Source organism: Anopheles nili, chromosome 2 (genome assembly GCF_943737925.1).
Source record: "Anopheles nili chromosome 2, idAnoNiliSN_F5_01, whole genome shotgun sequence".
Classification (NCBI taxonomy): domain Eukaryota; kingdom Metazoa; phylum Arthropoda; class Insecta; order Diptera; family Culicidae; genus Anopheles; species Anopheles nili.
This window is the reverse complement of record NC_071291.1, coordinates 1,141,363-1,207,637: the sequence shown is the minus strand read 5'-3', so window position 1 is coordinate 1,207,637 and position 66,275 is coordinate 1,141,363. Positions and strand designations below refer to the sequence as shown.

At 48.6% G+C, this 66,275-nt stretch overlaps 2 protein-coding genes across 2 annotated transcripts; both read right to left on the bottom strand.

The window, feature by feature from the left end:
- Positions 1–10,281: 10,281 nt before the first annotated feature.
- LOC128721556 (chitin synthase chs-2-like) lies at positions 10,282–21,310 on the bottom strand. The gene is made up of 9 exons (XM_053815318.1): positions 21,234–21,310; positions 18,376–18,611; positions 17,650–18,144; positions 17,381–17,571; positions 14,969–15,508; positions 14,639–14,903; positions 12,968–14,573; positions 11,618–11,783; positions 10,282–11,484 (listed from the first exon to the last, which is right to left on the bottom strand). Exons 1-9 carry the CDS (start codon positions 21,308–21,310, stop codon positions 10,282–10,284), a joined length of 4,779 nt encoding a protein of 1,592 aa, XP_053671293.1.
- Positions 21,311–23,959: 2,649 nt separating this feature from the next.
- On the bottom strand, positions 23,960–26,890 carry LOC128732133 (uncharacterized). Its single transcript, XM_053825301.1, has 2 exons — positions 26,768–26,890; positions 23,960–24,526 (listed from the first exon to the last, which is right to left on the bottom strand). Exon 2 carries the CDS (start codon positions 24,499–24,501, stop codon positions 24,004–24,006), a length of 498 nt encoding a protein of 165 aa, XP_053681276.1. The 5' UTR covers positions 24,502–24,526; positions 26,768–26,890; the 3' UTR covers positions 23,960–24,003.
- Positions 26,891–66,275: the final 39,385 nt, after the last annotated feature.

The following is a 66,275-nucleotide window of genomic DNA, read 5'->3' as shown; positions in this document are numbered from 1 at the left end:
ATGAGACGGCGTTATCGTTATTTTTTTCCCGCTTTATGCACACTTTATGCTTACTCAAACAATCATCGGGACGATTCTAGGAATTTTGTCAGTGAATTAAATATTTACCAAGGAGGTTTTCATTGATTGAAAACCTTTTCATTTACCCTTGTTTCGCTGTTGGATGCAAGACAAGCAAAAACAAAATTTCCCAAAGAATCGAGATGATGGAATCATAAGTTGCTCGGTTTGAAAACTCGTTGTATTGTATTCAATGGATGTGGTACTCCTAATTTGGCATTTTTTATCCAAATTTGTCTGTTGTTTTTCAATACAGGCACTGCGATACTACTGCCGCCATATTTTGTGCAGATACACTGATTAAAATTGAATCGATTTCCATGTCTTCGCTACCGTCTTTTCGCTACCTTAGCTCGTGGGCCGTTCGAATAAAATACAAAATCTAGCATGTGGCATGGGCAATATTGCAGGGCATTTTATTACCAGTTCTACAAGTTACTCTTTATTTTCATACCTATCTCGCTCTTATAGGTGCGTCCGTATGTCTCGCCTGTTGGTGGATTTGATTCTTTTTTCCCTGATGCGCGATTCTATCTCACTGTCGGTGGCGAAAGCCTGTAAAGTTTTTGAGTTTACTGAAACTCATACCTTAATCTCAGTGGAGCACGTACAAAGGTTGTTGAATTGAAAATGTGTTTACATTCAATAGAGCTAAGAGCTGAAACAAAAAGCGCTACAAATAGTTCGTCGTAGCGTTGGAAAACGTTGGGATATAAATTGGATAAAATAAAGCCATGCGCTCGATTTTTGGCATTCGAGAATTCGTTAAAATATAATGACTGATTAAAATTTAAATGAGTTCAAGTAACTCCTGGGTCGCTTCGTAACCAGAAGGCGTCTTATTGCTTGCGGAGGGTAATTGAAAACATTGCTCCAGGCAAAAAAAAACCCCGGAAGTGCGCCGAGAGGGCAAATTTGATAAATGATAGCATCACCCACGAGAGCTAATGTGCCCGTAACGTTATGGCAGAAAAATTTGGGCCCTACAAACTCGGCCCAAGAGGGGCGATTATGGTTCACCACCATGGCACAGTTTTTCATCGCGTTTGCATAAACGTTGAGGAATGGATCGGAAGCCAGCCACGTTGCGCCACATGTTACCCGTTACGCTTGTCTGTAATTTGACAGATTATCATCGACACTTTGTCGAGGATGTGGCGAACGAGGACGAAAACAGCAACATTAGGTCCATTCGTCCAACCATTTTTCGCTTATTTTCTGCAGCTCGTCGAAAAGGAGGGATGTCTTTTCTCCCGGGTCGTGTAGGGAAAATGGTCCTTCGCCACTGTGGCATCGTTAGGAAATTCAATCACCTTACATGTTGGAATGCGGAACTTGAAAGGGCGAAAGGCGAAAGCGTGGGCGCAGACGCTGGAGACGACAATATCTCCGCATGTCGTCAGGGCGCTACGCGTGAAGCATCTGTCTGCAGATTTTCCTAGCTTCCTTTATTCCGGAACACGCGTTCGATGATCTCAAAATATTGTCCTTCACTCGTGCCTCGCGGCGTCGACACCGGAAAACCAAGCGAAAAGCTTTCGAAACACAAAACGTGTACAACCATTTCGGGTCCGTCCGTTCCGGCACACCTTTCAAGGAGCGAGGTGGCGGCTCCAGTACTGACACTTCGTTCGCTAACGATGCCCTCTGGTGTCATTCGCGGGGACTGCGTTGTTTATGAGTCACACGATAAAAAACGGTAATAAAATTACACGCAGACACCAGGCGGTGGCCGTAACAGTACGCGTGCTGTGGCCTTAAATAGACGCGGTTCAGGCGACGGAGACTGAGCGTTGGTCCGCCCCGTCACCGTCCTGCTCGAGGGCTTCGTCCCATAAACGGAATCTGAGAGGCCCGTTTTCGGTTCGTTCATATTTTAGTGGCTTCGAGCAGCTGTTCAGCAGCACCGATGCGACCGGGAAGGATCCTAGGATCAGCAGTTCGGCTATCGACGACTGGTTTATTCCGTGAAGCCTTTCGCTGTAGCTCACCTTGCCGTTGGTGCTGGTTTTTATCTGGCAAATCGAACACTTTTCCCTAACTGTTCGACAGAATTGTGTAGCTTTCGCCGTACATATTTGATGTTGTCGGCGTCCACCCCATATGGCGCCTCGAATTTGATTTGATTACGACCGTCAGGTCGGGTGAAATTAAATAAACCAATTTTATCCCGATATAGCGCGCAATGGGAGCAAGATGAACAAACCGAGCTTTCGATGATTTATCCGCAGGTTGGACACGGTCATCATTATAATGATTTAGCGCGCCAAAAGTGGTGTTGGCGGTGGCAATGAACTGACCCATTTTACGTGGTCCCTTCGGTGTTGGCGTTCAAGCGGTTCCAGCTCGAACGTTTTGGCCGGGAATTTTACACCATCAAGCAGCATCAATTCATTCGTGGCTCATCAAACATCGGCGGAAAATTGGAGTCTAAATGACCGGCAAACGATTCGCATGGGAGCAACCATAGCGCAACCATGGCAACCGTGAATGAGGTCTCTTCTGGAGAGCACCGTCACGTCATTGTAACAGCATTTTGGGCGTCGTTTTTTTGCCTGGGTGTGCCGGTTGAAGTTCACCTTTTTTATAGCACGCCGTTGCATCGAGGGGACCGAGATTGCTGGCGCTGGCCGAGAGAGTAATAACTTTTATTTATGCTTCGCTCTGTAATCTCCCGCGAGTAGGTAGCAATTAATTCCGATTCTTGCAATTTTCCTCCGTCATCGCTCGTAGTTTCAACCGCAAGAAAATAGCCGCCTGGGAATGAGGGCAAGAAAAAAGGAACAAAATGAAGCAAACCACTCGATGACCGGGAACGGGAGAAGCGCCGGCAAGTTTTGTGGGTTGGGTGGCTTTTTTTTCCTTCTCGCGAACCAAAAATTCACCACCCTCACACGCCGCCTGGCCCGCTGAAGGCTCCCCGGGGCACGTTGGCTTGCTGGAGAAGTTTGCAAACTCGCAACTTGGTGAGCTACTGGCGAAGACAGCCCCCGGGCACTAAAAACCACTTCCCTGAGGCCACATCGCTGGGGAGATACCCGCCTGGCACTTGCCCAGTGGCGCCCCCGATTTCATCAACCGGCAAGTTTCATCTTCTCCAGCGCACTTGAACTCGTCCGCTCGCTTTGTGAGGGTGCCGTTGTTGTAAGTTTTGTTGATTATCTTGAGAATCTCGAGCGGAGGCCTGCTGCTGGGTGAAAGGAGATTTTATCCTCCCCAAGCCCGCCACCATCGTCGGCTCATATCACTACCACGTGCAAAGGCTCAGCCAGGCTCATCCCGATGCCAAGGGCCAGCGATCCGCAGCCGCAACGAGGTGCCGGCGTTGAAGGAGTTTGGTGAAATAGTTGCAACTTTAAATTGCACCACTCCATTCCGTTTCGGGCGCGGCGTGCCACGGCATTAAGTTTTCCGCCCGCCGAAACGGGCCTTAAACATTCCCACAGGGAGACCCGTCCACTTCAATTTCGTTTCTGACTGGGCTCGGGAAGGCTGGAAGAGCACACGGCCCCCGGCGCACACGGGAGGCCTGCCAAGGGCTTGTTTTATTGCCCTTGCCATTTTCGCGCACGATCGGCGAAGTGGAAAACCTCGATGGGAAATTGCGCCACAGGCACTTGCCCACGCAGCCACCTACGGGTTTGCGCGCGCGCGCGCGCGCCCGGGACAATTGACTAAAAGTTTTCTGTCCGTCGGTGCAGGGCTCGCGGCTGGGAAATGGTGCCTGCACTTACTTTAAACGATTTTTCACGGTAACCGTATCGCGTATCGGGGGTGCATTCGTGTGCGGGTTGGTCGCTCATTGGCGCTTGATGTCGTCGGGGAGGTAGTTTTATGATTTTCGTCAGCAGTTCTTGCACTCGCGCCATGTTTCATCGATGGAAAACTTTCCGCGGCACACATATGCATTGCTCGGCGTTCGACCGACCGCCCAGACGTTCGTTGGGGATGTCGCCGGTGCAGTTCCGGCGCGCAGACACCGAACACTGATAATTCACTCGTAAAAATATTTATTGTTTGCATTCCAAATGAGAAAAGTTATTATAAATGCATGCTTTCCGTTGATGGTCTCACCGAGCTGAGGTACTTTTCATTTTTGACGCTACACCACGCGTACGCACCGGTTTGCACGTGTTCCGTGGCAGGTGGCAGGACTATGGGAGGATTTATGCTCGTTCCAACCACCCACTGCCATTGTGCTTCACGCAACGCTAATACTGCCTGAACGGTGCTTACGGTTGGTGTGAGTGATGAAAGCGCTCTCCGAGGATTTATGGATTCGAATTGAAAACCTTTCCGAAGCGGGTGTGTGTCTGTGATTTTTTCCTAACCTAGCAAAAGTACTACACTTTCAGGAAAAGATGCAGGAGCCCATTTAAACCTAAATTGGGGCTCAATTTGTGCCCATTTGCTGCGTTATTGGTGTTGGCTTTGGATAGGACACATCGCTTCGTGGTGATTTTATTTCAATCGTACTCTGTGGTTTTCGTTGAGCATCGGTTAATTTGGGCGAGAACACATAGGAGAGCTAGGCATCCTTGCGTTGCTTTGCGTATCTACGCAACGTACATGACAATTCACTTGCGGTAGTCGCGCGCGCGAAACCCGTGTTTGGCTAAGGGTGTTTAAATAGTAAATGGGCTGAAGCATTAGCCCATCGTAGAGTCATGGGTCTCTACAACTGCAGGACCCGAGTGGGGCAAAAGGACCTCCTACCACCCACATTATTACTGGATTTTTCCTGCGCCTTTCAGCTCGGTCGGTGGGAATTTGCAACGCGCACTCAATTTAGCCCGCAGGGTTGCGACAGCAACAGAGGAAACGAAAATCGTTCTTGTTTATCCGGCACGCTTAATTCCACGGCTCGCCTAACGACCACCAACACCATCGCAACTGGGCGCTACCCCGAAGGACCCCACCGTGCTAGAAGTTCGGTTTCGCAACGGTGCATTATATAGCGTCCCTCGGTGGCGTCGGTGGTGTTTGACCACCAAATTTGGTGAGCCAGATTGCCGAACAGGCACCGAGGGAGGAACAGAACAAATCGCGCTCGGTACCACGGAAGGACGAGAGCAAATTATATTACCCCGCCGCATGCACCGCCCGAGCATGCAGCACTTTGGGCTATCAGGAGTTTTATCATTTTCGCGCTAAACAAAAGAACTTTGCATTTGCGAGCACTACGTGGAAGCTTACACCGTCGTAGTGATGCAGTCCCATGCAGCAGCCGTCAGTAGCGGCATTCAGCAGGCCATGACCAACGGTGAGAGAGAGAGACGAGCGAGATCACTTCTTTGGAAAGTGAGATGAAAGAGAGAGAGAGAGAGAGAGAGAGAGAGAGAGTGAGAGAGAGACTAGACAATAGGACGCACGCTAGGATAGAACCTAAAAACTGCAAATGGTGTCTTCATCGTCCGGCACGTCATTGCGATTCGCTGCTTTACCAAGACGCGGTCTGCATGATGCGAACTAATTTAAAAGTACGTCACCCAGCGTCGGTGTCCTTTTCGTTGTGCAACGGTCCGACATCGAGCGCAAGTTGGATCTGGTGGTTGGTGTGCTGTGCTGTTTTATCTCCGTCTATCGCACAGTGGCAGTTTCAATCTCGCTTAGCAGAAAAACGACAAAATGATGCGCTTCAACCTGAATTTGCCGCAGGGGTATGATGAAATGCTAACTGACAGATCTCGGCTCGAGAGCTCGAGAGCTCGGGATTCAATTTGGATTCAACTGCATCATTTAGACAGGAGGAGAAAATAATTCACCAGAGGTCTCAACCAGAGCCATCATTTCCTTTTGGTAGTCTTATGAATGTGTGGAGATAAGCGCCCGTAACGAGTGGGATGTCCGCATGAAACAATTATCCTTAGGCTTAGAGCGACGCACTATTGGGACGCTAACAGTATTGTTTTGCTGGGAAATAATGTAACAAAAACCTTCCACACCACAAATGACTGATTATGGTTGATGAGAATCGCTTTCTGCCCGGAAGGAGCGTTTTTTTTTTCACCCATCGATTATACTTATGACGTTCTGTTTTGAAGGCTGTTTTTTGTCGTTATCCCATCCCAACGGAACGGCAGTATGAAGATTGTAAAAGTTTTCACAGCTCGATATTTGAAGCACTTCGTTTCCCGTCCCCACCGTTAGGCAGCGTGTTGAACTTGGAAAGGTTGCAGACGAGCTGGAAAAACTTGCCGATCGATCTCGATTTGGCGAGTGCTTAAGCGTTTGATTGGTGCAAACAAAAAAAATGAAAAGAAAAGTACTGCAACCTTGCGGAGCGGGGCGTATTTGTATTTTTACGATATTCAAACCGGAAGTAACTGGATTGTGGGCGGAGGTTCTGTTCATCCTGTGAGCGCCGCAAACATTTTGCTTCACAGAAGGCGGTGGTTTTATTCTCTTTCCCTAGCCTGAAGCTGTTTTGATGGCAGCACGGGTTGCTGCGCTAGTCCACGCAACTTCCCTCTGGCGTTATAACAATCTGCGAGGTTCAATTCGAACGAGAACCTATAAAAATAAACAAAAAGGGAGAGCACAAAAAAGAAAAGAAAAAAACCGAGTGCGAAAGAGTTGTAAAACTTTGTATTCGTCGGTGGGTTGGTCGATCGGTCGGTTATGAGAGAAACAGTTCTTGGGGTTTTGCCATCGATGGCGGTGGATGCGGAAGGAATGAAAATTTTAACGATTCCGTTGACAATGGATTGAACCGAACTGCCGGACGGTCGGGCCGAGTTTGAGGGCGAGGAAGATACGCGATGGTGTGGAAAATCATAGGAAAACTTTTTTCATTACTATCGATTTTCATTACTGCTCGTTCGAGGGCTCGGAAATTCGTGAAACATTCAGCGTGAAGCGCTCGAGTTAGCTCTAATTCTGTGGTCCCCGTAACTGATCCTGCAGTAATGGGTTCATCCGCTTTGGTTTATCTGCTTTTTTTTGGTCTTGTGCGCAAAGAAACTCCCCGAGCCACTCCAGTCCGAAACATTGCGGAGCATTGGCGCGTCGAAAAGTTGTCGATAAAGGATGCCGTGCCGGGCGTATTGTTCTTTTTGTTGCGTGTCCCTTTCGATATGCGTACGGAAGGTCCTTTGCCGGTTTGCGCTACAACCAAACTTCCAAAGCAAACGGAGGGAGCTGGCACTGCATGAAATCGTTTTGGATGGTTCATTGATTTTACACTTCCTCACCAGCCGAAGGTGTTCCTCACATTCGAAGGGAACCGCGAAAGGACGGAAGGCGTTGGATAAACTTTCCGATAAAGGATATATAAATCCGCACAATCGTATTCCGCGGCAACCATCCCACCTATATGACACATTGTCCTCGGCTTTGGGGATTTCGAGTGCTTTCGTGACGGCTGCCAGGATAAGTCGTTACACAAAACTGCTTCCATAGCTCTAGCACATGCTGCAAAGTTGCGCTCGTACCACGGATGTTTGCTAGTGGCTGTTTGCTTTTCTTCCTCTTTCGATAGGCAACAAAGTTAAGCAGAGGAAAAAATGTCACTTAGCTGACGGACAATTGTGCCGTTACTGTTACGGGTGCAATTTCAGTTTATTAAAGTTAACCGTGTTTTCTTTTTTACTTACTCTTGTCACATTTCCTTTATCTGCCTGCTTTTCCCAGGCCAAATTTCGTTGTAAATACGAAAATCAACCACGGTGACTCTCACTATGGACGGAGGTGGTCGGCTTTCAGCTGTTGCGCCTCGTTTAATGGCAATTATGTTACACGAAACGGGCATCAGGACCGTGCCGAAGCGGAAATGCTGCGCGTATTTAACAGTTTCATTAAACGGCCGGTTATTACGTTTGATATTTTATTGTTTAAGGGTAGTACGAAACAGTAAAGTTAAGCGAAAAGGGACCTAGCTCGCCAAACCGATGGTTTTACACGTTGGCGGGTTGAGTGGAAAACGTTCGGCGGAGAGTTAAATAATTTTATATCAGACACAGCGTGGAACCGTTTTCCGCCGCGTTGTTCCACCACAACAAACCAAAGGGAGCCGTCGAGCGGATGTTACGATTCAATAAATGAAACAGCATACATTATTATGAGCGGCCCAGTTGAAAAAAAAACATTCAGAACAAATCAAATGTTTATGATTTCTGCTTCCGCTTTTATCCCTACCACCGAGAACCGCTTCGGCGTTTGCAGAAAGGTTCCCGAAGGGCTTAGAACAAGCAAAACAAACGTGCGTACCGCGCGGAACGCAACACAGCTGCGTGTGGAAATTCCACTGCCGATGAGGGAGTATTATCATAACTTTTCCTCGAACTGCGAACGTTATCATGTGGCTCCGGTTCGGACACAGGGGTATTTTTTTGCATAGTAAGAGATTTTAATTACCGCATTCTGGGTGCTTTATTGGGTGTAAACGGGCAGGAAAAATTCGATCGATTGTTATTTAAACGTGACTCGTCGTAGCCGGCGTGTGTTATGGTGTCTATTTGACCCGCAAAACCCCAGGTGATGGCTTTCAGTGGCACACGAACAAAGCGGCATTGTAGCAACAAAAAAAAATGACTTGTGCAGACCGATGACTGCATATTGAATTAAACTGATAAAAAGGGCACCAAGCGTCACAGCTCGATCATCGAATAGCTGAGCCAATAGCGGAATTCCCATCCTTTCGGCTCCTGCAGACACTCACGAAAAAAGGCATCGTTACACACGTCAGTGGTTTTTCCGATGTGGAAAGCGGAACCATTCCGCCCTGCCTGTGAGTTGCGAAAGGCCCATTTCTATCCCATATATATATGTGTACATGCGAGCGAACCATTTCTCCGATCTGGAATCGAAATGGAGGCACGAGAGTGGAAAAATGGGTATTGTCACATAAAGTGGCACTAAATGGACTGATTCCGCAGTCTTGGGCGCTAGATGGAGGGAAAATTTAGCGCAAAACGCTTTTCCCCGTGATGGGAGACCACGCAGGGGCACACATATGTGCAATAAAATCATAATCGGTGTCATAAAATATCGCGTGCGTTCATGCCAAATCGAATTGAAGCGATGCGTTGTGAGCGAGTTGATTGATGGCCATCGATGGCCAGTTGCCGGTTTGGTTGGTTGTTTGCGCAATTCTCGACTGCGATGATGTTCACGGTAGCCCGATGATGTTGATGTAAACATACCAACCAAATCCGAGTCAACGAGTCGGATAAGAAACTTGGGAGCTCGAGTCCCGGGTTGTTCTAATAAATCAACTTGCGCTATTTTGAATGTGCACCACGAGCACGGCTAGCGTGCTTGCAAACGGTGAGTAAGGCATGAGTTGTGATAAAACTGTTCTGCGGTATGAAGTTTGATTTATTTTTTATTCCAAAATACACACACACACACACACTTGCCGGCTCAGTGCACTGGCTTGGGAAGAAAGGGGGGTTGCAGCTATTAGTACTGGGATGGGGACCACAGCACTATGGACGAATGAATCCACCGGGGTTCGCCGGAGTCACGCTGAAGTTCCTTCCGAACCGGGGTCCGTAACATTTTGCTAAAAGTCAGCTGGGCAACTTTCAAGCGAACAAAAAAGCAACAAAGTACGTCCCACCACGTCCTGCTGCGTGTCATCGGGTTCGGTTTCCTTCCGCTCGTTGCGGAGTAAAATTTCAGCCAGTTGCACCAGAAGAAAAGTTTATTATGATAATCATTTGTAGAAGTGATTAAATTTCCCTCCCTGGATCGTACAGTGAAAAATCGTTCCCAAGCGGTGAACGACGTTTCGAGCTGGAAGAGGGTGACGGTACTGGCGTGTTGTCGGTCTCGTGCCTGCAGTCAAATAGTTTGCGAAAATGAGAAACTGCTCGACGCTACTGCCTGCTGTTACTTCTGCTGCTGCTGTTGTGGGTGCTCTTAGCCGAAAGCTCGTTCCACTCGTTGGGTTATAATCTTCCGGTCCCTTCATCATTTCGCGCTGTGCGCAAAATACATCCACCGGGCTTTGTTTTTTTTTGTTCACCCATGCGGCTCATCTTGCCAGGCAAGTTCGGTTTTTTCCTTCCTTCGACCCGCTTCGTTAACTTTCCCACCCCACTCGGTGGAGTGGGTCCTTGTTTCGGGAATTTCGCAAGCACCACCAGGTTCACCTCAACCGCAAGCAGTGTGTAAGCAGTGTCGGAAGTTTGCGTCAACTGAGCAGGAACCTCATAAGCCGTAATTTGTTACTTTCAGTGTTCTCTCCCCCCCAACGCAGGCGTCACAGGCTGGACTTTAGGCGAAGGCGACCCGGCTTTTTCGATTCTTCGGAGGTCGACTCGCTCTCTCGGCCATCTCCAGTTCCACCGTTGGTCGGCGATACTGCATGCCCTCGCGGATGTCATCGTCCGAGAAGTTGTCGTCGAAGTCGTCGTCCACTTGGTAGGCGAAGTTGGTGCGACCTCCAGCTCCTAGTCCATTGTTAGATGACTGACGACCACCACCACCACCATTGGCACTGCTGCGCTTCCGATTACTTCTATCTCCCGGTGAACCTTCTGGACCGGTGTTGCGGTTGTTGTACGATCGCGACCCTGGAGATCTCTGCTGACTGGGTGACTCGTCCGGGTACCAGGGATCGCCACCGGAGTCATAGGGATGCTGACCTCGTATGATCGACTTGCGGATCTTGCGCTGTTCGGCCATCGATTTGCGGCGTGTATCAAGCACGTTCAGCGTCTTGCGACTGAGCGTTAGTCGCCGACCGAGATCCAGCTCACCTTCCTTGTAGTAGTTGCGCTTGAAGTTCGCCTCTAGATTGCTCCAGTCCTGCTTGTTCTTGTGCTGGTAGAGGATGCGATGGATCGTGTCACGTCGACCAATGGCCTTCTGCTCATCGCCCAAGTCCTCCTCGTCCCATTGGGGTTTCGGGCGCTGGAGACGCCTTGCGATCTCCACGGCGTTCTCACGTAACTCCGCGTCCAACGACATATCCTTCGCCTTCTTCGAGCAGTACCAGTTCAGCTCGGTCGATGCTAATATCTGCGAGATCGTACCAAACCGATGCATCAGCATGGCCACGAACTGGATGATCAGGATCAACCCAAAGAACAGCACAAACACCAACCCGATCGGTTCTAGCTCGAGATATTCGCGACGGATCATGATCTCGACGGTACTCTCATCGAAGCTGATCTTGTTCTTGACGTTGAACCACCACTCGATGTGCAGCTCCTGCTTCTTGAGCTGCAGCAGGAAGATGACCAGCACAAAGAGAGCGTTGGCCATCACGAACGCAAACACGGCCAAGTCTCGCAGTCCCTTCAGCTGTGACTTCATCTCTTCCTTCTGCTTTTCGGACAGATCGAGCGGTTTGAGGTACTTCTCGATCAGCTCGATCCAGAACAGTTCCTCCGAGGCGGAGATAGTTTCAGTGTCGCCATTTTTGAGGTCCACATCGTACAGCCAATCGGGAAGGTAGTTAATCTGCTTCTCCGGCTGAGTACGGGAATCCATCAGCGCAGGGATGCAATTGATAGCAAAAGCAAAGCAAAACAAAAAAGAAGAGAGAGAGAGAGAACGAGAGATTCGCTGAGTATTTTGCCCGGGGCGCCTCACACTTGCAGCGTACCTCTTCGAGCGAGTCGTTTTTCACCGTCTGGATAGGGGACGCGACCCCAGAGGGTGAAGACGGTGACGACGGACCGCGACTCCCTTCCGGACGATGCATATCGAGACTGCCGATGTCATCATCTTCGTCGTCTGATCTCATTACGCTGACGTTGCCGGTTAATTTCCTGAAAAAATAAATACCATTCCCACCGCAGTGAGTGTATGTGGTTGGGTGTGTGTGTGTGGCTGCTCAAGCCCCCAGAGTGGAGTGGAGTGTTTTTATTCGCCAACGAGATAAGAGCGCGAGACGCGCAAAACACCGCGAGGGGTTAAAAGAAGCGGAAAATAGCACGCTGTGAATCCTGGTGCTGATGCGCTCCGGGAAGCGTAAGGTAAGATTCCCTTTTCTGCCTGACGGCAAATGGGTTTCCTCGATGGGAAGGACGGCGGTTGTGTAGGATCATGCACGAGCTTCGAGCTCGGTTCCGTGTCTGCTTGCGAAGGCCACGCGGTTGCAGCATCAAGGAAGCGAGTTTTAAAGACCTCTCACAAAGCGACGGGAGTAAGGATGCGCCGGAAAAGCGCCACTGGCAGGGGGATGAGAGGTTTCTAGCGGTTGGGCTGTAAAAATATTGGAAACACCAAAGACCACCCGTAAGACGAGCCGTGGAAGGATATCCGGCGTGCGATAAACGCAACGCCGACGCGCGACCGTACGCCGTGTTTAGTGATGCGCGACAACACGGGAATTGCATTTAGGGAGTTTGTTGTCCCTCTCGTGCTCTTGGCCCTTCGGCCGAGGTCCTTCGTGCATGTCGTTGATGTTATTATCGGGTGGTCGGTGAATCGGAGACGCGAGTGGTTCCGCGGGTGAAAAACTACTTAAAATTATGTGCAAAATTGTAAACGCTGGCTCGAAAACCATCAGTGAGCAGCTTGTTGTCAGCCGCCGGTGTTCCCTTGGGCTGTTGGGCGCAGGGATGCAGATCTGGATGTCGTTAGGGGAGGAAAATGAGCGTGCAGAGCTGCAGCGACAGACATCACACCAGTCGCAGAATGTCGCATCGCTGAGGAGGAAGTGTTTTTTTCCTTCTACTTCGTTATGCCATGATAATTCTCCTCGATTTCTCGTGGCTGTAGGGCTGTAGGGCGACCGTAAATAGACGCAAATACGCAAGGGCTGCCCGTTCGGGGTGTTACGCAAGATTACAACGCCGAACCGAACGTAGGGGCAGGAAGCGGAATTAATATTGAGTTTTAATTTAATTGAAACTCATTTTCCAAGCAAACGGGCTGTGAGGGCGCGTGTTGAGGCAATAGGGACGAGCACGAAATGGAAATGGAAATCGATTTTGGCTGGCGTACTCACAATTCGAGGGCTTTCATTTTCGCGCTAATCTCGCCGAGGGATGCCGCAATTTGTGCGATCTGTTCTTTCTCTGCGCTTTGCTTGGGGTGCGTGCAGAGCAAACACCGGAACAGGCCGTTGATCGAGATGTCGATGGAACCGTTTTCCTCTTTGTCGGGTGAACGCAGGTAGCCGAGGATTTTTTGCATTTTTCCCTGAGGGGCTGCCGTGGGTGGAGGAGCCTTTTTTGCCGCATCGACGGGGTTTTCACGCGTGCCCCACGAGACGTCGTTCATGTTGAACACGGAGTAGATGACGAGCAGCATGTACATCGAGGGAATGGTAATGTAGTAGACCAGTCCCGCTGGCAAGGCCTCCATTTCTTGCGGATGCAGAACCCCGGTGATGACGATTTGCAGCGCAACGGCAAGGAAGAACATCGACGATGGTGCTAGGATGCCGTCTTCCATCACCTGCACCACGATACCGACAAGGACGGCCATCATGACGAGCGAGTAGACAGCCGATATGAAGAAGGCCGCGATCAGCTGGTACTTCTGCTCCATCCAGTAACAGATGGCCATGAATCCGGCCAAAGGGATTCCGTTCCAGAGGAACGAGGTCCAGATGTCGATGCGGAACACCGCCACTAACGCTCCCACCATCATGAGGAAGATTGTCCCAGGACCGAGGATCGTGCCGAACATGAGCATACACTGATAGACGATATACGGCATCGAGATGCTGTTGTTGGTCTTCACGACTCGCTTTGCATCGGCCAACAGATCGAAGATGTTAGCGATCGTGGAAGGAACCCATCGACGACGCTGGTTGTAGAACTCGTTAAAACCCTCCGGAGCGTGTGTGTAGGCGTCGGAAGCCGCAGAGTACTCTACGCGGAACTTCTGCTTCAACAGCAACGTGCACAACCACCGATCTTCACCCTGATCGTACTGCACGTAATGCCGAGCCTGATCCGACTTGGTGGTGTACTTCTTCATGACCGAGTTCTCCATTAGCGCTCGACCACGGAAGAGCGAGAAACATCCAGGTGAACAGAGCACACACCCGATCACGTGCTCAGTGGCCTTCTGCAGCCAATGACCGATAGCGTACTCGAAGATCTGATACCACACCATGGGCCCGGTACCGACCGGGTGAATGCGGCCACAGGCAGCCCCAAGGTCGGGATCCACCTTCATGCGACCGACTAGAAGTGAAACTGCGTTTGGCTGGAAATCAATGTCTCCATCCAAAGCCAACAGGTAGGTGTTCTGGGCGATCACCATCTTACGCTCCGGTGACGTGTTAAGCTGCATGATCCGGTACCCAAGCAGGTAGTACATGTACATCACCTGCGACCAGCGCTTTTTGTGACGGATCTTGTTCTTGTCCTTCAGGTGGGCAATCACCTTCGTACGCCCCGGTAGCGTCCAGATCAGCCGACCTCCGTATGGTGTGACGATTTTGGTCGGTGGATAGATGCGCATTTTGGTCTTATACACCTCTAGGGCCGCTTCTTCGATGTGGTTAATGAGCGCCTTGACGTAAACGTTCAACGGGGAGGCGTCGGCACTTTCACACTTCGATTTGTCGTTCACGAACGCATCGTCGAAGAATATGTGAGCTGTAGAGTAAACAAAGCAAGATCATCAGTCGCACTCAAATCTTGCGACATGTGGCGAAGCCTACTCTCAAGATCGTAGTAGTCCGGATCGATGTCGTCCTTGTTGGCCTGGATGTGCTTCATTGCCATGCGCCGGGCGCACTGGTCTTCATCTAGCCGCAGGATCGATTTGAGGAACTCCATCAGTTCCTCCTTGTTTTCGTGCCACATAGTCGCACAAATGAAGATCTGAGGAATGCGGTCGTATGGCTTGATCTTGTCGTCCTTTCCTTCATGCGCTTTTGCGTCGATCTCGTTCGCTTTCTCAGTGTCCTTCACTTTCACCATATCCTGGAAAACGAACGTTTGCTTAGTATGTCACCACAAAACGAGCGGCACACTGTGTGGGAGCTTACGATTTTTTTGACGAAATCCTCTTGATCCTCACGACGGCGATTCATGGCGACGCTCTGATCGATCAGCAGGCTGTTGTACATGGGCGTGACGAAGAGTTTCTCAGTCGATGCATTTCGATCGCTTTTCGCCATCCACAAGTGTCGCGTGATCCACGTTTGCGACAGCAGCCACAGAAGCCACAACCATGAAAACTCGTTGACCACGTAATCGAAGAGATAGTAGATCGGCGGCATGCGAAAGAAAATGTAGTCCGGAAGCAGCCCATTGAACGCACACACGTCCGTTTCTCGCAGGCCACAAAAAACCAGTAGTAGAGTGACCGTCACCGGAACGGCCAGATTGATCGGAAACGCCATCGAGAAGCTTTGGATCTGAATTTTGCACGCAAACTTGCTGAAGATGTAGCACAGGTACGCGCATAGGATGTGAGTCACGGTCGTCCAGATTATCGCATTGTTGGTGGGGAATATCTTGAGAACCTCGAGGTCGGTTGTGATGGAAGAAAGGTCGGGAAACTTTTCGTTCAACACGGCTTCCATCTGCGGATGGTTTGAGCAAATGGGTGAAGTGAATCGCCGGTCCTCTGATGGATTTACTCTGATGGCTACCGAAGAGCGGTACGGCATGCTCGCGGTCGTTCAATTTAATGCCAATTAAACTATATGAATTAATTAATGCAATCGTTTTGCCATGTGCAATCGGTTTGAAGTGATTATAGCGTATGTCTGGTGTGGTTCGCGGGCTTTAAAGAGCTTTTAGCGGTGCCGATATGGTGGCTACTTTTTATGCTTCTCGAAGTAAACCTGTATAGTAAACAGGCCAACTGCTCTGGATGCGCAAATAATTTAATTTCATCCGTTTTTCACCCCATCCGGAACGACACCGGGCAGAGGTTTGGCGAGTAATTTCATCCGCTTTGCGGATGTAAAGTACTCGTTCAACCAATTAATGTGATTGCCGCACCGCAGTATAGTGCGTTTGTTTGGTAGGAAGCCCAAAAAAAAAAAATACGGATAAAAATACACGGTTCCCCAACAAAGAAGATAATTGCAGCACATCAAATTGGACTAAAGTTTGCAGAACGTAAAATTATGGTGTTTTTTTTTAGTCCGTTCGCGTGCTGTGTTCCACCGGTTGGTAGCATTCGCTACACTCCCTTTCAATACCGGTTATTTCGATAGTCGATTGATTTGGTTGCGTTGCGCGATGCAAACAAAAGGAAAATGAATACCATCGGTAGTAATTAAATAGGGTTTCATCAGTGGAGAATTATTTTCCTCCCCTGGGACACGCCTGGGTACAATTATGAATCCTTTCGTGCCGGTCATCAAACGTCGAAATAAACAATGCCGTCCATTTTCATTTAGTGTGTGTGTGTGTGTTGTGTGTGAGTGGCAGAATGGGGAAATTCGCTTGTAGCTTCAATCATTTCTATGTAGGAAACCTAGCATAAATGATATTAATACGATGACCCATTGCAGGCGCATGTTTCAATCCACAAATATGCATGTGATTGAGTTTTAAAATGGATATTCATTTGCAACGAGCCTACCGTATGTAAAAACATTGTTATTACGCAAGGATTGCGCGGTAGTATTTCAACGATACATCGGATGCTCTTGCCTTGCTGCGTTTGCAAATGAAACACGATGTAAAATGGTGTGACTGGGCCCCGATATATAAAGCAACTCGTGACTGTTATGCCCTTTGAAGTTGCACAGGAGGCGATAAGTGTGCTGCTCCGTAGTGGGAAACAGGAAAAGGTTGCCAACAATGCTGCGAAAACTGCGAAAAGGACGATGCATTGCCGCACATCATTGGTGTCTGTGGCCAATCGATCGGCATTTTGCGTACCGTGGTTGCGAAAATGGAACGAACGCCGGAATTATCATCCCAGATGGATTAACGATTTATCTGACAGCCTTGGCTGCTGTGGGCGTCGGAAAACGGTGCCGGGTTTTATGGTGCAGTGGTTTCGACATCGCCAACGACGATAGCGAGCGGATCAAAACCTACCCAGCTCGGCAGCGCTAATGGTGATTCTGATCCTTCGCATTGCAGAAATAGTAATTTGTGCAAAAGAAAAACAACGACAGCATCCGAACGGCAAAAACCCCACCACGGCAGATCGACGTAATCCGGTGAGCGTCGGTGTAGTCACGTTCTTGCCAAAAAGGATGCAATACATTTGTGGCATGTGATGCCAAATGCAAGGGAAACACAGAGAGAGAGAGAGAGAGAGAGAGAGAAAGAGGAATATTCGTTCTCTTTTGACCTCGGCAAGCGTGGCGGCTATGGTTGGTGATCTGTTCCGTTCGTTGGGACGTTATTCCGATGATCGTTAGCGATGGAGGCGCCACAATACGTAACGATGGGAAAAGGCAAAGGAAAAGAGACAACTTTTTACGTACCTCTCGCACTGTGATGGTATGGTTTCCCCAACCACCTTCAAACAGCCCGAAGAAATCGGAGACGGACTGATTCGAGAAGTAAATGCATACTCCGAGGAAGAGGGCAATTTTGTAGGGTGCGATCCAGAGATAGGTCTGGTATCGGCAATCTGTTAATTTCTCACGCACCGTGGCCAACAGCGCTATGGGACCTGCAAAGGAAGCAAAGGAAACGCGACATTGAGACGCTGAGATTGACTCATAATGGTGCACTCTAGCGAACGACGTACGAAAGAGGCTCTTCAGGGAGAGGTAGTTTTCCCACCAGTGGCAGGAAACGAGGAAAACGGCCCCGGGGATGAACCACAGCTCGAACTGATTGCTGAGAAGCGGCCACACGATGTAACCCGTGAGCTGGGCGCTGATTGCGACCAGGTCAAAGACGTACTTGAACGCGAGCTTGGACTCTTTGGGCGAGCGAGACACTAGTGTCAAGATGGCCGGTACGAGGCAGACGCAGTTGGTCAGCATAGCCGCCTTGACGACGTCCAGGTTCGGGTAGATGAGGAAAGCCAGCATCGCTAGTCCGATGACGTGGAAGCTCTCCATGATGGCGATCACCGTTAGTTGTCCTAAGGTCGGACGAGGAATGTTCTTGAAGAAACAAATGCGAGCCGCCCGGATAAGGGTACCGATTTCTGGAACGGCAAACGAAAACACTATTGCCCACATCCAGGCCACTCGCTGTTCCCGAGGAATGTACGCTTCGAACTGCTTGTCAGGTTCTGCAATGAGACGACGGTGTGTTAAAGGTGCAGCAAAAAACAATACGAACGAGAAGTCTTATTGGTTGCACGCAGATATGTGGTTTGCAAATTTTCTTACACATTTTTTCAGACAACTTTTCGACACTCAAGCTACAGTAAAGGTGTACGCAGCGACGATGCGTCACCGTTATCGAGCCTTAATTACTAGGGGCACATGCCCACAGTCGCATGCAGCGCATATTTACTCACGCCGGACGTCGCAGTAACGGTTCTTGGTGCCATCCTTGATGTTGGACGCCATGAGCAGAAAGGACATCTTCGCAAAACACGCAGTGGCGAGAATAACCAGAAACACGAAGATGTAGGTAAACACCTTCAGCCCTTTGATGAACACGATCAGATACTCCCGGCTGACGGCGGAACCGGACGTTTGCGGGACCGGTGGATCCTGGAATGAGTCCCACAGTTTGTTGTCCTGCTGCACCCTGGAAAGAGACGGCACACAGGGCAGTTAGTCGTCGATGCCTAACGAGCGATGGCATCACGGCAATGGGTAACGCTTTCAGGCGAGGTGTTCGGGCTGGTTTCGATATTGTTAATCAAAACATCAAACACAATTTAATTAGACTCCATCGGTGGTGATAAATTTAATGGCTTACAGGTTAGCGGCGATTCGTTCGTGCATCTCCACGCCCTCGCAGCTCGTATCCAGAGCGCCAAGGACGAGCAAAGACGCGCAGTTATCGAGGTGCACGTGGTGCTTACTCGTGCCAACGGTTGCATAAAGGGCTGCTGATTGCCATGCGGGCTTCAGGCATTAGCGGCAAACCGCTATACCCAACCGGATGGTATGGCGATGCATCGGCAGGACTGCAGCAACAATTAGTCGAAATAGAGGACCGTCGTCCTGTGCGGACCGCATCGTAAAATTTATGGGCCGATTGATTTATGGCATCCGGATAGTACCCGGAGGATATTGCTCGTTCGCTTCCATCCCGGTTGACCACGGCGCGCCCACGAAGGAAGTTCCAATCAATCGGAGCGAATGCGCGGATCTTATCGAAAGTAGCCGAGTGCCGAATCGCTCCTTGTTCATCACAGCACTTCCGGTTTGGGGTACCGGATGGTCCGTGCACGTGGTCCGGCTGCGTAACCGAAGGGAAAAGTAAGCTAAATTCGATCGCAATGCGCACCGGGCCGTGAGTTTCCTCGACCCGAGTGGGTTGGAATTGAAAGCTCAAATTGATTGATAAGGTTATTGTTCGGAGTACGGTGTGACGCGGTAACGGCGCACCGGCACTCTCTTCGACGAGAAAACGTTACCAATCAATGCGTGTAAAAGCGAAACGCTGTTTACTCGAGCCGGGAACGGAACGGGCTGCAACGAGGGTTCACACTTGCGACCCCAAGGTTTTCGCTTGGAGAAGGCTAACGAGAAACCTGCGCCAGCAAACGCACACCCTTCGTGGAGGGCCAAGATTTTTGCTCTATTTACTTGCCAGCGCGAGGGCGCGCTCGAAGGCTGGAGAGCTGTTTTTTTTTCTTTCTCACCAACCCAGGGGAAATATTATGAAAAGACGTCAGAAATGTGGACGAACGTCGAACCCTGGCTTGAGCTAGGGTGTGCACCATCCGACAGGCTTCACTCGCCAAATGTTCGCTCCTCGAGGCCGGGGTGTGTTAACGGTGATGCTTTTTCACATCAAAATTCGGCTGATGTTTGACGGGTGACGGGTGCGTGTTGTTTTCGTGATTCATTCCTGCCTGCGCCCGGTACGATCCGGTAGCAGGGGCCAGGTTGAATGGCTAAAATTCGATTTTAAGAATTCCACAGCTGTGGCCCAGGTCGTGAACGCTGCGTATGGTTCTCGTTTGCGTTGGCTGCCCGGGCTAAGGTGCGCTGAGTCCGCGGAGCAACAATGTGATCGGAATTGGGTCGTACGTAAATGGATTTTAGCGGTGTAACTCGCACTGTTTGGATTTGGATGAGCGAAGGCCGTGATTTTAGACCTCGCTGTTAGCGTTTTCGCAGGAAAGCCTCGTCCGGAAAAGCGTTTTTATAACCCCCATTTGACAATGGGATGCCCTGATGGAGAGTGCGTATATGGGAACAAAAAACAACAACACCTCACACTGCGTGAAACATATTGAACGGTGGTAATGCAATATCCTAGCATGCATTCCGGCTGATGAATTGTGTCGCGGAAAAAAAAAGTTAAACAAATCTATTGAAAATACCACCGATAGGAAACGTGAGTCAATTTGTCGATTATGAATTTTTGTTTCACTGCTTTTGGAAAATAAATTCACACCGTCGGATGTGAAACAAGCGGTGTATTTTTGAAAAATAACACGCCATACATTTGTCGCCCGGTAAATCACCGATCATTCGAAAACGAAAGTGAGCAAGAACACGACAAAAAAGACTAGGCACACACACACACACACACACACCCTGGCGAGTCTTTTCCAATGGAACCACTTCAGATCCCGATAGCGGGTGACGCAAACGGATGCGGGTGCTTCGCCATCGTAATTCCATTAAACAAGTACATCTCACTATCGCCATTTTTCGAACTCCACGACCCACTCGTCTTCTCTTCGTGCTCGCTTGCAACCGTTTTTGGCTGTGGATAATTGAAGCGAAACTCGCCCGTACGAAATATGATCGGATTTCCATAAATCTGAATACATATTCTTGTGCGCGCGCTTTAGGCGTCCTTCCGTTTAGCTAGCAGAGCGGTTGGTGGGTTCGATATTTCGTCCGTTCCAGCGCTCGTCCCTTTCGTCCTTGCTCGTGTAATGATATTTTCATCACGCGGCGTTAGGAGAAGCTTGGGGTCGCTACCGCTTGCCGCCCGTCGGCAGCCAAAGTGGAACGCGAAAAAATGTATTATTAGGAAAATTTCTTATTGAATATTCAATTGAGTCAATTTTTATTAAAAACTGAATCATATTTCTCCCGCGGGCGCGCTCGAACTGAACCGAAGGAAAATCCCCCTCTCGGGGTAACGAACATTCTGGATCACTGGCCCCGGGAAAGCGCCCTCTCGCCCACACTGAGGACCGCCCGTGCGCTAGGAAAAGTTTTCGTCCATTTTACGTACTTTTTGATCATGACCGTCTCCTCGTCATCCTCGTCGGACGATTCGGTAAAGTAGTTCATGGTGCCGTTGTTCTTCATTCTGCGCTCTTCCGCGTGGTCGCGATGATGCAATCGCTTTTCAATAACTTTCCACCAGTTCACGCACCGGATCCGACTGAATGGTGGGCGCGATGTTTCCGCACCGCTCGGAAGTGGGGTTTAATGATACGAGGGCAATTTCGACACCTGCTCCGTGGACGACCGTCAATCGAACCGGGCGGATCAATAATCGCATTACACACGCTGCCACGGGGTAGACTGCCCCGGGCACACCTTGCACACCCACACACAGACACGAACAAAAAAGGGCTCCAGAAAATCCCGCCCCACCAGTATCTGTGATCGAAATTCAATCAAATGGGTAAACAAACACTCGCCGAGCCGTGTCCTTTTGCGTGAGCAGGGGCACGAAAGCTGGCGCGATCGAATGGCCACCGGTTTGTGGTTGAAGGGCTTGGCAATGGGCGGTTCGCCCGTCCGAAGAGCTATAGCGCGACTGAGGACACCGAAATGCGCCGTGACAGCTCCACGTCCGGGGGCGTCGTATGTCGCTTATCAATTAAATGCACTTTACTTGTTTCCGCAGCGATCGCGGAATTGATTGTGATGGTCCGATGGTGTCTTCGTCGTGGGCCAGCCAAATCGCCAGCTAGAGGGCCGTCAGTGCGTGCTCGCTAGGGAGCGGCCACCCGAAAGCATAGATTTCAATATCCATCAAATCAGTGTAATGGAATGGCCCCGGCCCAGACGACGGCTTCGGGGCCGGGGTAGCGAGCGCTTATCAACTTGTTGGAATTGATTGCTTCCTAAAGATTGCCAACGTATGGGGATCGTTATCGTTAACGGCAGCAACAAGCGAAAGGGGCCGCACTGGGCTTTGTCGGTGCTATCGCTGCCCGAGGAGAAAGGGCTTACGGCTGCATTAACGGCTTCTGCCGTGGCCATAATCGTTCCGGTATCTGCTCGTTCCGGTCGCCGAAGGTGAGGGTGATAACTGATCGTGTGAGCAAATAGTGGATAGAATAGCAGGCCGGGCGTGTCCCGGTCCGGGGAATTTCCCACTTGCACGGGGCGTGCTGTCAAACGCCGCACTGAGCGGTTGGCTCGATGATGGTTTGTTTCGATCGGTGATTGACTGTATCGGATGGTTTGTTTCGATCGGTGGGTGAAGCTGTAGCAGTTATGTAGGTAGATGCAAAGAAATCGAAGCGGAAAACGCCTGCCATACCGAGAGATAAAGATAAAAAGAGAGGTGCTCACCATACTCAATTTTAGCTGAAATTCAACGATGAATCGATGATGGTGCCATTCCATCGCAATTATTAAATGCATGCTCGCATTTTGGCACGTGGGTCTAACGGTCGCTGTACCGTAGGCTTGTAAAATAAACACTAATTTATTAATGATTAAAACAAACGGTGATGGTACCATTTGCGAGGTATTTACAGATCGATTTACACTCACGCCAAAGCCACTAGGTTTGAGTTATGGGGCTTTACTTTCCGTGGAATTGGTTCCGCACCGGCATGGCTCCTACCGGTTGCGATAATGGAACGAGCGCAAATCTCATCGTTTAGATTGGGGAGAAAATATTTACGATCGAAACTAATGAGAATTTATATGTACACTTTCACGGGAGGCCAATTTGGGCAGTGCCAATGAGCATGCCGCAAAGTCTGTCCCATGCATCCAAACACCAGCAGTGCGGTTGCAGGTTAAAGCCAAAACCAGCTATTTTTAGTTGGCCATGTTGGGTTGCGTTGTCGGCAAAGACAACCAGCGAAAATTGCATAAAATGTGCACCAAAAGTGCATGGATGCACAGCGTGTTAATGGTTCTTGTGGATGTATTTTATTTTAGCAAAAACTTCAACTCCCCCCAACTGGGTGTATGTTTGATTTTGAGCTCCCGTCAGTCATTCTGCATCTGCTTCTGTTGTCCGTTCGTTTGTTGTGGGTTTGTAATCGTGCACTAAGAGGTCTCGCGCTTGGTAATTTCCTTTTGCTTTACTTGGCGCTTGATAAGAGTCCAACAATTGTGCGATTTTTTTTCCTCTGCTACGACAGAAGTTTTCTGTTTGTGCGCTTTTTTTATCGACCAGCCAGTTTTTCCATGCCACCGTGGCAAGGCAAATATTCAGCGGGGCGCAACGAATGCCGAGCTATGCAGCGTAAAACATAAATCAAAATTAAAATTTTCGCAAAAACAACAAACCCTTTGAAAGAGTCCGATCCTTTGATGTAACAGTTTGGTGCTATATAGCATTGTGTCCGCTTTTTTTCGGCCTTTGTGGGTGTGTTTGTGTAGGTGGAGCTTGTATTCGCAACAGTCGGAGTTTGCGTCCGTGCAGTCAGTGGCCAGAAATAGGCCCGCTCCAGCTGGGACTAGATGTTGAATTGATAAATATTTTATTCGCATGTTTGACCGGTCGACTTTGCAGCATGAGTTTCATTCGCTAAATAAATCGAAACCCGGATCGTTTCGTAGTGGGCTGCCTGCGTTGTGAAAAAAGGGCACTTCGACAGTGAATAGTGCGTTCTAATATTCGAGTGTCAGGTATACAGTAAACAGGACGTCATCCAGCAAGCAAGCAACACAGTTTGGTTGTGATGAAAAGATTACAAAACAGGCAATATATTTCCGAAAAAATATTTACAACAGCGTCAGCAAAACATGAGTGGACAGATGGAACATGTAAATCTCAACAAGAGCGAAACCGAGCCGGTCCGCTTCTAAACGTGAATGAGGAATTTCTGGTGCTCGTCCTCGGGCTTGCGCTTGGGCGTGAAGGGATTGTGCTCGGGGTCGGCATTCAGGCGGTAGAAGCTGGGAGCCTCTTCGCACTTGACATTGTACCACCAGTCGCAGGCGAATTCCTTCTGGTTGAAGATCGTCCCGTTGGTGCAGAGGAACGACGCTCCCTGGTGACCTTCGCGCCCATCGTGGCAGGTATGGTAGGCCTGGCAGCCGGTCTCGACGTTGGCGTACATGCCGGGGATGGCCGGAACGTTACCGCAGTGGAAGCTGGTGTGCGGAACCTCGTGGTAGATGGGGTAGTCGACGCCGGGCACGCCGGGAATTTTGCTGAAGTCCTGCTTGTCCTCCTTCTCGTGGTACGGCGCGTGCAGCTCGTCCCTGGGGTTGTACAGCGAGCCGTAATAGTCCACTTTGACGCACTGGACGGCGCACAGCAGCACCCCGATGGTGGCAATGGCAGCGAACCTCAGCATCTTGTCGCCGTCGACGTGCTAGCTCCTGGGTGGTGATGGCAATTGGCGAATCCGGCACATGGAGGACGAGATAAGAGAGCATGCAATGAGCTAATGCACCAAGGACGAAACCGTGCCCGTGTGACACTTAATAGACTAAATTTAGGCGCAAAAAGAGATGCACGTGCGCCAGCGCCCCTATTCGGGGTTGGCCGGCAACAAAAAGTGGCCGTGTGACCGAATTCGAAAGTTCCCTAAAGAGCCGCCGAACCCGCAGCCTCCGGCGTGGAGCCCGTTCGGAACCGGTTTTTCGAGCGAGCGTTGGTTTCCGATATTACGCAATTACGCCACCGCCAGCAGCCTGAGCGACCGGTTGGTGACCGGGACCGAGATCGTGAAGGCAACACGAAAATCAGATCAATCATGGGCAATGCATTCGCTAGGACCGGCTAAGGGCCAGTTGATTCGCTGGGTCACAGCTCGGTCGAGGCTGTGCGTGCTCTGCTGCCCGAGCACGTGACGGTTTGGCCGGGCGCATTTGGCGCAGTTCACGCCGTCGGTAGACCACAAGACGACGGTGCCAGCGTTGCAGCGGAGCTTTGGTTTTATTGCGCCTCTAACGCAAAATGTCAAATTATTTACGAGCGAACAGAGTGGAACCGAGTGGAAATGGCTGCGTGGTATCGCGACGATGGACTGCCCCGGAACTCGAAACTTTGCATGCCTTTTTGGGTGAAGTACATCCCCGACATCTTTTCGCAATCGGTTGCATTCTCGACCGGGTGGTAAGTTAGCGAGAGCAAACTTAGATCCCACCGATGTGCTCTGGTCTGTGCGGTCGGTTCTGGTGTTGGAAATAAAATTTGAATTTATGATGGCAAAGTAAAGTGAATCTTGTTTCACCATCGCACTCGTTGGCTGGCCCCGGTTGAAGAAGCTGGGGCATTGGCAGAAGTTTACTTCGATGAGGCAGTTGTCCGCTCCACTTTCACACCTTCTACTCGAGGCAAGGCTGTCAAGGGAGCGATCGTAAATTATCATGGCCAAAGATTTACTTTTATGATCACATCACAGAACAGAACCGACCCGGGAAGCGTACTGTCACTGACATCAGTGGGGCGCTTAGAAACCGATGTCGTGGTCACGCACATGCATTTGACAGTTCTGGAACGGATAGTTTCCGAGAAACTGCTGGGAATTGCAGGCGCATCTGTGACTGCAATTGCTGGTACTCGTGTCTATTTTTACAATGCATGAAATCGAATTATTCGCCATGCTCCGACTACCAGCTGTGCCGTGGACGCGCTACTCGATTATTAGTCACAAAACTTGTCCTCGTTTCAGCAGATATGGCACCCAGTGGAGTTGGTTCGATATAAATTCGCCACATTTCGTTAACCTTTTGGCCATGATGAGTTCGAGCTGTTTTGCATTTACGGTTCGCTATCTTTGGAATAAGTCGTTAGCGGAATAGATCAATGGGTTAGAATTAATAACATGCATCGATTGAAATTTGATTAGAGTCTGTGCCAGTTAAGCGTGAAAAGCACGAATTCCCGCAATACACTCACTCGACGATCGACGTGGGTGTTGGGATGTATTTGCGAATTTACTGTTTTTCCCCGAAGAAGGATGAAAAGCTGGGAAGCGAAACAACTTTGCGGATCTCGATGATACAGAGTGTGAATTTGTAGGTTTTTGATTTAACAGCGCAAAATTAAACTTTTCACTCTTGATTCGCTGTGTGCGTTTATCAACAGAGACCCGTGTCGGACGTGTCCTTGATCTGTGAAGGACACTAAACTGCAATGCGTGTGAGCTTTTGCTAACTTTTCCCAACAAACTGGTTGCGTGTGATATTGGCTGGATGTCGGTATGAGACGACTACGCCATTACGACAGAGCCTCACGTAGCCTGCTATATTGACTGCTCGGCGATGTAGGTGTCCCTAAGCCCGATAACTGCCAGCTGATTCGATGAAGATTCACTGCAGCCGGTAACAAGAAATCAATTTTTTGCGGCATTCTCATCTGATTGGCCCCCAGCGAGTACACTTCGTACGTGGGGAAATTCAATGAAAAATCGAAGAAAAACGAACGAAACGCTCTCGGCGACATGAAATATTTATCTCTCGAACGTACGTCACCGTCCCCGTCGCCGGAATGATAAAATGCTCTAGAGTGAACCGCGGCAGGCGGTCTTAAGTCAAGTGGGTCGGTGTCTGCTCGGTATAGGATCTCTGGCATCGATCCTGGCCACCACTTGGTGTTGTTGGTTTCGAACTTACCCAGTTGTCGATGTCCTGTACACGAAAACACGGAAGGACCTTGGCTGCCTAGTGGCGAGTTGGACTGATTCCGTTGCTGAACACGTCTTACTTTGCACCGACGCCCAACGCGAACCGTTCGACTGAAGCACTAATTTGAAACTGATTAAATTGGGTTCGAATTTGGCCCGAATCAACCCCGTTGTCGGTGGACTCGGCTGTCCGTTGCTCCCTTCTACTGTGCGCTTGGCTGAGGCGTCCGATGTCGTTGTACTATGATCGGTGGCCCCTTCCAGCCATCCTGCCAGCTGTGATCCACCTTTTCCCCTTCCCAACGGACGGTGGCCCACAAGAGGTCGTTATGAAAGTAACATTCGAACGCGAGTGCTCGTGGGGGCCATACGCTAAACTTCAAACTAGCTCAAACTTACACGGCTGCTGCGGTGGGGATAGCTATTGAGTGCGGCAGCCTCTCTCAGTCAGGCAGGTGAAGCATGTTTCGCCTCTGAGCACCTCTGAGCCATGAGTGGAAAGCTTGGGACGAAAACAACAACAAAAAATAATGAAAAGGAAAGGTGAGTTTATGGTGCTAGCACTGGGGGCACACCGAATGGGGCAAATGAAAATCGCATCGAAGCAGAAAACAACTTTGCGCGAACGCGTTTCTGCTCACTTTAACGCACACGTACGTGAGGGCACTAACACTCGCACGTACACACATACACACACACACACACACGTAGCATGCAACATATGCCACAGTTTTCCTCGCACCCGTCCGGTCCTGCCGGTTCATCGAACGGGCACGGCGAGTCGACCACGTGGCGGATAACTTCATCAAGTAGGCTTGTTAGCGAGACAACACGGCCCGTGGTTCTCTTTCGTGCCCGTGCTTGGCAATGGTAAGTTATACTAATGGTTTTCGAGCCTACTTGATCGAACAGTAGGAGTACATTCAGTAACAATATTTAATGCATTTGCGAACAAAAAAAAACTTCAGGCTATAAATATCCTTTTTTTTGCTCCATCCCGTGGTGGTGTAGTTTAAAAATTGTGAGCTTTTTTTTTCTCTTGCACACTCTCATGGCATTAGAGCGGCCATTTCCTATGCACGAAGCGATCCAGCAATGGTTGATCGATTTTTATCCGCCAAGTGGGTAAAACCGCGTTGGCGTGCGGTGCCGAAGCTGGTGGAAAAAGTTGGAAAATTAAATCGTTTCGTTGAAAAGCGGTCTTTAAAGTTCAAACGTTTGCGATTCGTAGCCCGCTGGCGTCCGTTCTGCCAGCTGAATCGACAGCTCAGCCAACGAACCCCGAACCTGGCCCTTTCGTGAGACATTGCGTCGCGTGCATCGTTGCGGTTGATGTGTGTTTTATGCTGCTCTTATTACACTACAATTGCGTGCTCGTGGCGCAAGGTGTATGCGGGAGTCAGAGTTTGTGTAGGTGCTCTCTTACCTACGAGCCGATGAGCCACCCACCACGGTGCTAAGTGCTGGATGATCGACGGCTTACGGTTGGATAGAGGGAGTTTTTCACTGATTGCACATTATGCTTTGGAAGCGCACGAGAGAGAGAAAGAGAGAGGAAGATCGTGTGGTGAAACTAGGTGGTGTGGCTCGAGGAAGCACTTCAGGGGGAGCGAAACATATGTAAAGTGGCAAATGCGCCCCAAGCCGCCCGAGCCAATGGAATGGGAAAATGTTTCCAATTGCAGACGGACTGGGCCAATTTCGTACCGTGTGATTGCGTCAGATGATTACGGCAAAGTTCTGCTTTGTGGATTGCCAACGAATTGGCTTTCATTTTCGCACCGGGGAAAGCATCCAGCTGACCTTCGGCCGGCTCAATTTTGGGCGAATAGTAGGATCTGCTCGGTCGCCACACCCCAGGACCGAGGCTTGAAAGTGGAATGGAAGATGGCCTTCGGAGGCGCGTTCTCCCGATCCATTCGAGGCGGTGTTCGTTCTGGATGATTTTTGTTTCACTGTTGTTTTCCTTCGCAACCGGCAGCAACTTTCCCATGAAATACGATCGTACGAGAACCAGAGGAATGGGACTCGATCGGGCGTTCTCTCAGCTCGCAACGCTTTTGGGACCGATTGTTGTCTGGCGCAGGAAATTATTGCATTTCTCGTTCACCTTGAAGTCAGCTCGTTTTCCTGTCGGTGGTGCTTTTCGCCCAGTTCGTTCCTGTAAAGGGTAGCAGGCAGAGTAAAGAGTGTTGAGATAATTATTTGGATTTGCCGAAATCGATTTCGAATGCGATCGTCGTTGAAGATATACGACAGGGAGGTAAAGTAGAGCACGCTTTGTCTTTGATAACGGCCAGGGTTAACAGTGAAAGTTGGCATGTTGGCACGGCTGTTTTAAGTGCTCTAGCATGCAATGTTGCGAGTTAATGAACGCAAATGATAACACGTTCCATGTGTTTGTAATTGGCCGATGTTTAACAAAACGCTTGCTACTTATCGACCATGCCTGTGTTGCACTGATTTTGTAGACGTTTGAGCGGTGGACAGTTTTGAGCATTTGTGAAGCTCGGTCTGAAGTGCTCTTTCGCGAAAGTTAAATTTCCGTTTGATGTGCACTTGAGAATCGAGGTTCGATTGCAAAGAGACACTAAAAGACGATGTTTGTGTAAGCCACCGAGAGTTCTTTGAAATCAGCAAAACAGGACTTTAAACATATATGTTAGTTGTTTGAGACAACATATTGGAAGTGTTTGCACTAGGGACTTGAATTGTCGAGAGTGCATTGATGATACGGGACGAATAGTTTATTTTGTTAGAAAGATCACTCAGCCTGGAAATACAATGGACCTACAAATTTGGTTCATCAGTAACCAAGAACACAATCTATATCTACAGGAGTGAAGCCAAATGCGTTCCCGTACCTTTTCTAATTGGTTGAGTGGACGCGAAATTGGCCTTTGACTTCCGTCTGTTTCCAAGAATGGCTTTCTAGAAGCCGTCCTTCTGGGATGGTAGTTATCCCATGCGTAGAGATGCATGTTGCATTGTATCCGAGAGTCTTTAATCTTTGTTGCTGAGTAGAGTGGTGCGTACAACGTGATGGTTGTGCGTGCTCCATCGAGCGTTTTAATCGATGTCATCGGGTTGCACCGAAACGCCGAAACCGGCACCGGAATGCCGAAGAGATTACGGCCCCACTTAGAGGTGGATCATGGAGGACTTGTGGCAGATCCGTTGGAGGATAGATTTCATCGATGGATCTGTGGGTTCCGGCCGATGTCCGGACATTGTGTAGCCGTATTGAGGCTAGTTTGGTGCGGCCAAGTGTTCCATGGGGTGTTGATGCAGTAGACCGGTGTTGGGGCTTCACCGAAGGCTTCTGCTGGGGCAGAGTGCCTCTAGTAAACCGCATCAAACCGAACCGGAAGAGTGAGAAAATTGGTTTTGCAAAACTCAATCAAATGGTCTCCATTATTTTGGTTTCCTGATGTCCGTACCTGCAGACGTACGTGGGTATTCCGTGCCCGTGGAGTGTTGCTGAAGCGTGCTTTACGTCTCGGGCAAACGGTTCGGGCAAGTCCGAGGGTGATATTGAATCAACAGTCCCGGGAATTGGTGCGCCAGCACGGCACTCGCATTTCGCTGGCGATATCGGGTGTGTTGTTATTTTGTTTCGATTCCGAATACGTGCCCTGTCGGGGCTTATGCTTTTGCCATCGACGGTTGGCCCGGGTGCTGGATGATTTTTCGCAGAAACCAAAGACCAAAGGCAGGCGGTTCCTGCGCAGGATGGCAGTAAATTTACAGGCACGCGAAACGGAAGGGTACCGAACAAAAAAAAACTAAGGTCAGCTGCCGAATCGGAAGGAGTTGAATTGCTTTTGGATTGGTTTTCGTGGCGCCGAATGGCGCCACCTCGTAACGTCCTTCCCGAAACGAATTTCATTCAGAAGGAAATTACGCGCCACATGAATCCGATCGCACTCGGTAATGAAGTCGCATTGTGGCCAACGATTCCCTGTAGCGGGCAGAGCTCGTGGAGCTCGACTGCATCCGTGCGCTGATGTCATGTCATCATCGAGATCACTGGCGTCGTCACACAAACGAATCGGCCCCGCAGGGTCTCGACCGCAGGACAAACAGATTGAATGATATTAATCACATCTTTACGGTTTGCCGAGAAAGTTAATTTATGGTACAGGCAGTTACGTATGCTCGTAAGCTTATACTTCCGTTTGCCGTATCCGGTTGGCTTCATACCGCCGGCAGGAGCTGTTCAGATTGCGGTGGGTCTATTTTTACTTGCTACACCGATAGGGGCTGGTAAATTGTCTGCCATTTTCCCTGGACAGCCGGGCGGATGTGTTTTACCGGTGAGTGTTCGGTTCGAAATTGGCCGCCAGTGCAATCGCCTGTTCCAACGCTCCGTGCGTTCTACGGTGGTGGTCCCGTGGGGGCCTGGCGCGCGCCATTTAATCTTATCCTTCCATCATCGTTTACTCTACTTATTTCCGTATCACAAATTAACTTCTCCATTGCGCTCTTTGCTCTCGTTTGCTCTCGTTCGTCCAAGCGCTTCCGCTGGGGGGAATGATGCCAGGGTTGGAGGGTCGACTTCCGGTTTGGTTGGGCCCACAGCGAGCGTTCTGCACCCGGTGCTGTGGAGGTGGATGGCCCAATGTGCTCCTGCAACCGCCTAGGTGCCTTTTGTTCTGGAAAGCGCCATGTAATTTATGATAAAGCATTCACGATCGATTGTTAATTTCTGTACAATCCGGGAAGGAACGAAAGGGTTAGTGGGAGCAGAGTGAAAGAAACGAGTTGACCCATGAAGGTAGCATTTTTAGGGGAAATATGTGATAAATTTGCTGTTAATTCATCAAATTTTATCTGTCGTTTCAAACGAAACTTTTGCTACATATTTTTCAAATAACCATGTTATTTGTGATTTGCATATTCATATGAATCAATTCCGATAGCAATCGTGATTGAACAATTTGAAGTAAAATACTAAGAATACAAGCTTTCAAGTGTGGTTTTTAAAGCTTTTTCATGAATTTCAGTTGCAAGAGAATCAACTGGAAGAGAAACTGATTTATTAAATCACATATAGTTTTATTGATTTTAAGAGAACATATAGTTTTATTAAACGTTAATACGCAATGAAACTGAGTTATACTGCCACACCTAATCAATTGGTTGTATATATTTCCTGCACTACCTATATGACGTTCATTTACGATCATATGAACAGCTCGTAGCTCGTTAAAATTCGTCCTAGTAAAGCACTATCCATTCAACTCGCATTCGGAATTCATTGTGGTGTGCCGTAATTGCTGGTTCTCTGTTGAGCGAAATTCGCTTATTATATGCAGCGTGAAATTGATCCCAGACATCCGCATTCTGACAATGAACGCCATAATATCCACCCATTCCTTCATAACCCCTAGATTGCTGTCGCATAGATCCCGTGACGGGTGGCCATTTTGGTCGAGGTAACACAAACGGAGCAAGGAGTCGAGGCTTGGGAGCCGGCTGGTGGTCCTATAAGGTTCTGCCGAGACTGCTGTTGGTTGTGGCCCTTTAGCCTTTTGGCGTTTTGGTGTTTCATTTTGTGTTTAGTTTCCCGCTTTGTTTCATGTATCGTTAATTCGCGTTTAAAATTTTCTTCCGTTCGAGAGCCGGAATATCGCTACTGGAGGTCCTCCGAAAGCCGGTCCGTTCGCGTGTCTTACAGCCCGAAAGACGGTCGAACGGAGCGTTTAAGCGAAAAATATTGAATTTTAGGATTTTCCTCACCACTGACCGACGGTAGCAGAACGAGCAAGACACGTGTCCTTCGCGGTGAAGGTTCTGGAGCCTCGACGGATATACCGAGTGGCTCCTATGAGTTGCAGTGCCTTTGATGCTTCGCGCGGTGGCTCGTTTGCATTCAGCGGCAGCGTTAAACGGATGCAACAACCGTTTTGCATCCTGTTGACCGAAACTGGAACGCGGAATTTGGAAAATGGTCGAGATAATACCTCCGAGGCGAGCGAGCGGCCAGCGCCGAGAATGCACCGTGCAGCTGGTGGATGCAGGGGCTCAAATAGCTCCGAAAGCTTGTATTATGCAAATCATGACCTCGGCATAAAGCATAACTTTGAGTTTAGGGTGCAAGGGGGTAAGAAGAGAGCGAAGGGCGCACCAAAAGGGTTACTGTGGGAGGAGAAGCGAAAACAGCGCCGCATATTCGTTCAAATTCATTCAGCTACGACGCCATATTGAAACTGGCAGCTACGTTAACTGAGGGTTGAATGCAGAACAAAAAAAGCATCACGGCATCACGAGAGCGGAAATCGTCGGAAGCGGAAAAGAGTCCAAGAAAAAGGAGAGCGGCGAATAACGACGGGTGGAATTCGTAGGAAATTCTGCTAGCCACGCCATGGCGTGATGGAACAGATTAACCTGGCCGCATGTCAGGTTTCTAGCGGAAAGGTTGGTTTTTGCTTCTACGCTACGACGAACGGTGACCGTTTTTCCGAGCAGAAAAGCTGCCCACCTCGGTGCGATTATCTGTTATCGCGAGAAGAATTTTCCCTCTAATTACTTTCCGAACCGTTGCGAGTGATATTAGACGGGCTTGCCGTGGAAATGGTTAGTAATCCTTTTTTTTTAAATGAGCTTCCGATCACATCAATCGCGAGCGCTATAAAGCTGAATGTCGTCGTTGAGTGTTATGTGTGCGGGAAAGTTTTTCACGCGATGAAGTCCCTCGAAAAGGCACACTGGCGGAGACTGCTGGTTTGCATAAGTCGGCAGCTTGACCGGCGAGTAGTTTGGCATTCATTGCAAAAATCAAATCCTTTCAATGATCGGCAAAGTTTTAATCTCTGCCCGGCCGTAACGATGTCGTCGGAAGCACGTGCCCCTAATCGAGGGTTAGATTTGAAAGTTTGCCACGGGTTCGGCCCGCCCTTAGCGCCGGAAGACCTTTTCGTGCAGCAAAACATCGTCATAAAAATTGTTCAAAAATTATGCACTCAACGTGCCTGGGATGGCGATGTTAGGGGCGCCGGCGATGTCGGTTCCGAGAAGGGCTTACGTTGGTTTCGATCGAAACCGTTTGCCATTCTTCGGCAAGGGACTCAGTTTAACGATCGTTCAGTCTTTTCTTCGCCCTGAATTGATCTCCACAAATACCGATTTCCTTCCGGTGCCGGGTTGCGTTCGTCCCAATGGTGGCCATTGTACGCCGAGCAGCAGCAGCCTTGTGCAACTCCCGAGGCGCTCACGCTACATGCCGGAATTCTTCGCAAATGTGGCCGATCCGCATGACTGACCAGCGGCACACATTCACCCTGCCATCGGCCATCGACGTATCCACGCAGACATTGCAGTCAAATTTCTTAACTTTTGGCACGCTTCCAAGGAGCCATGGGAATCCATTCCATTTCTTTCGCCATCTCCCGGGGTGTGTCGAGGGATCATTATCGTTTGCGAGCGACGGTGGTGGCGGCCATAGGAGCAGGATGTTGGGTATCTTCCTGATTGTGATGGGGCCCGATGAAGTCCCGATTGTTGGTCGAAGTTCTGCCTTCCCGTCCGGCTGTCCCGCCAGCTGCACTAGGTCGGGATACGCTTCAGCAAATCTCGAACCCGACGCGTTCGTTCCGAATGCAATGCATTATCTTGAGTGTATCGCTCATCCTCATAATGGGTCGGATGCTGTTCTCCGCACGCCGTCCGTGTTATGTGCACGCGGTTCCGGTGGTTGATTCACCTACCGAGGGCGATTTGCTTCCGGAGCGTACCGGATATGCTTTGCACGGAGTACACGTGTAGCCGGGTGTTCTGGTTTGAATTGTCGAATCGTGGAAGCAGAAAACTCGGGTAGCAAAGCTGTAGCAAAGCCTTTCGAGGCTTTTTTGAGTTTTACTAAAGTTAAATGCAACAATCAATGGAATTTTTCAGGGAGCTATCCGATGATGATTGTGATAATTCCTTCTGTGATATTGAACGTTGCTTTCTGCCAATTAAATGGCTAACATTACATAATTTTGTTATTTAAAAAAAAAAAACGTTGTTGAAGCTCATTACCACACGCTTTTAGACGGTTACCGAGAATTTGTTTGAAAGCTTTTGCATCGTTACTGGGACAGCAGTTTCGAGGTTTAGCTACGCATGGGTTTTTAGTTGCTTTAATGGACGAGTAAGTTGATATTATCCCGGCCATCGTTATGGACAGCATGGTTTCTGCTCACGAGGCGAAACGGGCGAAATTGTCATCCCAAAATGGCGGGCTCTCGAAACGAAAGAACATGGATGCCTCCAGTTACCCCATTGTTATCGTCATTATTGCAAATGTGGTGAGATTGAATTGCACGGCGAATGCATTTTTCCGGCAGAACGTTACGTACACAGCGGTACGGAAAATGACATCCGTGTTCCGATCGATATGGTTCCCGAGCATTCTGGCGATGAAACCACTCGGGCTGCTGTGAATTTGGCCAGTGAAGCCACGCTGCATGTCGCGTTCTTTGTGTTTCACACCTCCAGTGTTGGGTTGGTTCATTTCGGAAGTGAGCTCATGCGCTATTATTTCTTTTGATCATAGTTAAAAGCTGTCGAGTGCTGCTTCTGGTAACCAGACTTCGTTCGATTGCCACCACCGAAGGGCTTCAACACGCAAAGAGAGATGGTCTCACTCAATGGATGAGCAGGACGCATGCCTTTTAATTTTCCGAAAAGCTGCCAATAAAGATCCAAACTTGAAACGCATATTCTTGATTGTTTGTGCTTGTTTGATGCCTGTTCATTGCATTTCTAAGAAAGTGTTATTATTATGTGCATTCTCCAATCTTTTCCGGATATGGTGGCGTCCTAAAATTGTAGTTCCTCATGCTGAACGATTGAACATTTTTCACGAACTGGCCACTTTCCGACGTCCGGGGGTTTTGTTTTTTTTTGCGGTAGGGCTTCCAGAGAGAAAAAGGCAATTTGTTGATTAGTGTTTCGAGCTCACGGAAACGGAAATTGTCATACAGCAAAAAAAGGTGCGTCTTATCGGTGGGCTTTTATCCTGAAAGCTGATGTCGATCTCACGCACAACGAACGTTTGTTCTTCCATGCGCACGTTGACGAATGACTTGTGATTGGTTTTAATTGCATTAGGAGAGGCAAATCCGTAGACAGCAGCCATTTCCATTTGGCCAGGTCAAACTCACATCTCCGTAAGTTCAATCAGTGCGTTCAAACGATTGGAAATTTGTTTAGAGCAGTGTAGAGCGGAACGACAACGGGCGAAGAGCTCAGCAAACCGTAAGGAAAAACGACTGGCTTCCCCGGTTGTTGAGCACGGGTTTTCCCATCGTGCTGGTGGACGATCGGTAGCCTTCATCTTTGGTCGTCGGGTTTCGGCACATTGCACCCACCGACCGGGAGAAGTAGTCTGACTGCTTTTTTGTGTTTGAAGAGACATAACCGAACCACGAACATTGTGGTCACGTCAAACAAACGCACCCTGCAGCCCGTGTGCATGTGTGAGGGCGTGTAATTGCCATTAAATTTATCTTCTTAATGACTTTTCGCATCTCGTTACTCCGATAGGACTCGGGCAAGAGCGAACATGTTTGTTTGCCGTGTCGCCCATCAAATATCCTGGTGGCCGTGGTGAGCGCTTGTGGACGTGGAAGCGTTTCGTAATGTTTGAGCGTTTAGGCAAATATCGTAGTCAGGGCACGATTCTCGTCTTAAGTGAGAAAATAGTCTTTTAATACAACGGCCAGCGGGAAGGATTGTGATGCGAAGCGTGGCAGTGTGCGACGGAGAGTTGCGCCATAATCCGTAGCTCGGTTGAGCGCTGCACTGGCCAGCTGGAAGCTGGTTCGCAGGGGCAGTTTCTTACCTTGACTCTTACGAAATGCCTTCCGCTTCCGGGCTGGCGTTCGTCCCGCTAGTGGTCGGCCCGTACCGTGTTGTCGTCTTGCCTCGAGGAGGAAAAACACTCACACTCATAAACTTATTTAGACTGTCATAAAGCGAGCTATATTTCATTTTTTACGACCAACCCCAAAACCGGGGGTTCGGTTTGGTTTTCGTTAACATCCGAGCAGAGAAACAACCGACCGGGCGGACGTTGTACAGGACCTTCTGGTCAGACACTTCCCGGAGTATGCCCGCGGAGTAATGGTGCGGATCGTTTCTTTCAACACTTTCAGTCCATTGCTTAACACGTTGCCGTTTGGGATAGGGGGTTTCCGTTCGTAGGGCGCTACGAGGACGCTGAGTTCGATGGGGAGCCGGCCAGATGCGGGGGATTAGGATTGCGACGGATCGGACGGGTGTGCTGGGTACTTGCGTAAGCGACGGCTGGTGTCATCTTGGGGCAGGATTTAGCACTGGATAAGAAGTTCGATTTAATAGAAATAAAAGCTTGGGCAGCTTTATTGTTTTTCCTCCTATGTAATAAGACGAGGAAAACCCACGCCCGTGGGAGTGTGCGTGTTTGCATGCGCATGTGGGAGAAAGAAAGAGAGAGAGAGAGAGAGAGAGAGAGAGATAGTGGTGCACACAAAAAGACACGTATGTGGAAATTAGATTTCCAGGGAAATAAAATCAAATGGTTCCATAAAACGGTGGGAGTGTATTTTTGAGGCGGTGGTTCGTCGGTGTTTCGTTTCGATCAGCTTGTGCAATCGGCCCGGGAAATGTGCCGTTTGTGACGAAGGCAACAAAAAAATCTCTCTCTCTCTCGTCGACAACGAAAGAATTAGGCGCGTGGAATGCGCTTTCGGGAAGAAGAGGCCTCGTGGTCGCAGAAGAAGTTATGGGGGCCTTTTTTTGCTGGTCCCGGTTGGTTGGAACTGCCTGGGAAATTGTTTATAGCTTTGCCCGCGCAAGGGAAATAGGCACATGATTATGTTAAAAGCTCGGTGCTTTTGTCGCTTTTCTTATTTTTTTTTTCCTTTCGGTACGGTATTTATATCACACTGCCCTGTCTCGTGTGGCCGTGTCTCGTGTGGAGCAATAAGCGTAGCGTAGATTAAGCCATAAAGCAGATGTGATTGTTCCGGATTGCGAATGGATTTGGGACTTATCCTCACTCCATCTCGATGACGTTTGAAGGCAGTTGTCATTTAAGCGATTTAGAAAAGCCCATCCCACGATCCCAGCTGCTTAAAACTGGCGCCCTGCAACCTGAGGAATGCCTGCAAGCATGGTTCATGTTTGCGCTAGGGGAAATCTAACAAAAGACGCCTTTTATGGAATTTCGCCTCATGCGTCGAGATTTGTTTGGTAGGAATTTAGAGCACGGTTCCGCGGTTAAGCTGCGTTTTATGAGATCTTAAAACGGCGCAGCCAATAAAAAATCTTCTCGGCAGCCGTCGTGTGGTCACGATAGTCTCAGCACACCCCTTTCCAACGCACTTATGCTATAAAAATTATGCCCAACGACGCAGTGGGGGAAAATGTGGGAATGGATGAAATGCGAGAGATCAGAAATCCTGACCTGACGGAACATCGAGTTTCCTTTCGAACTGGAAGAAACCATTTACGGCTGTCAAGCTGATTGAATCTGATGTGCGAATGTGATCCGAATGCGTTATAAAGTTTTCACATTCTTCGCTTTCTTCACCGGAATGAGTCTGCGACCAATTGAGCGCCTGCAAAGGATGTCGCCATTGTGTGAGGTTTCTCTGATGATGGTGATGAAGGAAAATTCGCCGTAAAAAAATAATTATTTCACAACTCACGTGTCGCAAGAGACGTAGCTAGAGTGAGGCAAAGTAAAACGTACTGCAGGTGAAGCGATGAAATTGATTTAAAGCATGAATTACTAAAACTGACGTTCGGTAAAACAACTGTTCGCTGTCGCTTTGTTTTAGTTTTAGTAAAAGTTTGGCATGTCGCGTAACGACCTAACCATTGGAAGGTTAGGTTTCCCTGGAATATGGCGTCATTGCGGATGGGTTTATTTATTCATAAAATTCATCGTCATTTGCGGGGAAACTGTGGTTTCTTAGTAACAACACGTGCAAGCTAGAAGCGCGAACAGCGACACATGGCAGCGATGGACGCCAGTAAAATAGATGAGGATTTCGTTTTTACGAACAACTGCCGCCAACGAAACCGCAGGCTTCGGGCCAACTAGTTGACAGTTTTGCCGCCTCCGGTGACTACTAGCAGCTGATGCGATACATGCCAGACTCTCCGAGTTCTCCGTTCGAAGGCGAACGAAACGAGTCCGTCGTGGGCTTAAGCCCGCACAGCTCGCGTCTGTCGGCCAATCTGAAGAATTTCTCATAATGCATTAAAGGCATTTCGGGTTCGTTTTGCAGTTCGTATTTTTATCCCAACTGCTGGTGCTGTTGGTGCTGCCAGTACCTCGGTCGGAGTTCTTGTAGTGGTTGCTTTCTGTTTTTGGATTTGCTTGTTTGTTATGATTCGGGGCTTTGCGGTTTACTCGACAGAAGCCAGAGAAATGCTCCCAGTCGCTGTCGCCATTTTCCGCCGCTATTCTCGCATGGATCTGGGGATTTTCTCGGATTTCATTTATATATCTTTTCTTATTTGTCATTGTTCTTTTCGTAGACGTAGCACCGCGGCAGCGTCTAACTAGTGCTGTGGTTGTCGGGATGTAATCCGATTTGGGATCATTTGGCTGTTGCGTTTGTTTTTGGACCACATAGTGCCACCCTCAGGAGCACCGTCGGGCGGTCTCTGGAGAGGGTTTCCTGTAGGTTCACGATTGCTCTTGTGCCGGCAGTAGATGGGATTCCGATGACGAATGCTAATTTTGCTACCTTCAATGGTGTGCTGGATATATTCGCAACTTCCGCCAGCGATGGATGCTGGGATGCATGTTTGGCATAATTGGCAATTTGTTGCAGCGACTGTGAGCCCACGAATTGTATACTGCTAAACCGAGAATTTGCATCACTCAAAGTTGTTTAATATGACGTAAGGCGGGAGCAAGCATTTTAAGGCATTATTATTTATTGAATTCCAGATCGACCGGATTTTGATTAAACTTTGGTTTGATTCTACGAGCAGATTGAACAAAATCTAATCAATGATTGTGAGATTTATTGTTGTCTTATTAATTGAAAGCCAGAGGCAGCGGCAACATGCATGCATATATTAGGTTCGGCGTTAAATTGCAGCTTGTGTCTCGCAACCTCGACACGATACTTCGGTTTGGCCGAGCAATTTGTACGGCGTAGAATTTGTTTTGAAATTCCCGGCTTAATTATGCAGCCTTCTTGGGCGACTGTTCGAGCAATAATTAATCTGAATAACCATAATTTATGACGGTGTTCGTTCTTCGAACCCTACAATATGCACCATTACGTGCCGCTCGGACTCTCGTCGGCTGCCGAGATTGCGATGCAACGAGGAAGAGATGCTTTTAGGAATGGAATGTTCTTTACCGGCAGCGTGCACTAGAAGCTACTTATGCATTTCGATCAATTAGCACAGCCTATTTGCCGTGGACACCGGCCAAGCTGGAAGGTGGCCTTGTTCGGGGGCGTTCTCTACTTTCGCCGAGTTTACCGACGCAATAACAATAGTCCTGGGCTCGAGCCTAGTCGAGGGTGGTTCTGCGGTCAGCAGATTGAGGTTGGGCAGCATCTTCTTCGACCCGAGTGTGCCGGGGAGGTCGACGACTAATTATGGAGGTAGAAAATGAATCTGTTCACCCGAACGTCGCTATGGTCGAAGGGCTGCCGGTTCTCGGTTGCTTGGGATTGCAACTCGGTTTGCTTGGGCTTCGAGTTTTGCAGCGAAAACTGTATAACAACTACTCAGCAACAAATTAACAAACAACCCGAAACTTTTATCCAAGATTTTCTTCTTCAGCCGAGTGCTGATTTTGTTTCCCTGTAGCATTTCTTTGCCTTTCCATGTCCTTCCCGATGCCAAGCCGCCAGTAAAAAGCGAACCGCTGTTCCAAGCCTTTTTGTGGGCTCGAATCTTCCGGCAGAGGCTGCTAGCAGGCCTTGTGTTTGAAAGTTGGCTTCGGGATTGCGAGAGCAGCATGCATCGCGGAATGGTTTTCCATTGAGTAAACAGGGGAGATTTTCCTCCTCAGAGTCGGCAGGTACCAGGCCATCGTTGGGAGCGTCGGGATGCTAAAGGCACAAACTTGTTTATAGGCTTCACCGGCGCTACCCACTGTCTACAAGACGACCCGAGAGCAACACCAACAGCGTCAGCAAGAGAGCTGTTCCACCTGCACACTTAGGAACACCACTTGCTACTCTACGGGTTCTACTGAGAGGGCTCCCGAAGGTGGTGGGTTGCAAAAATTGCACACTAAGCGAAACTTTAAACAATTCTCTCTGGAAGCAAGCGGAAAGGGACGAAAATCCCACCTCTAGAAATAACCCGGACACCGCTTTCCGGCCAGAGGATGGCCAACTTTTAATGTACTTTACTGAAAGAAAACCAAAGCGATCTTACACAGGAAGCCGGGATGCGGGATAGACGGACAGACGACAAACACTCTCATGTACGCATAAACGAGTGGAAAACTTCTGACCCAAAGTAGTTCGGCCGAGAGCTAAGGGTTTATGGGTCTTTAGTCTGGTTGCAGCTGAGTGAAGAATTGAAGGATTAGAGGATACTAGAGCAGATGTTTTTTCAGGTCGATGCTTTGTCGTCTCACGCAGCCTTTCGAGGATGATTTATCGTTTGAGGTGGCGAAAAAAAATGGCATGAAGCGTACATATCCTGCTAAAGCTCCCAGTGTATGGTAATATTGCGCGAAGCCCGATTCACTGCTGGCGCTGATTAAATCGAGATCAAAGAAACGTCGGCCTGCGGTGCCAGGACACGCAGGTCGATTGCTTACTGCGGCAGCGCTGACATGTGTGCTTTTTATTCGGCTACTGTTTGTTTTTGCGGCCCTGGAGGGCAATGCTTTTAATAATAATTTTAGCCAACGCTCGATAGATTTCGCCCCGGGGATGCGTGCAGACATTCTCTCATTGATGTACAATCAATGCCCCAGTGCTTCCCTGGTGCGTCATGGTTAGGGATACTGCCTGCGAATCGATGCTAAACTGGTTCCGATGGCTATAGTTTGTTTCTGTGGGTGTGTCCCTTTTTTTTTGGGTCGAACAACGAACGCTAGATTTCGGGCTGGCCGAACCAGACCCGGCTAAGCCTATTTTTTAGTGCTTTTCCGTGGGGCTTTGTTTATTTTGAAGATCCGCCGGGGCTCGTTATTAAACAAGATCCAATATGAACACGTCACCGTCGCCTCGGGGAGCGGACCATTTATTGGTTCGGGTTTTAATTGAGTTTTTCATTTTGCTTCCTCCGCCACTCGCTAGATGGCGCCTCGCCGATAGGCGGGCGGGCCAAATAAACGCACTTTTTTGATAATTGTTTTCCGCCCACGTTCATGTTTGATGAGCAGCGCTAGCGGTGATGAAACGATTTTGGGAGCTAGTAGTTTGGCGAGGCGGGAAAATATTTCGACACCAGAGCGCATTTGTTCAGCTGGACAGGAGGTTTTTGGAAAGAATTTGTTTATTTTAGTTACGGATGAGTACGATACGCTAAGGATGGAAGCATCCCGAATGGAATGTAAAAAGGAAACGTGGAATGTGAACGAATTGAATGCATTTAGCATTGTTTTGGAATTTGCATATCATCTCGCCATCGCGCGATGCAGTTTATGTTTGTTTGAAGCATCCTCTTTCAGGTGGTTTCGTTCGCTTTGAACAGGCCACAACTCGATTAGGAGAAATTAAGCAAATACCAAGCAAATAATTCCGGTCGAAGACTCTGGCTGCATCGATGTTTAATTATAAAGTGGCACTTTTCCGAAAGCAGTGCCAGGACGACTTCATTAGAAGTTTGGTGGCAGAAGCATTCATGAGAAAATTATTTAGTCCAAGCTATCAGAAATTTTACGTGACCAAAATCAATTTATTCTCCCCGTTCCACGCACGCTCACCTTCAGATCCGGCACAGGTGCAGACTGTGGGATAAAGTTATAACCTTTAACATTGTTTGGTACGGCTTGGCTGACTTTTTTTTTGTGTTATATTCGTCACAACGAGTTTGGTCCCATTTTTCCTCGCTCACTCCCGTAAACCCGATCAAGACTGAAAAGAGCGACAAAAAAAAAAACGGCACAAAAATAAATATGAAATGAAAAAAACACTGAGGCTGGTTGTCACCTGGAGGAAACCCCCCCCCCACACACACACACACGCACGCCCGTGCTGCCTGGGCTGTCCTCGATTGTGCTCTTTTAGAAGTCGAACGGAATTTTAATTGCAAATTTAATTTTGACCTCCCGGTCTGTCCCCTTCGTGGGATTTGTTATGGCAGGAATGTGGAGAGTAGCATTCTGCCGTGGCAGAAATCTGGAGGCAGCCTACGAAAGCTCGGGCGCCGGACCGAGATTCGGGGAGGACAAAAGTGCGCCCGTTGTGCCTTAAAATGGCTTTATTATTTTTTCCCGCGCTAGTTGCCTCGGTGTTGCTTTTGCTCCCGGTCCACGCCAACGCCCTGCACGGTGACGCCCGACATCGTCGAGGTGTCCCTGGATTTTAGGGCGCTGTATGTTTTCTCTAGTTAATGTTTTTCGTGCCTAAATGAAAATACGTAGCTAAATTAGCATTTCCACGGCCACGGTGGCGCTGTCTTTCGCGTCCATTTTACACTTCTTTGAACGGTGCTCGGTGGCTTTGCGCATTGCAAGAAGAAAAGATTCCAAGCTGCCAGTCCCGGCCAAGCAGGTCGAGGTGACCGAAATTAGCTTTCGTTCTAATGAAGATTTCTTCTCAATTTTGTACTTTACCCTCCACTCTTTGTCATTGCCACGCTCGCGCGTTTGTTTGTTGTTTGTTGCTGCAGTGTATCGCCTCGATAAGTTCCCCAAAATGGGTGCGAACCGTACGAAGTGCTAAGTACGACAACTTTGTAGCAGCATAATGTTGTCGAAGGCATTCCGTGCACATTGTTCCCGAGCCTGCGTTCGTTACATGACAAAGCGGGATAAGGCAGCGAATGAAACAACGGTCGAAAGTAACCTGCTGCTGCTGCTGCTGGGAGAAAAAAAGTACGCCCATCGTCTAGAATTTCGGGGAGATTTGTGTTGTCCCTTTGCTAGTCGCTTAATTAATTATCAGTTGCTGGAGCTCGCTTCGCTTTCGTGATCATTGTGATTAGTGCTTCGGTAGAACCACGAAACAAACAGTGGGAAGCTGTTCTTGTGAATTGTTTTCTAACGAGCGTTCTTTCGGCTAGCTAACAGGCTCCTTTGCACATCGAGGATGGATTTGTATCGCCAGTTTGAAACATGGAATGAGCCTTCACTTGCACACGCAGTACGATCACTAAAGGTATATTTTAATTCAAACCCATTACGGACACCGGCCATTCATAAGGAGATTTGAGTAAGCTGTAATCGTTGTTTGACGCCCAGTTGGGGACTTTGTGGTCCATCCGGGTGCTGGAATCGAGCTGTAATCTTCTATTCCAGAGGTCAATGAATAATGAAGTCGCCACTAGCGGCACCCAAACATTTTCCTACCACGATCGATGCTCTCCTGGCTAACGGGAGCAAGGGTTATCCAACGGGAGCATCCGCTTTCAACTGGCAGAGGCATTTCCCTAGGTATATCTGGCGTTATAACGACCATCAGCCCATTCGGTTTGCGGTTACCTGGGTGGGGTGATGGTTTTTGGAGGATGATGGCCTTTTAGTAGCCGATTCGATTTTCGTTCCATCCGGAAAGCCTTCGGGCGAGCTTCAGGTCTGATAATGGTGGTAAAATATTCAAATTGAAATGCATAAAAATTGAAATAAATAGTGTTTGTGCAAGGTAGCCGGGAATGTCGGCAGCAACGGCCGATGCCTAACGGCAACAAGACGTCCCGGTCGACCGGCACTGGGATGTAGGGTGTATATTATGGATATTGGAAATTGTTCCCGTTCCAGAACGAACACATTCGTCGGTGTCGGTGGCTGGTGTGTTTGGCCTCCGGGTGAGATTTTGGATCTGCACAGGCTGCTGAGCCGAAAAAGGTGTGCGAAACCTGTGCTACCTTTGCTCAGCAATGACCCACCAACCGCGCCCAAGCTAAAGTTCTACAGGGAGAAAGAAGAATGAGCCCTCATTCCAAAGGGAAACGCGCAGAAAATGGATCATAACTGGTAGCGTAACGCGAGCGGGAAGATTTACAGGAACGCTCGAGAAGCGAATGCATCAACAGGAAGACCGAAATGATCTCCGTCGGTATAAAACTTCCTCGTTCGCTACGGACAGACGTAAATGTTGCATCGTTTCGCCTTTTGGCGAGGAAGATGAACCTAGTCGTTCCATTTTGCCATAGGTGGCAGCATACTATGCGAACGTACTGTAGCACTGTATGCTAAATACAACCGATTTTATGATGTACTTTTGTTGTTTTGTTGTGGACGCAATGTTGTGTGGGCAATGGTGGTGTTGGTGGTGGCTGCTTTACGTTCTTCGCCGAGAAACTTTTCCATTTCCCAAAATCAAACAATCTGAAGGTTTTTTTTTATCTCCCTCGAAAGCAACTCCATTGGAGCTGCTGCCTTTCGGCTTTCGATAGCAAACACACAAACGCATTCTCGCAGCCTTACAGTATTATCGCCAATGCCGGGAGCCTGACAAGGACTTCGGCGAGTTCGTCGGAAGTTTGTCTTTGACTACTTCCTTTCCGCGGGTGCGTCCGACAGTGCACGGTGAAATATGTGGACTTTTTATGCAGATTTTATTGCACTACAGCGTTGGCTGATGTTTGGCGTTCTCTCTGGTGCGGAGGCATGCTTATGGCTTCCTTTCAGTTTCAAAGTTAGTGCAAGTGCTTTGCCGGATGCGTAAGCGTAGCGCTTGGTTCTTTCGGTGCGCGCCTTTTGCAACAAGGTGTTCCTTTTGATTACGCTCTCCTGCGAGCAGTCGACGAAACCAAACACACGCCGTGGACGATCGAAACAATTTCCTGATAGCGTTTGCTATCAGGAACGAGGAAAGCTAGGCATCGCCGGAAAGTGCCGGCATTTCCCGCCCTTTCGAAGGGACTTCGCTTGCGTTGTTGGAGCCAGATTAGACATTCTTTCGGGCTTTTTATGTACTCCGCGTGGAAGATTATTGCCTTTAAGCGGTGCGGGCTTTCCCAATCAGATGGTGGGTGTGTATGAGCGTGTGAAAAAATAATCCAAATCGGCCGCATTGCCAGCGCCGGGTATTCTGGTTCGGGTTTCCGAAGGATCCCGCTTATCGCCCTGCACAGACGGTGGTGGAGCGTTTTTATCCTCGCCCACTCCCTGACGCCTTTTGCCAGATCAATGTGTGCCGCTTCGACGCGCATCTCACCGTGCTCAGCTGCCATGGGGTTTGGGGATCAGGGTTCGGTTTCGCAGCTTTTCTCAGAAAAGCCCATTCCCCGTGCTGCGAACCGACCGCAGTCCAATCTAATCACGCTTATGGCAAGTGTGGGAAGGAAAACTCTGATAATGAGAAAAGCCTTTTCCGACTGAGAGCAAGTGCCGACTTTCGGCACCGTGTTTTCTCCAAAGCTCAACCACTATCGTACCTGTTCTTCACGTCCTAAGTGTCGCTCGACGCTGAAACGAGACCCACTCGCTCGGTCGGGATGGTGGCAGGAAACAGGTAACCAGCTATGCGTGGGATTTAATATGACCATGTTCGAGGCCGTGTAAGGGTGGTGTTTATAATTTTAAATGAGCCTCCACCACACAAACACACACAAAACTTGGGCCGCCATTCAACCTTATTATGGGGTGCTGATGGGTAAAACATTTGCATCGGGTTTTCTCCTTTCGCCAGCTGGGATGGAACTAGCTAGACGCTAGACTTTCTCCGAATGCTCACCGGGACGTGGAAAAACAGAGCTAATTTCGATAATTTTCCTGCCCGCACACTATGCCGCCCTTTTACGAGCGTGGTTCACGCAACGGTGTCCTGAGAAGGAGCTGTAAACGCGCCAGCCAGCACCGTGAGGCTCAGCCAAGATGGTCTGGTGAGTGATGGCCCAGCAACCGGCGCTCATCAATGCGGCAACTTTGTCTATTATCGGGTAATAGTTATTTGGTTTTGTTGCTGTTTATTTCGCTGCCTATTTATAAGACGGTTGTTAGGCAATCACTGGCGATGGTAAACTTGAATCATGCTGGATGGCCAGGATTATGGTTCTGCAAGCAAGGTGAACTTTGGTCGATGTTTTCCGGTGAAAATGAGTGTTGAACCACATTTTCTCTGCAGTATAATATGCCCACGCAACTTGACCATTTCCCTTCAAAGATAGATTTGATTGAGATTCCATTGCAGCGTATCAGAAAACTGAATTTAAGCTTTTGAAATGGCTTTCTATATTGCCATGCAGGTGCAGGTGAACAGTCGTCCTGCATTTCAGAAGCGTTCTCTTTGTTTAATTCCTGTAATTCTTGAGCGTTCTCTGTGGCTTCTCATTCCGGTCTCCTGCGTTGGTTAAACTAATTATGTACAAATTGCACCTAAAGAACCAGCATTCAACCGGAAACGGATTCGATGTAACACGGATCCTTTTATGTTATCGTTTTTTATCGTGTTGCCTCCTGCTCCTATCCATTCGGGTGGCTGTTTTTTGGAGTCCCTTCCAATTGTTCGGAGCAATATTGTTTGGTTCAATTCGATGGTTTGCACTGCCACCGTGCGACTATGTGTGGGTGTCAAAGACTTGAAAAAAAAGGAAACAAGTTGCTCCGGTGCAATAAAAACACCCAAGCTACATCGTTGTCGTGACCAGGAATACGAAGTGAGCATGGAAGCGCTTGGGTCAGAGACAAACCCGGTGACACATTTGTTCTCTTCCCCAATGCATGGACTGAGCAATTCGTTTTCCGGCCCGTCGGAAGGCTTTTTATGTTGGTTGGTTTCCTTCATGGTTTTTTTCACCGTTCCTCCTCGATTAGGTTGTCCGGTTTGGTCCGGATCGCGCATCGTTTTTTTTGCTTTTTTTTTGCACTAACCGGATCGCGCATCCGGATGCGGTCCGGATCGCGCATCGTTTTTTTTGCACTAACCAACGAGTGTGTAGCGACATCGCATAATGTAGCAAAATGACGATGTTGAGTGTGTGTTTTTCACTCCGCTCGTCTCGCGTGCGATCCGTTTACTTGCATTCGTTCCTTGAGCATAAATGGCCGGTTTCAACTCGCCACGCTTGTCTCAGTCGGTTGCAAGTTTGAGCTGTATTTGGGAGCCAAAAGATCCGAGCGCACGGCATCACCGCGCCGAGAAGCATCGCGTGGAAGAAAACCCGGCACGTTGCAAACAGAAAAAGCATTGCAATTTGTTTGGACATGTTAGAGCTATGTGTAGAAAACACTCTCTACCCGTGTATCCTTTTCCTTGGCAGCAGCCGTGTCGGTCGCTCTTGTCACCGTTTCCGGTGAGCTTCAGCTAAGATGACGTTCCTCTCGTGCAGAGACAGTGTTGCTTCCGTTTCCGTTTGTGTATGTGACCACCACTGCGACTCTGCTTTCAGCTAGAGCCTGGGACTGGTCGGCGCTGGGTTTCATGCATTTTTATGGCCGTGCCTTTGTTGTGGTTTGCAGCCGGTCGGACATTCCGCTCAGTTAATCTCGTTCAATTTTGGCGTTTCATTTCGAGACCGCCTGTGACTGCCGTGAAACACCTTATCGGGTGTTTGTAACGCTGCCGAAAGAAGATGTCACTGTGGCACAGCATCTAAGGAGAGCCGGCAAATCGTCTAAGCTAAAGCCGCGTGGAACGAAGGTAGCCTGGAATATAAATATTGGAACCTGAGACGAGCACCCGAACATATTTCCAAACGTGGCGAAAAAATTCCACCAACCAGAAGGTAGTACTTCTTGCTACAACACGCCAGGAGCAGACAGAAGCAACCGAAAGTTATTCTCACTTGCGTGACATGTCGGAGGGATTTTTTATCCGCGCACAAAAAGGTACTTTAGCGCTGACAAAGGAAGGAAAGTGCAGCATGCAGGATGTGTTTTATGTTTTTCGGTGCTTCTGATCGACGGTTGACCGTTTCAGTGGCATACGGGCGCAACATAATCATCGTGCGGTTGGCATGGCCGTCGTTTTCGGGGAGAAATGGAACGCTTTGGTTGCCTCTGTCGCCTCGGAAAAAGCTGATATTTACTTTTATGAGAGTGTAAGCCGGTGGAAAATATGCGCTTTATGCGGTGGGTGTGTGCATTCCCGGGTACCGGGTACAACATCACTGAGCTCGGTTTAACCGTCGTCCGAGCACCACAAACATAACGACACGTCCTTGCGTCACCTCCTCGACAGGCGGGTTCGCTGAAGTGTGGTTCCGGAAGTGGTCGGAGCAAAAAAATTTGCTTATTTATCTGCGTACCCTCTGCCTCCGGGTGATTGCTAAGGCTGCTGCTGCTCTTGCGGAAGAAGTTCGATCCAAGCCGCTTTCCTGCCGTGCGGCAACTCACGTGCTTAAGGCGCACAATTCAGTCACTTCCAAGCAGCTTCCAGCAGCAGTAGCATCAGCAGCCACCAGACTAGTGACGGTGGTGTCCTTTTTACGGCCGGTCTGTCGGGGGTGCTCGCAGAGATTTTCCCAAACACATTGCTGCTGAAAGCCAAACCGGATGAAAAATCACCGCACATTTGAGTGAACCTTCTTTTGTATGCATGAGCATAACTTACGGTCGATTCCGGGGCTCTTGATGTATTATTTTTTCTCGCCGCTTCGCCTTCGGCCGATCGGGGATTCGCTTGCTTTTGCTTCCACACTCGCACGAACGTGGAATGGACGCCGGTGCCAGCCAAGGGGGCGAGCTGGAAATAGGAAACATTTTTCTTCGAGTGCTGTCGGTTGGAAATCTATCCGTGTTACTAAGCGAATGAATGCATAAGTGAATGACACACTGTAGAGATGGCCTGTGGTAGAGTGAGCAAGCGAGCGAGCGAGCGAACGAAAGGACAGAAGGAAAGCGCCAACAAAGAAGCGGACCCGTGTTGGCGTGCGGAATCGGAAAATCTTCGTTAGTGCATTCTGCGGCTTCACTGACTCGCAGCAAAGGATAACAACTTTGACACGGGCGCACAATGAGGACGAATGCTCGATAGTAAAACATGATGTTATTTATGGTTGACTAAGGAGCCGGTGTAGAAGCAAAACCGCGTTTATGTTAATTTGGGGGGGATTCTTTTTCTGCTACTTGGACACCGCCGAATGGATCGTTCGCGGTTGCTAAACGATGGCAAAAGGCGCTTTAGTGCAACAGTTAGCGAAAGCGGTAATGATGGTGCGTATGGAAATGCGTTACGCAAGCGTCTTGCGTTCACAAAGCGCGAAATGTACGATTAATAATGCCTGGTTCGAGCAGTCATGCATTATGATTGAGTGAAATTCAATCACACTGCCACAGGATATCCGGTAATTGAAAAGCTGATTTCCAACGAGCGCCAGTGATTATACGCCGGTATGTGTGCGTACGTTCTATCCGAGTTCTATCCGGCTGCATCCGAGTTGACCGGAAGGTGCAAAGTCAACCCTCGTGTGGAATCGGTATCGTGGCCTAGGGCAGTAGTCGTTGGCCCTGCAAATCGCCGCTGCCGTATCAATTTTGCAAACGCAAACGAATGATTGCTCCTCAACAAGTGCGAAAATTGTTGAAATATTTATAACCTCCCAGGCGGTCGGTGCAGTTCATCGCAGGTCGTCCGTTGCAGGCGATCGTCCTTCGATCGTCCTCGCGGTGGCACACGATGCAGGACGACCATTACGAGGTGCTGTTGTGACACTCGCTCTTTGGCCGGTTTCGAGGAGCCATTCGTCCATGTCCACGGGCAACGCGCCCAACAGTGGCAAGTGTAACGACAAAGTTATGACGTTGATATTTTGCTGTAATAACGGAATTATCTCGACACCGCTTAGGACGCGTCGGTGGCTGGTCGTTTTGCAGCGAGGCACAAGGGCTCAAACCCGCCGGCCGGGCGAACTGGGCAAACAAAACATATCCTTTTCCAGCGAGGGCACAGACAAGCTATTTCCTTTGCCAGAGGCTCGCTCTGGTGGACGGCATTGACATTGGCTTGCAAACCGTATCCGTTGGAGCTAGCGTTGGAGTTGGCAATCGAAAAGGACACTACCACCGCGGGTGTTGCTTCGGGTGTTGCAGCCAGGACCTACCGGTGGTAGAGTGGCCGTTGGTAAGCCGGGGTATGCAAATGGAAAATCGGAAGTAGCTGTCATCAGCAGGCCGGTTCGAACGCTACTGGCACCGTGCTCGGAGACGTACTCGACTCTATGTCGATTGGGGTTCGTTTACCAGCTCAGGCCCAGGAGGCTCGGGTGCGTGTACCTCTGGGGGCGGTACAGCGGTGGCAGCAGTGGCCCGTAGGTTGGTGGCTGACACATTGAAATTTGTCAATATTTATAAATTCAAATTTCATCTCGTTCGGAATCGAGGGTAAAATCGATCGAAATTGCTCCAAGGGGACCGGGCGTCATTGTGCTGTGCTTTTCGCTTGCTGCCTGCTGCACGAGTAGGGACCAAAAAGCAAAAAAAAAGGAAGCGGATGCGCCGAATGAGCATTGAAAGGGGAAAATATGCTAACATGTTGGCGTCGTTATTATGTGGCCGTGGGCGCGCAGTTCCGCGGGGAAAAAGTCCCATTGTTATTCAAATAGATGCCACCGTCGGTGCTCATTGGAGCCGAACTCTGAAGCTCTGAATTTCGCGCAATGGTGTCTTCGTGTGGTGTGCTCGAACCGGTTTGGGAGGGATTACATTTTGCATAACCGCAGGCTGGCGGCGGCTGTCTGTTTTGCGAAATGGGCGACACCTCCTGGAGGTCGCGGGTAATGCAGGTGTGGCACCATGGTTGGAGACGGTCGCTCGCCTGCCAAGACCTGCCATTTCCTAGCTTCTAGGTTGGTTTGGACAAATGTGCTCCAAATACATGACAAAGACGATGATGGATAGGTTCGACGCAATGGCAGCATATCCAGCACTAGCATACGCCTCACATGCTCAGACGCCATTAATGGCCAATCGGCTTATGCGACGCATGCTTTGATGAATAGTTTGCGCACAAATTAAGCTTACTTAAATGGAGTGAGCTTCCAATTCGCGTTGGAGTGAGTTTAAATAAAATATTATGCGAGTAATGGAAATAGAGCAGCTTAGTCTACAGCCGAGTGCAGGTGCGAGCTGTAGTTGCATCCAGAACACCATTTTTTTCTGCGATTTATCACAGCTTCCTTATCACTACTTTTGTTGATAAACTTGCTCTATAACGGAACAACATTTCATGCAATCGAAACAAAGCCCACTCATCACGCACAGAGTCTTACTTGCGGTTTACGAGCTCCACAATGCACCATCATGAGCATACGACCAGCAATCCGGATTGCCATTGCATGAACAAATGTAAATATGATCCTGCGGTGCATGCCTCCTTATCGGGAGCAGGAATGTACGCTTCAAACATGAGTATGACGAGCGAAACTAAATGCACGTTTTATCGTTTCCAGCTTAAGGGACCGACAGAGGTCTTCGCTGTGGGTTGAGGTATTGATTCGATTCACCGAAGTGCTACCATTTTTCCTGGCCTTTTTTCCGCCTTTTATCCCAACAACACCAAAGATGCCAAGGAAAGCTGGCCAGGAAAAGCGCATCTCTAGGAAACCGAAGATAAATGAAAAGGATGCCCGGTCTTATCATAAATTTTCTATGCAATTTTCGTTTCTCATTTCCCTGCGGTGCAGCCCTGGCAGAAGTATCTGCTTTCATAAATGATCATACGTGTACTAGCACTGTTTGTCCCTGTCCTGACGGAAGTGTTTGAGTGCATATGTGTGTGTGTGTGTGTGTGTGTGTGTGTGTGTGTGTGTTTCGGTTCCTTACACAGTGTATCAGCGTCGTGCGAGGCCTTGTCGAGGAATATCTTTATTCTAGGTATCTTTTTTCCCTTCGGGAAAGGGTCCCTATACCATGAAGCTGATGCAAAGGGATCCCAGGCTCGACTGGGAATGCCATTAGAAGTTGTGGCTAGGATGCTGTGGTGCCATCGGCGTGCCAAACCGAGCGACTAACGTCAGTCAAAATCTCTGGCACCCGAACATCCGGTGATACCGCACCTGGGAGCCGGTTCGGCCTCTTGCCCATAGCAAGCAATGTGGCAGACGAAAATGCAATCATCCTCCGGTTTCGCCGTTTACTGACGGGTTCTTCCCGGTGGGGTCTTCGATTCTTTCGCCAGGAAGCTCCTTCCAGTTATCGTTATGGCCCATATCCACGCGATGCGCGAGGCATGACGCAGAGAAAAGAGGACGCCCAAATAAGAGGAAAACAAGATCCCAAAGAGAAAAAGCAAAAACGATCAAGCCGAGCAACACCGGCAAGCGTCGGTCCGATGGGAGGACGTTTGTACATGCGCGAAGGGCTGCTAGCGAGTGAATAATTTAAAGAAAAAGTCCTTTGAAGGAAGCTAAATGCAAAATGCTAGCAAAGCTCCAAAACTGTTCACCGATTCGATGGAGCCAGCGAACGCTGCCGTCAATCGATTTTGGGATGCAAAAAGTGCAGATATTATTTTTGGCATCGTGTGCCGTGCTTTGTGTGCGCCCCGTGTGGGTGGAGAGCGATGATTACGAAAATGATGCCATAAATGCAGTTCATCCTACGTTTGGATGTGATCTGGCCAGGATATGATGTCTTTCTTTGAGCTTTGGGGGCCGTTGATGTGAAGGGATGTGCGTTATTTTGTTCGTACAACACACTTGCAGCTGGTGGAACGGTGTGTGAAAAGTTGTGCCAGGTGAGTGTTGTATGTTTTTGCTGTGCGGCTTCTTCGTTTGCGGATTTATCGATTCGGAATATTACGAATATCTCAGCTAATATATCTATGAGGAGTAGCAAGGTTTGCTGGCATCGGAGAGTTTAATTTTATTAATAAGTAGAGAGGTCAATCGCAAAAAAGGCTAAATAGTACGCCCGTCAGGAATAGTAACGAATTGAAAAGAATCCAAAACTCACGAGACACGAGGGAAAGTTGAAGAAATGAGAATTTTTCGGCCACCGTGACATTGACCATGCATCTTGATGACCTTTGCAGAAATGAGAACAAGTTCATCTTCCCAAAAGGATCGCTGAAATGTGCTAGAAGTTTTTCAAGCAAAAAGTGTATTTTTACCCTTTCATTGAATGGTTCTGGCCGCAAGCAAAACGGTGCAAACGAAACGAAAAAACTGGGGTTTCACTGGGTTTGGCCCTGGCGCTTCGAACCGGCCCGTGGACTGGGAGCAAATTAAAATTTATTGCTATCTACGGGCTATTATCCTTCTGCATCCGGTGGTGATCTGTGTGACAAGGCGCCCGAAGCCCCTGATACGGGAAAAGCAAGTTCCGCACGCTGATAAAGGATTCGGGCTCACCGGGGTGCTAGGGTCGTCCAGGAAATGTCCATGCGATGTGACACTCTTTAAGATGGGCGTTTTTTTCCCGGTCCCGGCGGTTCCAATGCGGTGGTGGCCGACGGTTGGGTCAGCGCTGGAACACTGCCTTAAGCCTTTCGGGTGAACCCATGAGGATAACGGACGCGTCCGAGCGCTGGACTGAAGCCGTGCGTCCGTCGACCAACGGGGATTTACGGGGGAACGGATGGAGCTGTCTTTTTTAAATGTTCATTTCCGCCGTATTTTTTTGGTTTTCTCTTTCCATGGCCACATTGGAGGAGCGAGATGGAGCGACCCCGAGCCTGAGACCGAACGGTTGACGAAAAGTTTAGAAAGAGTGCAACATGAGCACGCGAGAGATCGAGAGCGCTGTTGTTTCCGTGCGCGATGAGCCCCGGATGGGAAACGTGGGTTTTACAGCATGGTTGTAAGGACGTGGATGAAAAGGTAGGAAAGATGGTATAGTTCGAGCAAGAAAGAAAAATAAAAAAGAACGAAGCACCTAAAGAAGTCAAATGAAAAGGAAACGCTGCAACCAGCACGAGAAATCCGACATCCGACGTAGTGCTGTCAGTTAGTTATTCAATTTAATGGAATTAAAGTGTCACATTTGCATTTAATTTATGTTCACGGCCCGGGCTACCCTAGTTGCAGTGGCTCACGGGCACACGGCTAGTGTTTCCCGGACCGGTGAAAAGGTGACGGTTGGTCCTGCATGGTTTTTCGCGCCCGCTGCGATGGCACGGGAAATTGGACCCCGGGACATAATTTGTGCCGAGTGACTTCCTTCGCCGCAGGGATAATTTCATTGCAAAATGGCTACAACAAGTGCAACCGTCGCGCAGCAAGTTGTGTTAGTACGTGGAATGCCGGGCTGGCCACCGGATCCATGGTAACTATTAATGGAACGTAGATGAGCTGCAGGATCAAACAAGAATCGTTGGTTAACCTGTGAAAGACGAGATGCTATGGAAAGTGAATGCTTGCTTAAACGAGGGTTATTTCCATCATTTTTGTATCAAGCTGGTATCGTAAAAAAGTTAACTTCTATGTTGAATAAATAAAGTTATAATCGTAGCTTACGATGCGTCAGTTGTTTATTCGAGGGCAACACTTGTAACGAATGCTTCTGTCAGCTGGTTTTGAAGCAACGTAAGACTGCTGGAAATGGTTAGATATCGTCGGTATGCGCTGGTCGATAGACAACGGAATGATAGTAAGCTTCACGTTTCGCCAGTAGCGCACATTTGAATGTATCTTTTTGTTTGGGGATTAACTTGTTTATCTTCTCGATAGGAACATGGGAACCGTTTCCTGTTGCGTCCATGAATGCAACATTTAATTTACTCAACAGCAAAATCCTTCTTCGTCCAGCGATAGCGTAGCAATGAGTAAGGTGCTGGTCGGGTGGTATGTTATGCGTAGAACCTCGGACTGACGTTTCTGTCTACGTCAAAAACTGCGAAGCGTATGAAGGGATTTAGATATTTTTGACTCTTCCGCTACTCTCCGGTCACATTAATCCGCCCACAGCGACATCTCGTCCTCGGAGACTAAGGGAAAAGTTAGCACTGGCTGCTATGATACGCATGTCCATCATCAGTGTGGGTAGTTCCTGGCGGTTTCTAGGAAGGCTTACGACTAATTGGCATCAGCGACTAGGTAAAAAGGCATACGGCAAAATCTTCACGAATTGAAACGTTTTTTGCAGCGATCAACGTTGTAGTGGGCGAACGCTTTCATTGAGATTGTGGGAATTGTGAGAGGCCGTGTGGGATGACAAATTAATACGTAGACTGCTGCTGGAAGCCTTCTCTGATGAAGTTGGCTCATTTAAGCTGACTGCTACCAATCCCCCATTCATTTGAGCATCTCATTTGCCTAAACTTGTTCGCCGTAATGCCTGCCGTTGGGCGCCTGAACACCTGCACGAGAGGAGTATAAATTTTCACCTCATAAATCACTCTGCCTTGTTAATCTCGCAAATATTTCACTTCTTCAGGGTGGAAACCATTACGCTCGCCTTTCAGCTTTTCCTGCAGCGAGTGTGGGAAAATGGGAAGGAATTTGCCTGTTAAATGCCTGGTAAATATTTATCCTTTCGCAAGTCGAACTGCATCCAACGGGTGGAGATGCTGCCTTGTGCTTGAATGGAGGAATGAGAGAGAAAAATGTTCGGGAAAAGAAAAACATAAGACAGCGTGGGGCTCAAGACGCCTGACAAAGGACGAAAGCTGGCAGGAAGCAATGTGCAATCTGGCAACTTTGCTGAACCAAGCCGTACTTAGGTGAGACAGCCGCTGGTGCCCGGCAGACATTTCGTTCGTTCGTTTGAATGTAGCGAAATCAATGAACCATTGGCTCGTAAATCAATGAATCTTGTAGGGTTTGTAGGGCGGGGACCACAATGTGCAGCTCAGAAACATCGCAGACGGAAGCTGAACGAAGTGTAGCGTGATGTTCGTGGGAGAGAAAACAATTCGCAGATGAGCTGAAAGAGGCAACTTTTGGCTTTTTGCCGATGGACAGAAACACCGAGAGCCACAAAACGCTATCCCAAAGCACGGCCAAGTCCGGTGGGCTTAAAGTTCTCAAACCCAAACCCAAGTTTGTCTCGTTCGCTTGTGCCGTGACAGTTGCGCTCCGTCAAGAGGCCTGAACCGGAAGGTTGTGATATTTTTTTGCTCTTTTGCCAAGCTACGACAGCAACAAACTGGAACGGCTGATGGTCGTGGTCGTCGTAGTGGGAAGGTATCGAACCGATTAGCTGTAAGAAAGCGAACGTCGGCAGACACCGGTGTTGTGCTGCAGCATCCTATACAGAAGATTCCTTCCGGAAGGGAAGAATCCTGCCCTGCCCATCGAAAGGGTTCGTCGATGGGGAAGACGATACCCGGTTCAAGCGCAATCATCTGTTATCCTTCGTGGGCAGCTAGGGAGGCAACTAGAGAGGAGCTGCACGCAGGTAGAATGCGGGAAGCAAAAGGAATCCAATTTGTATATTTACTTATTCATTTAATCAATACACGGCCGTCTCGCCAGCGGCAGTCAGGTCGTCTGCTAGATTGCGGAGCTTTGCTCACTACATTGCGGTCGCTAGGTTGGCAGCCGTGAAGGGCGGAACTAGCGGGAAACGATTTGAATTAGATTTTGCAGTGGAATGCCGGAGCTCCGATGTGGATAGCAAGCTACCGATACCGATAAGGCTTGGGCCTGGCAGGAGGATTAGCGTATCAGGCGCTAAAGAGGATGGTTTCGATTTCCGATTGACGTAGTGAGTTATGGGCTTTCATTTGGATTGCGAGGATAGTTTTTCCTTATCCAACTAACTTCTGCTGTTCAGGGGGTGCGTGGTTCTGTACTGGGTACGGAAGATTATTCACTCTACGCAACATTATTCACCTCAGCGTGCTCAGCGATCAGGAGCAATGGAATGAATGATTGCTCTTTGTTTTGGAAAGTAAGTTTTCCAAACTGGGGCGACATGCAAACCGACCCGGAACGGCACACAGATGCCCCCTGGGGTGATGGATTACAAATAAATTTGCAAAATCATGTGCCAAGAAGTTGACGTGACGCCGGGGTGTTGTTGAGCTGATTTTTCTTCCGTCCATTGGACTCGATGTTCGATTTTTGGCATCGTGCTCTTTTCTTTTATGCCGTTTCCACGGCTACGAGCTTTGACGGACGTGAAGGTTAACGCCAGTTTAATGAACTTGATCTAGAAGCCTCGAAAAGGACCACGGAGCTGGTCGGATTGAAGCAGGCCACCCGAATGCAGCTGATGGTCCGCATAATTAATGAACTGTGCAACGTGTTTTTTTTTCTCGGGCGCTCAATTCGTGGAGGGCGATGTTTTAGCTACGATTACCGCATTTCGACAGCATGGCCACGATCACGTTAAACGGCGGTGTTTACGTTGGGTGGGGAATTTTAATTAATGTAGATCACGTTTCGCCGATTTATTTTCCACCGCCCCAAACAAATGCTCCACACGTCAAGTGCATTTTCCATGGTGGGGTTTGAGAAATTTTCAATTTTCTCGTTACGTTAGCGGTAACTGGGACTTTCGAGAGATAGAGAGAGAGAAAGAGAGAGAAAGCTGGAGCTGGAGATGAAGATGGAGCGATGGTAAAAGAGCCAACGGATATGTGTGTATTTTCTGCAAAAAGTGCGAAATTTTGGTCTACGAAGGGATGTCATTCACATGATTTCGTTCGTTAAGCAGATTCCGCGAGCCGTCCGCTCCGCTATCCTGCTTTATGAATTTGATTAACTTCTCGAACGGGATGGGTGAGAAAAAAACTTTTAAATTACAATCGCACGAGCATACCTGGCAGCTTGCGAAAGGAAATCATAACAACTCGGCAGGACGAACCCGGGTGATGTGGTTTGAACGAGAGGCATATTAAAAGTTGCTCCCAAAACATATCGCTCCCCGCACGTCGGTTGAAGCAGCGGTTGATGGTGGTGCCGTTTCACGGAGCTCGAATCTCGCAAAAGCGTAACGGAGCTGAAGCTTAAATTCAATCTAAACATAATTCCTCCCGGGAAATAACATCATCTTCCATGCAGGCTAAGACATGTTCCTCCGTAGTACGTCATCGCCATCATCGTCCTTGCCGTCATGACCACCGGCGGGAATTTTTCACTATACCTTGACCCGGTTCCCGCTGTCTCCATGGCAACCCTTCGTGGTAAAGATGCGTTCCTTCGGTGCTCGTGTGATCCCAATTGAAAGGCTACACATCGCTGCCCAGGGTGAAGGTCCAAGCACAGGTCCAGAGTTGGCCGGGAAAGGATGGATAGGAATGCGTGGTGTCATGTGGATTGTTGAAATTTCTTCGCCAGCATTTTCTCTACCAGCCCGACCGGATCCGGTTCGCTGTCGGGTGTTGAGTGGGGTCACACCAGCCATTCACCTCGCAGCTCGGTACCAGGCGTGGCTCGGGATCATGACATACCTTCTCAGAACTCTTTATTTGAGCATGAGCCAGATGAGGCGTATCCTCGCGGTAGGATGCTGCACACCGATTGAGTCGTCCATGGGGGGCCGGAAACAGTTACCACTTTCAGTCTGAGCGAATGCACCCGGGACGAAAACCGTTTCTGTCTTCCAAACCATGCTCGAACATCTGAGACGACCGGAAACTGCTTCATATGCTGAGGGGAAGATTATCTCTTTCCAAGTACACCCTTGATGGCAACGATGCAAATTCCCTTGGATTTGACGTGGATGGACTTTATCAGGATTTAAGCTGGGGCACCACGGAGACGACGGTGTCGCTGTCGCGCCAAGAGGCTGCTGGTTGTGGCCGACAACTGTGTGATTGAGTTATAAGGAAATACAACTTCGCCGAGCAACCGATGCACGGCGAAGGGAGCTCTGAAGCGCTGGTAAACGGTGTAGAAGACTGATTGGAGGCTTTGGCGAGTATCGTTGTCGCTGGGAATCAACAGTGGTCTCGCAGGATTACGAAGCGAGCCGATCGGATCGGGCGGGAAAGCATCGCATGGCGAAGAATCGGCCTTAGTGAAGGCATCAAACATTCATGATACCAGCACATGCTGACAATGGATGTGGCCCTGAAACTAACAGGAAAGCGAAACGAGACGCAGATATCGGCTCACTCGGGACGGAAGTACGCTAAATTGATAGTTATTCAGCGTAAAATTGAAAATAAATTGATCCTAATCGCAGGGATACGTCCGATCGGTGTCGCTTCCAGCGATGGGCAAGTTGGCGAAAATCCCGAAGCGAGCCACCATCCGAAGGAACGAAAGAGAGAAAGAAAGTCAGACATGTGGAATTGCATAAATATGACACGCAAGGTCACGTCGTTTAGTACAAAAATAGTTGAAACCGATCGAATAAAACGTCAGCAAATTGACACGAAGGGTTGTATTTCCGCCATATTTTTTGTTGTTTGATTCTATCTTGGAGCGCCAATATCCTAGGGGTTTTGTTGCGATGAAAAGGTGTTTCTTTTCCATCGAAAGCTTATGATAGATCCCGTTGATGGAGCTTTGGTTGGATGAAGGTACAAAAATAGTCTAGCCGTTGTATGCAAAATAAAAATAGTCACCGTAAATTTCTATAATGTTTGCAATGTTTCACATAAAGAAAAGTACTACGAATAAGAAATTACAACATTCATGGAAAACCAATCAATTTTGCAAAAAAGCAAAATTTTTTTTGGAAAAGCATAAGTTTTTGTTTGTGTGCAGGACCATTTCATTACCAGAAATATGTATTTGGGATTGGGTAATGTTTATTATTGGCGGAGAAGCCGCAATAAACCGTAACGTCTCGATTAAAGTTTGCAGGAAAATACAAATGTTTTACATTTCGGACGGTTCGATTTGTTACGCTCGGTATTGGAATGTTTTTTTGTTTTTGAACGATGCTCCGTGATCTGAACGACCCAAAAGTAGCTTGATGTCTCACTTGGGTATGAGCGAGTTCTGGACGTCGTTCCAAACACGGGGCACATGAGAGCGTTGATTTCCAATTCCACAGAATCCTATTCCCGAAAGATAACCATGTTCTGGGCGTTCATCGTCGCTGCTCTTGTCATCTGACTGCGCGTATTCGAAACCGTTTTTGTCGTTGAAAATCCTCAAGCCCTCGAGCATTAAGCGGTGCTACCGGGGTCGAATGATTAGATTGGAGTTCGGAGTCGGTTTGGCGCTTCTTGCATGTGTTCGCCTTACATGTGAAGCTATGTGGACTGAGACTGTGTGGAATGGGGGGCTAGCATCACGTGGCAAAAATCATCTCCGGGAGCGAGATACCGCGCGCGCATCATGGTTTTTTTTTGCGCCAACAGAAAGTTTGCTGAGGTCCGGATGGATTTCCCATTCTGGGCAAATGGCCGGAACGATTCCGGCCCCAATTCTATTTTGCTGATTTCGAACCGTAGCGTCATTCGAGAAGCGATCCCATTCCGTGATCTCAAAGAGCCGAAGGACGACGAAATCGGTGGATTAGAGCTGGCTCTCGGGAGCTGATGGAAAATATGAATCTTCTCGCCTCAGGTAGTTTTCACCTTTGTCATGTGAGGCGGAAGTGATGGCGAAATCGGGACCGAAGGACAAGCGCAGTGGGCGGATAAGCTGAAGCAAGGGAGCCGAAAATCCGTAACCCAATTTACATAATATTTCCCTGCTCTAACAGAAAATGCCTAATAAAGGACGGAGCGTTGTAAGTAAATGATTTATACATAATTTATGGCTCGTAATTCTGCAGAATGACATTGGGGCCAGAGCTGTCACGGCCGTGGATCAGCGGTTTGTACCCTTGATCAGACCGGAGCCGGTTGGTTGTTCCGGCTGGTCGGGGATTTGTATCACTTTTCGTCCTTCCGCACACGCCGCTCGGGGGCAGTTCCCGGTCACGGTTAACACGAAAGGGAAAGCTCCCCTGTGCGTGGGTCAAAGTTCGTTTTCGGTGGCAGGAAAGTTATAACCCAAATAAATATCCCAGCGGTTCCTGGTGGCCAAGATTTCTTGCCCTGGGCCCGGTGGTCGGGTGGTTGTGTACGCACCAGTGGAACCAGTGACGAGTGCACGATACCTGGCTGGCCGGCAGGATGGACGTACTAGAGGCCACAACTTTTTCGTGCCACATGGCGAGAGGGCTCGGAAGTTATTAAAAATTCTTCGCCCTCTGTGAGACCACAGTAATTCACAGTGCACCGACTGTGCGCCTTATTTTGCGGTCTCTTTAGCAGGCCCAAGATTCTTTCACCAGCCGAAAAGGCTCGTTTATCGCACGTTCCTAGGACACCTGCACCATGGTGGGGGGTGCAGGTTGAGGCTTGTAAATTTATAGATTTTGATTCAACTCGGCACACGCGCAGGAACCTTTCGACCAGTGTGTTTCACGCCCTGCGAGCTTTAAGCTTAATCAGCATCGTAGCATCGGGGGCAATCCCGGTAGGCTTCGCACCGGCGTCCCGATTAACCGCACCAAGGCAACGGTGGCCAGGACTTGACGACGGGTTGCTACCTTCTTCATAATTCAACAATTTTACGAGTATTCCTTTTTTCGCCTTCCGTCGGGCTTGCCGTTTGCAAGACTTTTCGGGGTTCCGCGTCCGCATCCGTGTCCGTGTCCACCAGCTCGAGCTGCCTGCTTCAATCTCGGCCCCTCGTTTGCCGGTGGTTGCTCGCTTTATTGCTCCCTGCTGTTCTTGCAGCCGCTTTCTGCTCTCGCTCTTGCTTGCTTCGCTGACCCAAGGGAGTCCCAAAACTGTGCGGCTGGCAAGGCTCGTTACGTAATTTTTGATCAGTACGTTGCCACTGCGCCGCTAAGCGTATTCTTGGGGCTTTTTCACGACCAGCACATCCACCAACGCATGCGGGGGTGTGCATCGGAACCACCACCGCTGTAGCAGGCACATTTGCACATGTTTGTAGGCAGTAAATGATGGGAGGAAAATAAACAAACACACCCGAACCCACCTCTGCGGGCGCATGTGTGCGATCGATGGCTCTCAGCTTTCCCTACCGGGAGGGACGGCTTTGGTGAAGCTGTCGAGGTTCCGAATAGCACAATAAAGTTTTACGAGTGTAAATAAATTTCGAGAGGCAAATAAATTCGGAATACATTATTTCAATTTTCTTCCTCCAAACCACTGCCAAGAGCAGTGGCCATTTGTCGGAGGTTCGAGAGAAGCTTCCGGCAGATGGGGGCGCCATGGCGCAGTCATTTTTGTTTCCGGAGGCTGACTTTCCCTGCGGTTCCAGCGAAGTTTTCACATTGTCTATTTTCTGGAACGGTTATAAAATTAAACATCGATAAAGTTATTGCCCGCCTTAAGGTTTTTCTTTTAGCCACTTCTCGTGTGGTCCTCTCAGGAGCTTGCTTGTGATGGGCTCTGGTCAGCGTTGGTGTCCGCAGTCCGGAAAAAACGTCGCTATGATTTTGGCGGAGAAAAAAAATGCACGATCCATATCATGAACGATGGTTTACAGGGGGTTGCCAGTGCCGTGTAGCATGCTGTCTTCTACAGACGCGTTTTCACTTTTTGAAACTGGATAGCGTGCAGTATGAAAATTCCAAGAATAGATGGTCCTTTCACGACGGTCTTGACTGCATGAGCCGAAGTTAAGTTACAAAGGGCACCTCATAACACATCTTTTCACTTCACTGCTCGGGGAACAAATAATGTGAAACGTGTTCTAAAATCTGCGCGATTGGAGCATCAAACGCAATTGTGAGCCATTTGGTAGAAACTGGACGAAGAACGTCGTGGGAGTCGATTCTCGAACCGTTACAACACATCCCAGTTCAGTTCAGACCTCCATTCTCCCCCTCCCCCCTCACCCTCACGGTTCTCAACCAAGTGGGCTAAATGGGTGACAGAAAACGATCGGGATTGAAGGGCCGTAGTGGCAATTTCCAATTTTCCATTTCACCGAACGGTTTCTCGCAGTTTGATTGGAAGATTTATGAGCGGTTCGAATTGGATTCGAATTGAATTGAACTGTATTTTGCTTTATTTGGTGCAACATTTCGAACGACTGTTGCCCTGTGTTTCACGGCTTTTTCTGGTTACTGCGTATGGCTCATCGGTTTTCTTCTTCGACAGTCGCCACGGTTCAGTCGCGACGTGTCATTTAAGTTCACTTTTAATCGTGGACGGGACTCGGTCCTCCGTCACGTTACGGCGATGTTCGTTTTCAGCAAATGGTAGCTGATTCCTTCGGACAGCATGACAGCTTCTTTTTTGTCACCCTTCGCCAATATGGGCGATGAATACATTGATTCGCTGTAAGTCCCGTAACAAATGACAGTGTTTGCGACGGAAGACGAAAGTATGGACACGAATAAAATTTATTGTTTTATTAGCAAATATTTATGCCCGTGGTGGAGTTAAAGATCGTCACAGGACACTGAACGCTGTTATTGAACGTGCATTGGTTAGCAATAGTGTAGCGGTACTGTACTTTCCGTTGTTAGGATAAAATTAAATTGTGTTTGTAGACTAATGTGGATGATTGGTCAGTAAATGGAATTCTTATATCACAAGCTACATGGAAAGCGAATCTTTTGATTGAAGATACAACTGATCATACATATGTAATGAATTGGAGGCACGTCATTGTCACAATTTTATGAAATCGCTTTGCAAAGAAATTACATGCATTTGTTAAAAGCGTGTGGTTTATAATCGTGTTGCGATTCTTGCAAAAACTGTTGTTCTGAAGTAGAAAAAATGATTAAAACTATACCTAGTTTGCGATTGTAATGAATGATATCTCTCATTCAGCAGTATTGTATAATATATTGCGTTTGATTTACCGCCATGCAGCCATTACAGCGGAGGTAGAATAGGTGAAAATAATGACAGGGCTTGGTGAAGTATTGTTCATCTCATTATCTGGAAGAACGATTAAATAAAAATGTGGCATGCGCATCATTAGCATTCACATTTCATTTTGTATAAAAACATACCGGATCCCGCGCCGCCGGTTGAAATGGTGGAATGAATGGCACAAGCAAATAGAATGAAATATTATTACTGCTGCTGCAGGCAAAAATATTTTATAAAATACATACATGAAAAATCACGTAGCACACTTCTTTCTTATTCCTTTCATTACCCTTACAATTGATCTCGTTGTTGAAGAAACGAAGGCAAAATAATAGAACACCAAGTGGTAAGAATGTGGTAATTTATTCCATTGGCATACAAGTTATATGTGATGCATGCTTGGTGTGATATTGCAAAATCGATAGAACATTCATAAAGCACGTGTTGATTCGAGGATGCAGCTAATTCTGCCCCGCTTGAATGCATACACCCTTTAAAGCGCATTGTTATGGAATTAAAGGAGACTTTTCACGAATGTTTGGTACCTACGGAATTCGTTTTTTTTTCATTGGAGCTCGTTAAGCTTTTTCGGCATGCGTTCATATTTACGTTAGGCAGAGTTCAAATTTACGATGTATGTGATAGCCTCTCGTTCTATTTCTCAATACTTTTATTCACTTCGTTCAATACACAGTCAGCGAATGAAAGCTGCCGGAAGCAAAAAGTTGCTTTGCGTTATTCACCAGAATCTGAACGTTCGTCCGAACTGGGCCGGGTGCTTTCATATCCTGTGAACCCAGTGTATCGCTAAACATAAAGCTGTGTCTTTGGTTGGCAAATGTACTTGAGCATTGCATATTTGTAGCCACGAAGGATTTCAAAATATAACTTTGCAGGAAAATCGAATAGCCATGTGTTAAGGCTTCTGACTTTGACTACGTACAGAACATTAATTGTTGATTGTCTGCAGTACATTGTATTGAACGTTTTCTAACGTTTAGCTGAGATTTTTTTATGATGAAAATTAGAGTATATAATTATTCAAATATATCAACAATATGGCTTGAATTTTTCCCTTATATTGTGTTTCGATTCGTTTTATTTTAAGCGATTAGAAATAATGCTTCATTTGTAGAATTAGGGATATGCGGCTCACGTCTCCATCGTTTCTACGTGCATCAGCAACATTTAGCGTCTATCACCGGGTGCATGCACAAAGCTGTGTAATGTTTGCAGCCACTTTAATACACACATACGCTCGTGTGTACGTACCCATCCACATACACCGTAATTAAATGTAGTCAAAACATGTGTGTGGGATGGTGCGTAGCTATCGAGAGAGCGAATGATCTTAGCGTCATGCTCATGCGTTCGGTTTTGCCACCGGGCATCGGTACGGTGACAAGGATCACCGACCAAGTTTCCCGGTTTTCGCACGAAACGGAACAGACGAACGATGGCTGGCGGGATCAGGAGTCGGATGGAAGTGTTATATGATGCATATATTGCGGTGCATGTTTGGGGATGCTTGGGTAAATTTATCAAAAGCCTCGGGCCAACGCTATCCGGCTTACGGGACCTGTACACGGTGCTTGCATGGCAATGGCGTTCGTGGCCATTGTATTGAGCTATTCGTCTTTGGTAGGAGTGAAGAGAGAGAGAGAGAGAGAGAGAGAGGGAGTTGGGCCAAAACACCGGTTGGAGGTCGGCTCGAGGGCACTTTGGTGCAAATGCATCCGGATGCATCATCGCTGGTACCGCTCAACGATGCCGGGTCAAAACAGACGTGAA

Coding starts and splice junctions, on each gene's coding strand:
- LOC128721556 (XM_053815318.1), bottom strand. CDS start 21,310: ATGAAGAACAACGGCACCATGAACTACTTTACCGAATCGTCCGACGAG. Junction 18,145..18,375: donor CCGTTACTGCGACGTCCGGC/GTGAGTAAATAT, acceptor GTCTCATTGCAG/AACCTGACAAGCAGTTCGAA. Junction 11,485..11,617: donor AAAACGACTCGCTCGAAGAG/GTACGCTGCAAG, acceptor TCCCGTACTCAG/CCGGAGAAGCAGATTAACTA.
- LOC128732133 (XM_053825301.1), bottom strand. CDS start 24,501: ATGCTGAGGTTCGCTGCCATTGCCACCATCGGGGTGCTGCTGTGCGCC.